The sequence below is a fragment of the Triticum aestivum genome, chromosome 2A (assembly GCF_018294505.1).
Source record: "Triticum aestivum cultivar Chinese Spring chromosome 2A, IWGSC CS RefSeq v2.1, whole genome shotgun sequence".
NCBI lineage: Eukaryota > Viridiplantae > Streptophyta > Magnoliopsida > Poales > Poaceae > Triticum > Triticum aestivum.
The window spans coordinates 783,171,755-783,243,843 of record NC_057797.1 but is presented as its reverse complement, the minus strand read 5'-3'; the positions used below and the strand labels follow the sequence as shown (position 1 = coordinate 783,243,843).

Sequence of the window (72,089 nt, the reverse complement as noted above, 5' to 3'; positions counted from 1 at the left end):
TATTTGATTTTGAGTAGATCAGATATTTCTTTTTTAGTCAATAAAGTCTCTCAGGTTTTACATGCTTCCACTAGTGTACACTGGACAACCGTTACTCCCTCCTTCCGGGCCTAATGCGTTTTTCGAGTCTAACTTTGACCAAATATTAGAGCAATAATATATGACATGCAACTTACACAAAGCACACCGTTAAATTCATGTATGAAAGGAGTTTTCAATGATATAATTTCACATTGTGCATGTTATGTACTATTAATATTGTCAATAGTTAAAAGCGGTCTTAAAAAAATGCATTAGGCCCTATATAGATGAAAGGAGAAAGTAAAAATCTGTCAGTTTTTAACCCTTGCCCTAGCTCACCATCACACCACCCCTCTCTCTCACCTCTGTCCAGCCACGAACCGGAGAAGAAAGGAGGAATAAGAACTAAGAAGGCACGATGGACACGGTGGTGTTTTCTACCTCAAGCAACAACTCGAGCCACGAGTTACAACACATGGGGAGGGAGGGGTTTTATGCGTGCGCGCACCAACGCCCCATCCCGTGCTCCCGGCGCACCCACTCGTGCAGCCGTCACGTCCCGCACTTCAAGACTCACGCGCGACTGGGTCCAGTGCCTGACACGATCACGCACCCCGGCACCCGCATAGCAAGCCAACTAGCTCACACACGCGCAGACACACACGCACACCCTACCATGGACCCGACACGGCTACTGACCGGCATCCGACACGTCCAACGTGCGCACACGCGCGCGCGCACACACACACTCGACACGCCCACCATGGCTTATGTCCTCACAAAAAGGATACTTAGTATCTCCAAGCAACAAGTGCTCGTGGACTTAAACTTGGAAAATTAGACTCATCGTTGGTAAGTGGTTTTTCAGATGCAGGTTAAGCACGTTATCCTCGCGAGAGAAGGTCAACAGAAGGCTTTGCCCTTTTTTTAGTAATAATCTAATATAAACCGCTTGCACTTCACATGCAATCGTAACGTCCAATCACAGCCCCTATGATTCACATGCAGTGGTCGAGGCTTTAAAAAGTACCACATGCATTACCGCTAATTACAGCAACTTCAATATGGTGACCCATTTCTTCTTTTGTCGCCGTCCGTTTAAGTCGGCGCGAACAAAAAAGGCGGCCTAACGTGCCGACCCATACATAAATTGCCTGACGTGGAACGGACGCCTCGCGCGTCTTTTGGCTATCCGCCGCGTCCTCACCTGGTGGTCGTCCGACTTCGACGGTCAACATTACTTATGACGACCTCCCACCTTAGGCCCACGCGTCAGCGACGGCGGTCGTCCTTTGTTAAGCCGGGTGTGCGGCGGTGCCGTCCTCATCCACTGCCACTCGCCCCGTCCCAATCTAGCCACCCCTGCCCCCACACCAGCGACAACCCTAGCCACTGCCAGCATGGGCTTCTTTTCCGGCATCGGCATCAGCGGCAAGGGCAAGCCCCCCCGCCTGCCATTCCCCCTCCCTCCCCGCCCTTTCCGCGCCGCCGTGCGCTCCCCGGCAGAGGCAACACATCAATGTGCCGGTGCCCCAGGCCGAGTGGCAATGGCGGCACCGTGTGCCTCTGTCGTACCTCGACGTCACGCTGCCGCATGACTGGCATTTGGATCCGGAGAGGATCCCAGTGCCGACGGCGCCGCGGACGGCCAGGGCCCATGTGGAGAAGGTGCGGCGCCGGCGGGTGTTGCTGACGCCAGAGCAGCGCGCCTTACCGCAATACGCCGTCGACTCGCCCTACTGGGCTCGATGGTTCTCCTTCGAGCACGAGGAGGCAAGGCGACGCGGCGTCCACAACGTCGACCGCAACCTGCCGCCGCCCCCGCTTGTCGTCCGCGACGAGGACCAGGAGGCCGAGGCCGCCTACCAGGCGGCCATTAAGGAGAGCAAGGAGGAAGAGCGGCGGAGGGAGACGGATGAGGCGGCTTTCCAGGCTCCCATGGCGGAGCCCGTGGCCCTCTCCGCGGTGGGCAACTGCATCGTGCCGCCGGTGACCCCGCCGTCCTCGCCCAAAGCCGAGCCGAAGGAGCCGTCCCCCCTCGAGTGCTACTCCTGGACCGGAATAGTGCGCGAGTGGGTTAGCACTCCGCCAATCTGGCTCGGGGAGACGGAGAAGCAGGAGGCGGCCTACCTCGATCACTGGCGCCGTGTTCAACTGGCCGAGGAGCGCCGGGAGGGCGAGCGCCTACAGATGCTCGAGCGCGAGGCCGAAGAGGAGGCGTGCCAGGCCCAGGCAGCGGCGGCGCAGCCCGACATCGCCGCCCTCTGGAACACGACGCTCCCCTGGGCCGGCCCTGCGCCGACGCTCATCGACCTCACCGGCCCTGACGCAGACGCCGACGAGGATGCCTAAGGCTGCGCGTCATCTAGTTTTTAGTTGTTTTAAGTTAATTAATGTAATGTGGACTTTCGCCTGCCTTCATGGCCGACTTTTCTGTTTAATTAAATGCATGTTAAATTTTTTTAGCGCGCCAACAAAATGGGTCGGACCAACATTGGGCGCTCACTCCGACCCAAACACGACGCCGGACATTTGTGTTCGTCGGGCCGACCCAAACGGACAAAAAACGAATAAAAGTGTCTTTTGTTTGACTACTCTTCAAAGAATCTATAGACATCAAGTCTATTTGTCTTTACATAGGCTGGTGTCGGCCTCCTGGCCAGCTGCAGCTAGACAATAGAACCGTGACCGACCAATCCACAAGATGGCAAGGAGCCACTTGCTGGCGAGGACGCCTATCGACCACCAAGGCCTGTTGACTACAGTATAGACGAACAACGTCCGGACGACACATTCGCTGCAAATATGACGCAATGATCTCTATTGGTGTGTTGCATGTGATGATAAGACCATCTCGCACTATCGCACAACGCCAACAGTATCCCTTTCGTAGTTGCTGGTCTTGGACAGGACATGCTGAAATTCTACTTGGCCACCGTCAGCCATGCATGATATCCCATACCCCCGAGCCGTTAATAATTAGGCTCTGGACCACGATATTACTGGAGATGAAACACGTACGAAATGGCACAAAGGAACGCCTCCTGTCCTGGCTGCTCAAATGCCCTACCTGCGCTCACCGTCCTTGCCGCCAGCGTGCTCCTCGTGCTACATTTCGCCGTTATCCCACAGATCGAGGCCTACGTCCAGGACGCCCGTCCCCCCAGCTAGCTTCGCCCCCACTAACACACAGCGCGAGTCAGTTGCGACCACAATATCGACTCTGTTTGTATACTCTAACTCAGTCAGAGGTTAGAGTTAGATTCTAATCCTGAACCAAGCCTAAACTAACTCTAACCAAAGAGCTGTTTTAATGGTAGAGTTAGATTAACAATAAATATTTTTTCTTAATCATTTGACTACTTTAGACCATGTTTGGATGTAAGGGGTAACTACTTTTTCTACTAATTTTTCTAGTGGGCCCAGGAGAACTAACTTAAATAAGCTCCTCTAGTGTGGGCTAATTTTTTGGGGTGGGTTAGATCCAACTAACCTAAACCAACCCATCATGTTTGAATACTTTTGGGTTATTTGAGCCCTAACTAACTAAAACCAACTCTAACTTAGGGATCCAAACAGGGCCATCGTCTTTTTTCTACAACGTGTCCATCTCGATCACCCTCACAGTTCGTAACCCCAACCGAGCCATGGCCATCCTTGCCGCCGAGGGCGGCCCTGGCCCATGGCGCTGAGTGCGACGGCCTGGGGCCCAGCCCGACCAGGGGCCCATACCCCGTGCATATGTATTGCTAGAAAAAAAATAGTACTCCATAGTACTTAAAGAAACAGGCCCAGCCCATGAAGGGAGACAAGTCACGCACGAACGCATTCCTTTCCTTGGTTCTCTACCAGAAACACGTCGTCAATCTAGTCTCTTCATCTTCTTCCCCAATTGACTGTCCCAGTTTCTAAGAGGTGACTCCAATTCCCAAAGCTAATCAATGAATTTGTATTACTCTTCGATGGATTCTTGGGTATCTTTTATCCGATAAACTACCCCAAAGCCCCCATGTGGACGGGGGCCAGAAGCAGCCACTAGCTCCCTGCCGGCTTACACTAACAAGAAGAATGTCTAGAGATGGCGCACATAAAGCTGGATGTTGGTGCTCGATAGGACCAGGATGATGCCCATCACGATCATGCCATTGCTTCGCCTAAGGAAGAAGTTGAAGGATGCCTACAAGGAATGTGATGATCTGCTTGAAAAGGCGAGGGATCATCAACAAGTGGTACCCTCTTTGCGTTGGAAGATTATGCATGCTGTGCTGCCCTCTTTCATTGTCCCAAATCAGGATGTGCTGAACAGCTCTGTTGTTGGAAGGTTTGAGCGGTTTGCCTCGGAATCAGAAAAGTTTGTGAGGGTCGTGGAGTCTGGATCTTCACTTTCTCACTACAGGTTTCTCAGTTCTCCCATCAGACATCTTCTTCAAGGCAAGGGCCTCTCCTATGACATGGTGCAAGGAAGCAAAGCTTCCTCACTTGGTATACGCACGGATTTTGTGGACGAGCACGGCAGAGTCGCATGGCTAGAATTTCAATACAAAGACAGCAAGGCGCCACTCAAAAATTGTGACCTAACTATGATTCTAAGACTATATGAAAGCACAAACATTGTCGGAATTCCCGCAAAATGTTTGCGGTCACTTGGACCTCAATTCAAGTCTCTGGTTGAAGATGCAACCGGGGAGCTCACCCAATTACCTACACAAGACGTTTCATATTTCGATTCAGTGTGGTTGGAACTAGGAAGGCATGCTTAAAAGGACTACATATACTAGTACAGACCCATTAGCTTGTTGAGCCTATTAGCTACATGGTCTTTTTATGCAGCTACTATTAACCACTTGTTTATCCTTGCCACGTGGCTTGTAACCATGAATGTGCTTGATATTATCTGCCTATGTTCTGTAAGCCTGGTGGCAGTGGATCATTCTTTTTTTTAAGGAGGCACTCCTATTTTCTTTGTTAATACAGTTGTGCATGGCTTGCGATTATTCTTAAGTGCATGGCATTAGCAGGTGTTGTTGTTGTGTTGTGTGAAGTATTTGTGTTTGTTTTAATCACCGGTCTGAAATATCTAGGTATCATCGTCAAAATCTATTTACTCCACACACTCTGCCAGCTCTGCTCTGCCCTTCACGGTGTACATTGCATAAGTTCAGACCGAATCATACAACTATTGTACCCACTTCCCATTTCCGGTGGTTTGCTTTGCTCTATCATACATCCCATTGGATTCAGCAAGATACGCTAGAATTAGGCGAAGCTGACGAGAGCCCCAGCCGGCGGGGGCCTCGTCTCGGAGCGCCTCATTGAGCTCTTGAGCCACGACGATGAGGAAACGGTCGGCGCCATGCCGCCCAAGCAGCGAGACCGATATCAGGACACCCCCTTGGATGCCGAGCAAGATGCATACCTGGGAGAACCCTGACAGGCCGGCGATAGACAGCAGGGAGAAGGGCCGCCTCCATGCGCAGCTTCGGAGGAGCGCGGCGGGACGTCGGGATCGCCATGGTCCCATCCTCCTACAGAATGCAAATCCATTCAAGCAGAGCAACAAAACAAATCAACTCGTACTGCTGCCTGGCTGGCTGCATGCTCAGAAAATTGGTGCAGCAACGGAATTAAAGATTGCTTGTTCTGTTTGAACAATTACTAGTGAATTTTTTTTTCGGAAAGAAGGATAAGCCCGGCCTCTACAACAATTACTAGTGAATGGATTTAACTTGAGCAGAGCAGCTAGGGCAGACTTGAATTCGATCCTGATGGCATCAATATCATCCATGGCGGATTCATCCTCTGATGCAATTCCCTCCTACACCCGCTCTCGGATGGCGGATCCATGGGAAGAGCGGAGCCCGAAGAAGCAGCAGTACGCGGTATCGGTGCCGAAGTCGGAGAGGCCGTAGTGCGCGTACTCAGCGTTGATGTTGTAAGCCATATCTCGTCCATCACCGTTTTGCCCACGCCGGTGACATCGAAGCTGTACACATAGAGAGGTTGATCTAATCGAGGGAAGAAGGGAAGGGAGGGAGGGAGGGAGCGAGCGAGCTTGACAGAGAGAGGTTGACGGCGAAGGTGAGGCCGTGCAGGGGGGAGCTGCTGCTGGTGGTGGTGGTCGGAGGAAAGCAGCCGGCAGCAGGGGAATTTCTGCATGAAGGTGCCGTGGTCTTCTCCTCTGTCGTCCTCCGTGAGGAATTGCTGAGTAGTGAATCTGATAGTACTTTTATTGAAGAAACTCGTTATATACACTAATTAAGTTTTTAAGTATTGGAGAAAAAGGAAGAGAAAATTCAGATGTTTTTCCCTCATACCTAAATTTCATTAGCTATAAGTTTTTTTTTCAAACACATTGTCATACTCATTTGTACCCTATTGATGAGAGACTTCCCCATTTTCCCCCTCCAAAGTCATTCTCCTGCCGCATTCAGAGTAGTACGACATGCGCCATCAAAATAGGCAGCACGTTGGCACATATATAGCGTGGTGTTGGAGGATTGGCAGGAGGGTGACGCGATGGTGTGGGAGGATGGCTAATGGTGTGTGAAAGCAACGAAAAGTGGCGGAGGGACAACGAGTAGGTGGCAGAATGCTGATTTGGCAGCTTGACAACGGCACGGGAACTGGGGAGGCGCACCCAATTCCATCCAAGTGTCTAGGGAGGGTTTCTCACGGCTACGGTGCGGTTTTACACGAACTAAAGGGATTGTGATAAATGAAATTATTGAAATCATTCTTTTGAAAAAAAATTGAAATCGGTTGCTTGAAATAATTGAAATCAATATTTCAAAATAGTCAAAATAGATTTAGTGAAATTAATGGATTGAATAGTTCAAATTTAATTGTGTTTGTAATGTATCCGAGATTAATCTTATTTTAAAGGTCTTGGCATCAGGAGTTCAAATATATAAAAAGTTTCAAAAAAGAGATTTTGGTATTAAAGATATGAACCTTCTAAATTTTCAAAAGACCAAAAGAAACGACAGAGAAAGAGCAAAAGAAACAAATGCCGACAACGGCGGATCAACAAAAACGAAGAAGCCTCGCAATCGCTGCGCCCACCGGAATCTACCCCTAGGCTCCAAGACTTCGAAGCGCCGGCACCTATCAACACCTCCAAGAAAGATCGCGACAATGACGATGCTGCTGCCAAGGGTTTCCCCCGGTACACGACGAGGCGAGAGGCAGGGTAGCCCCCAACGCCCTCCCGGAAGGTCAGGTGGCACCCTCAGGCGCCACCGCGCCGGTGTCGGCCATGCCGACAGGGGTTTCCCCTGATCCCAACCCGCACCTCGGGCGCTTCGGATCCATCCACCAAACCAACCACCGCCCTGCGCCAACGCGGTCATGAGGCCCCCACGCCGTCTCACAACGGCACCACGAAATGAAGGCAGTGCGGCGAAGGATCGGAGCCGGGACTAGGGCATCAGCACCGTCGGCACGCGGGAGGGCTCCACCTCCACCGTCAGCGACGGTAGCCGTCCGGACGCAATAGCAGGAGCACACCAGGCCAATGGGCCCACAGGCCCGGCCAAGCCCTCGTGGGCCTGTAAAGCTCCCGCCTTCGCGCTGCTGCCGGCATGCCATCGGCGCCGGCGCCCCATATCCGAGCCGCTCCTCCTCCTCACCGCGCCGCAGACAACGAGGCCACGCCGGGGGCCGGCCCGCTAGGACCCAGATGGGGCCTGCCGGGCCCAGATCTGGGCCTGGGCGCGACGTCGGCCACCCAGCACCACCCCGCCGCCCCGCCGCCAAGGAGCAGCGCCGCCACCACGTCTGCCGCCGGCCACCCCGCCGGGTCACCGGACCGCCGCCAAGCCGAGCGACACCGCCGCCCTGCCCCGGGCCGGGAGGACGCGCGCACGGGGAAGGGAGATCCTATCGCCGTCGGCACCTCCCGGGCCGGAGCCGGGGGCGCCCGCCGGCGACGGCAGGGGAGAGGAAGAGTAGAGCGGGGCCGAGTGCAGCGGCGCGGGGGCCGGCCCAGCCGCCTCCCGCTGAGGCGGCGCGAGGGTGGAAGGAGGGGAGGGGAGGAAGGGCGGGGGGGGGGGGGAGGGCCGGGTCCGGGCCGCGCGCCGGTGAGGGCGGCCGGATCCCGCCGGCGACGGGCAGGAGGAGGCGGTGGCGGCTAGGGTTGCGGGGACGGGCTAAGGATTCAAAAGGAAATTAAAAGTGATGGATTGTTATTAGGAGAGAGTGGGGAGAGAGATTGTGTCCTGTGTGTACTATGTGCGTGGGTCTTTTATCTGTGCATGGGGGCCAGGATAAAGAAATACGAAGACACAAATTCAAAGAAGGAATGAAATCCAAAGAATTACACTGTGTTCATAGTGGCATTCCTCATAGTACAGCCAGCACTTTCGGCGTTCACAACTTCCCTCACTGCTTCCTCTTAACTTTGGGTGTTCACAACTTTCCTCGCTGCTTCCTCTTAACTTTCGGTGTTCACAACTTTCCTCGCTGCTTCCTCTTATCTTTAAGCGTTCACCATTTTCCTGGCTGCTTCCTAGCTAGCAGTTCCTCTCTTATATTCAGGCTGCTCCTTCACTAGCTCAGTCGTTCTTGCACCTACAGTCAGCTAGCCATCTCATCCATCCATACTCTTTATCTTCACTTCGCTTCGCCAGCTTGATTCTGCTACCCAGAAAGGCGAAATCGACAACGAGAAGGTATCTTTCTCTCCCACTCCAGGCATATATTCTTCTATCTATCTATCTATCTATCTATCTATCACAAGTTTATTGATCAATGAAGCTCACTCATATTTCCCAGTTTTATTTCCCTGCAGGGAAAAGAAAGCAATGGAGGAAATGGTAGCATCAGCAGTTGTGCAGGAGGCTGTGAGCGGAGCTGTCTCCTTCCTGTTCAGCAGCCGCGGCGAAAAGGCGTCCCAGGAGGAACTCATGGAGAGGCTGGAGATGGCGCACATGAGACTGAATTTGGCGCTCGAGAGGACCAGGATGATGCCCATCACTATCATGACGTTGTTTTGCCTGAAGAAGAAGTTGAAGGATGTCTCCAAGGAGTGCGGTGATCTGCTCAGCAGGGCGAGGGATCGTCAGCAAATGGTACCCTCTGTACGCAGAAAGATTATGCATACTGTGCTGCCCTCTTTCATTGTCCCAAGTCAAGATGTGTTGAGCAGCTCTCTGGTTGGAAGATTTGAGCGGTTTGTCAAGGAAGCCGACAGGTATGTCAGGGACGTGGAGTCTGGATGTTCACTTTCTCACTACAGGTTTCTCAGCTCTCCCATCAGACATCTTCTTCAAGGCAAGGGTCTCTCCTACGACATGGTGCAAGGAAGCAAGGCTTTCTCACTTCTTGTATTGACGGGTTATATGGAAGAGTATGGCAGAGTCGCAGTGCTAAAGTTTGATTACAAAGATCGCAAGGCGCCACTTAAAAATTGTGAACTAACGCTGATTCTAAGAATATACGAAAGCACAAACATAGTTGGAATTACTGCCAAATGTTTGCGGTCACTTGGACCTCAATTCAAGTCTTTGGTTGAGGATGCAACTAGGGAACTCACCCAATTACCTACACAAGACGTTTCATATTTCGATTCAGTATGGTGGGAATCCATGGTTAAAGTGACTACAGATTGGAATCCAGACCCATTTTGGTGCATAGCTAATGGGGTCAACAAGCCTTGTGCTAGCAATATCATCTCATCGGAGTTAACAGGCAGATTTCCACAAGAAGTTCTGTTTGTCAGATTTACCTTCAGTTTTTCAGCTTCTGAGTACTGCTTTCGGAGCTCAACTGATGAAGCGCGTATAAACGCCATAAAGGCCTGGCCACCTCCACAGATGAAAGTTTACTTTGCACCTCATCTGTCGTTTGGATTCCACGACGGGAGTAGCTTACGCCAAAAGGAGGAGGAAATACAAACAGAGGCGATTGATTGTTTCATCCGTCAACCTGGTATGACGGAATACAATATGGTTTGGACCTCGGTGCATGGTATTGTATCCTTTTATGTATTGAAGCAGATCGCCAAAACTAGGAGGGCCGCAAAGAGAAGGCGGTAGAAGTTCAGACTTGGGAGCTGAAAAAAGGTTTCTTTTTGCTTAATGAGCCTCTATGAGACGGTTTGCTTAGGTGCCAGTATTTATCATGGTCTTTTTAAGCACCTACTGTTTATCCCTGCCATGTAGCTTGTAAACATGGTTTGCTTATATGCACAGGTTTTTTTTTGTTTTAAAGGAGGTACTCCTATTTTCTTTGTTATCAATACAGTTGTGCATGGCTTGCGATTATTCTGAACTCTGAAGTGCATAGCATTAGCACGTGTTGTTGTGTTGTGTGATGTATTTGTGTTTGTTTTAATCACCGGTCTGAATTTCTTGGTATCATCGTCAGAATCTGCCAGCTCTGCTCTGCTCTTCACGCTATGATAGAATTATACAGCCTCTTGTACTGGAGCATTCAGCAAGATATGACAGAATTAGGCTAAGCTACCGAGCCCCAGGCTACCGGACCACGGCTGGGAGCACCTCGTGGAGATCCTGGGCGACGACGATGAGGAAGTGGTCCGCGCCATGCCATCCAAGTTGCAATGGGATTAAATTTGCAAGTTCTGTTTGGACTATTAATAGTGAATGAGTTTACCTTGAGCAGAGCAGCAAGGGCAGACATGAATTTGGTCTTGACGTCATGAAGATCATCCGATGCGGATTCATCCACCGATGCAATGGCCTCATGCACTCACTCTCGGATGCCTGGGTGGAGGTTGGGTTTCACCATGTTTACCCATTCTGCATTATTTGCTTCGAATTCAGACCAGAAGATATGCATGTGTCGCTCGGCATTATTACGCCGATCGAATCAACATCTCTGATAGAAATATGAAGCTAGTCGGCATGGTGGTGTGCATTATCGATAGGATTATTACGCCGATCGAATCAACATCTCTGATAGAAATATGAAGCTAGTCGGCATGGTGGTGTGCATTATCGATAGGACACAAAATTGTAACTGACATAGGCATAAAACATACCATGTTCGTCTGACTAATGTACTAAACAGGGTAAGTTAGGTTGTGACTGAAATGAGCCGGCACAACCAATGATGATGCAGACGAGCGGTCATTCATGAACCTCCCGATGTTTGGAACGTTGCAGGACACGAAATCGCCGAGGTTAATTACCATTGTCCACTACTGCATCACATGTCAATCAGTCCAGCTTCAGAAAACTTATAGTCTATGTAAGCTTACTCAGACTAGCCTGCAACCATAAACTTATAGTTCATGCTAGCTACTTACTGCCAAATGTCTTGGCCACTGAAGCATTGAGGATCTCCTAGGTGTGGTCATCGACAAAATCTTGAAACAGTCTGCAGGAGTGATGACACGGCCCGGCCGTCGCAGCTGGCCATCGACATGCCCTGGCGGCGGCAGCGCGTCGGTCACATGAGTAAATGTAGGGAATCTCTAGCCTGCAACCATATAACAGAATGAACATACATATATCTTAACACAGGTAGTAGCGCTGTGACACTGCTTAGCTAGACTGAAATTACCGACGGTGTCAGAACATCTGTGCCATCAGGAGTTCGGGATGGCATTTTCATGGGAGACCAATCCATGGGAAGGCCAGAGCCCGAAGCAGCAGGCACCCTCACACTCCACCAGTGTCAGTGCCTACAAACACTCAGGAAAGTGTTAGCATTTTGCTCATCATGAGCTAGCTAGATTGACCAAGTAGAACAGAGGGAGGAAGGCGGTAGTATCCAAGCATTCGAACCCTACCCAGTTCAGAAGTGCATAGTATGAGTATTTCTGTTTGTACTCTGAATTTGTCCTCAAAACTACTTACCACACACTCTGTCAGCTCTGCTCTTCACGGAATATATTGCATACGTTCAGACAGAATATGACAACGTCTTGGCGGACTTTGTCATATCTTGCGGAATCCTCCAGGACGTTGTATTATTCTGGGAGAATATGACCCCTACCATATCCAGATTTTCCCAGAATCTTTGAACCCCATTTGTTTTACAATACTATCTAGTTAGGGTCTAATTAGGTAGGATTGTAAAACAAAAGAGGGTCAAAAAATTTAGAAGAAGCTAAAGAGGGGCAGATTCTGAGAGAATCCTGCAAAAAACTCGCACTAGTAGAAAAAGGATCAAATGTCAAGCACATTAGTGCCGGTTTGCTTTTGAGCCGGCACTAATGTGTGCATTAGTGCCGGTTCCAACGGCCAGCTGACCGCTTTCATTAGTACCGGTTCGTGGCCGACCTTTAGCACCGGTTCGTGCCACGGATCGGTATTAAAGTGAGTGGTCGCAGGATGTTATCAGTCCGGGGCCCCTCCAACACCTTTAGTACCGGTTCGTGGCACGAACCGGTGATAAAGGTCGTCCTACATAAACCCTTCGTCCACCCGAGGTCGCTCTGTTCTTCCCCTTTCCCCTTTCCTCTCTGTTCTTCCCCTCTTTCTCTCGAGCTCATCACACATTTTGCTCAAAATTTGTCAAGATTTGAAGGCCCCATCCATTCAAATGATCACAAAGGTTAGCAACTTTGTCCTTTCATTTCTCATTGCTAGATTAGCTTTTGCAATGCTTTGTATAGTGATTAATTTATGAGTTTAGTAATTTGGGAGGAAATATATGTGCTAGTATTTGATTTATATGCAATTTAAGGTCAAAAATAATACTTAGTTTGCATATGTAGGTGTGGTTTACTTAGTGCCTTCTAAATCTCCGTCGTAACCACAGTCAATCGCTCGCACCATTCCGTTGCCGGCACTACCTTGGGGTGAGCCTCTTGTTCATGAATGTTTTACATTACCAAATTGATGTTTGTGTGATTTGGATATATAGTTACTCGTATAATTATCTTACCCGTACGTTGTTTGTTATACATAGTGCCATGGTTTTGATATCCGTCCCTGTCGGCCCTCATCCTTGTTATGATTCGGATGTGGTATATTTTCTTTTAAAACTAGTTGTTGCATTTCGTGTTTATGACAAATTATGCCCATCAAGTTGACATAGATATTTTTGTCTAGAATGTTTGTGAACCGGAAATTCCAACCGATCCTATTGTCGAGAGGTTAAATTTAGTTGAAAGAGAAAACGAGTATTTGAAAGAAAAATTGAAAAGAATTGAGGGAGAGAAGATGGAATTGGAGTTGCATGTTGCCGATGTCGTCGATGATCACAAGATCAAGATGGAGAAAATGCGCTTGAAGATTAGAAAGACTAGAAAATATGTCATTGATAGTGAGGCTTGATATCATTATGCTGTTGGATTAATTGTTACCTTAGTTGCGATCTTGATCGTATTTGTTGTTGCATTTAAATGTTTTAGCTAGAGAGTTATTTGTTTGTTGCATTTAAGTCCTGTATAAACTTTATGTATGAACTTGTATTAATTTGGTATTTTCGGTGTTGTGTAATGAAGATGAGCCGACAATGAATGTACGATGACTGATGCTCTCCCGAGTTCATTAATGGCGTGCAAACTTTTCTACTTGTGGCTGAGGCAAACAAGCGGGCGGATGGTTTTATGCCTTGTCCATGTTTAGTCTGTAAGAATGATCACAATTACTCTACGTCAAGAACCATTCACGTCCACCTGTTTAAGTCCGGTTTCATGCCCCACTACAATGTTTGGACCAAGCACGGAGAAAGAAGGGTTATGATGGAAGACAATGAAGAAGAAGAGGACGACGACAGCTATCCTGGCCATGGGTTCCCTGAATACGATGATACAACAATGGGAGAAGAAGCTGAGCCGGCAATGCGGGAAGAAGCTGAAGAAGAGGCATCTGATGAGCCCGCTGATGATCTAGACCGGGCCATTGCCGATGCAAAGAGAAACTGCGCAGGTGATTTGGAGAAGAAGAAGTTGCAGCGCATGTTAGAGGATCACAAGAAATTGTTGTACCCGAATGGCGAAGCTGACTAGAAAAGGTTGGGCACCACACTGGAATTGCTGCAATGGAAGGTAGAGAATGGTGTATATGACAAGGGATTTGGAAAGTTGCTGGTAATGATAAAGAATATGCTTCCAAAGGACAACGAATTGACCGAGAGTACGTACGAAGCAAAGAAGGTTGTCTGCCCTCTAGGGTTAGAGGTGCAGAAGATACATGCATGCCCTAATGACTGCATCCTCTACCGCGGTGAGTACGAGGATCTGAACGCTTGCCCGGTATGCGGTGCATTGCGCTTTAAGATCAGGCGCGATGACCCTGGTGATGTCGAGGGCGAGCGCCCCAGGAAGAAGATTCCTGCCAAGGTGATGTGGTATGCTCCTATAATACCATGGTTGAAACGTTTGTTCCAAAACAAAGAGTATGCCAAGGCGATGCGATGGCACAGAGAAGACCGTAAGAAAGACGGAAAGTTGAGAGTACCCGCTGACGGGTCGCAGTGGAGAAAAATCGAGAGAAAGTACGGGAAGGAGTTTGCAGATGACGCAAGGAACGTATGGTTTGGTCTAAGCGCAGATGGCATTAATCCTTTTGGGGAGCAGAGCAGCAACCATAGCACCTGGCCTGTGACTCTATGTTTGTATAACCTTCCTCCTTGGTTGTGCATGAAGCGGAAGTTCATTATGATGCCAGTGCTCATCCAAGTCCCTAAGCAACCCGGCAACGACATTGATATGTACCTAAGGCCATTAGTTGAAGAACTCTTACAACTGTGGAATGGAACAGGTGTACGTGCGTGGGATGAGCACATGGGGAAAGAATTTGACCTAAAGGCCTTGCTGTTCATGACCATCAATGATTGGCCTGCTCTCGGTAACCTTTCAAGATAGACAAACAAGGGATACCGCGCATGCACGCACTGTTTGGATGATACTGACAGTATATATTTGGACAATTGTAGGAAGAATGTGTACCTGGGACATCGTTGATTTCTTCTGAGCAGGCATCCCGTAAGAAAGAAAGGCAAGCATTTCAAAGGTGAGGCGGATCACCGGACGAAGCCTCGCCACCGTACTGGTGCTGATGTACATGATATGGTCAAGGATTTGAAGGTAGTCTTTGGAAAGGGTCCTAGCGGACAACCTGTTCCGAATGACGCTGACGGACGCGCACCCATGTGGAAGAAGAAATCTATATTTTGGAACCTGCCCTATTGGAAAGACCTAGAGGTCCGCTCTGCAATCGACGTGATGCACGTGACGAAGAATCTTTGCGTGACCCTGCTTGGCTTCTTGGGCGTGTATGGGAAGACAAAAGATACACCTGAGGAATGGGAGGACCAACAATGTATGCATGGAAAAGATGGCATACATCAGGGTCATGCCAGCTACGCTCTTACCAAAGAAGAGAAGAAAATCTTCTTTGAATGCCTGCTCAGTATTAAGGTACCGTCTGGCTTCTCGTCGAATATAAAGGGAATAATAAACATGGCAGAAAAAAAGTTCCAGAACCTAAAGTCTCATGACTGCCACGTGATTATGACGCAACTGCTTCCGGTTGCATTGAGGGGGCTTCTACCAGATAACGTTCGATTAGCCATTGTGAAGCTATGTGCATTCCTCAATGCAATCTCTCAGAAGGTAATCGATCCAGAAATCATACCAAGGTTAGTGAATGATTTGGTGCAATGTCTTGTCAGTTTCGAGTTGGTGTTCCCACCATCCTTCTTCAACATCTTGACGCACGTCCTAGTTCACCTATGCGAAGAGATTAACATTTTGGGTCCTGTATTTCTACACAATATGTTCCCCTTTGAGAGGTTCATGGGAGTCTTAAAGAAATATATTCATAACCGTGCTAGGCCAGAAGGAAGCATCTCCAAGGGCCATGAAAATGAGGAGGTGATTGAGTTTTGTATTGACTTTATTCCTGACCTTAAGCCGATTGGTGTTCCTGAATCACGGCATAAGGGCAGACCGGATGGAAAAGGCACACTAGGAGGGGATCAAATAATATGTATGGATGGACATTCTCTCACTGGAGCACACTACACAGTTCTACAGAATTCCGCCTTGGTGGCTCCGTATATGGACGAACACAAGAATTTTCTATGCTCCAAACACCCGGAACGGTCTGATCACTAGATTACACGTGAACAAACCAGGAGTTTCGTCGGCTGGTTGCAGACACGTACCATGCATGACGCCTCTATTGAAGATGACCTGTACTCGCTGTCCCAGTTACCATCTTTGAATATAATGATTTTCAAAGGGTACGAGATATGGTAATACATTTTACACGATCACCCAAGATAAGAAGAGCACCAACCAAAATATTGGTGTCCGCTTTGACGCAACAACCAAGACGGGAAAGGAAACATATTATGGTTACACAGAGGAGATATGGGAACTTGACTATGGACGTGGTTTGAAGGTCCCTTTGTTTCGGTGGAAATGGGTCAATATGACACGAGGCGGGGTAACGGAAGACCCGCAGTATGGAATGACAACGGTGGATCTCAACAATCTTGCGTATGCAGACAAACCATTCGTCCTAGCTAATGATGTGGCACGGGCTTTCTATGTGAAGGACATGTCTACCAAGCCGAGAAAAAGAAAAGATAAGGAAGCGAATGAATCATACGATGAGTCAAAGCGCCACATAGTTCTTTTTGGGAAAAGAAACATCGTGGAAGTGGATGACAAGACAGACATGTGAGAAGATTATGAAAAGTTTGATTAAATTGCTCCACTCAGAGTGAATATTGACCCGAGCATCTAGTTAAATGATGAAGATTTTCCATGGCTATGGCGCAAAGGGACACACGCGAAGAAAAAGTTTCACGCCCAAAGATCTGGGATGTGATCGGCTTAGGTTATTTAAAACACAATAATATTAAACATAAGAAAAAAGAATCACTGAAAAATCTATTTTCAAAGTTAAGTTATTCACAAACTAGTGATTCACACAAATTTCAAATAAGTCAAAATATAAACTATTCAAATTTGTAAACTTCCGGCACTAATAGAAAGTTTGTAATTTTTTGTACCTAAAGCAAAAATATTCATAAAGAAACTCTAAATACAGCAAAAAACAACTCAAAAATAAATAAAACAAAAGTAAATAAAGCAAAAAAAATAAGAAGATAAAAAGGCCCGCCTACTGCGCCACAGCGGTCTGCATACGACTAGAAACTGTTGGAAATATGCCCTAGAGGCAATAATAAAAGCATTATTATTATATTTCCTTGTTCATGATAATTGTCTTTATTCATGCTATAATTGTGTTATCCAGAAATCGTAATACATGTGTGAATAACAGACACCAACATGTCCCTAGTAAGCCTCTAGTTGACTAGCTCGTTAATCAACAGATAGTCATGGTTTCTTGGCTATGGACATAAGATGTCATTGATAACGAGATCACATCATTGGGAGAATGATGTGATGGACAAGACCCAATCCTAAACATAGCATAAAGATCGTATAGTTCGTTTGCTAGAGTTTTGCAATGTCAACTATCTTTTCCTTAGACCATGAGATCGTGTAACTCCCGGATACCGTAGGAGTGCTTTGGGTGTACCAAACGTCACAACGTAACTGGGTGACTATAAAGGTAGACTACGGGTATCTCCGAAAGTGTCTGTTGGATTGACACGGATCAAGACTGGGATTTGTCACTTCGTATGACGGAGAAGTATCACTGGGCCCACTCGGTAATGCATCATCATAATGAGCTCAAAGTGACCAAGTGTCTGGTCACGGGATCATGCATTACGGTACGAGTAAAGTGACTTGCCGGTAACGAGATTGAACGAGGTATTGGGATACCGACGATCGAATCTCGGGCAAGTAATATATCGATTGACAAAGGGAATTGCATACGGGGTTGATTGAATCCTCGACATCGTGGTTCATCCGATGAGATCATCGTGGAGCATGTGGGAGCCAACATGGGTATCCAGATCCCGCTGTTGGTTATTGACCGGAGAGTCGTCTCGGTCATGTCTACATGTCTCCCGAACCCGTAGGGTCTACACACTTAAGGTTCGGTGACGCTAGGGTTGTGAAGATATGTATATGCAGAAACCCGAATGTTGTTCGGAGTCCCGGATGAGATCCCAGACGTCACGAGGAGTTCCGGAATGGTCCGGAGGTAAAGAATTATATATAGGAAGTGCTGTTTCGGCCATCGGGACAAGTTTCGGGGTCACCGGTATTGTACCGGGACCACCGGAAGGGTCCCGGGGGTCCACCGGGTGGGGCCACCTATCCCGGAGGGCCCCATGGGCTGAACTGGGAAGGGACCCAGCCCTTAGTGGGCTGGGGCACCACCCCCTATGGGCCCATGCGCCTAGGGTTAGGGGAAACCCTAAAGGGGGGGCGCCCCCTTGCCTTGGGGGGCAAGCCCCCCACCCTTGGCCGCCGCCCCCCTAGGAGATCCATCTCCTAGGGCCGGCGCCCCCCCTTGGCACCCCTATATATAGTGGAGGAGAGGAGGGACTTGACGCTACGGCTTTTGGTGCTTCCCTCTCTCCCTGTTACATCTCTCTCTTGCGTAGTATAGGCGAAGCCCTGCTACTGTGACGCCCTGCATTCACCACCACGCCGTCGTGCTGCTGGATCATCATCAACCTCTCCTTCCCCTTGCTGGATCAAGGAGGAGACGTTTCCCGTCCCGTACGTGTGTTGAACGCGGAGGTGCCGTCCGTTCGGCACTCGGTCATCGGTGATTTGGATCACGTCGTGTTCGACTACATCATCCCCGTTCGTTGAACGCTTCCGCACGCGATCTACAAAGGTATGTAGATGCATCTCATGACTCGTTGCTAGATGAACTCCTAGATGGATCTTGGTGAAACGAGTAGGAAAATTTTTGTTTTCTGCAACGTTCCCCAACAGTGGTATCAGAGCTAGGTCTATGCGTAGTTCTTCTTGCGCGAGTAGAACACAATTTGTTGTGGGCGTGGATTTGTCAACTTTCTTGCCGCTACTAGTCTTTTCTTGCTTCAGCGGTATTGTGGGATGAAGCGGCCCGGACCAACCTTACACGTACGCTTACGTGAGACCGGTTCCACCGACTAACATGCACTAGTTGCATAAGGTGGCTGGCGGGTGTCTGTCTCTCCTACTTTAGTTGGAGCGGATTCGATGAACAGGGTCCTTATGAAGGGTAAATAGAAGTTGACAAATCACGTTGTGGCTTTCACGTAGGTAAGAAAACGTTCTTGCTAGATTCCTAATTCAGCCACGTAAAACTTGCAACAAAAATTAGAGGACGTCTAACTTGTTTTTGCAGCAAGTGGTTTGTGATATGATATGGCCAAAGTTGTGATGAATGATGAATGATCTATATGTGATGTATGAGATGTTCATGCTATTGTAATAGGAATCACGACTTGCATGTCGATGAGTATGACAACCGGCAGGAGCCATAGGAGTTGTCTTTATTCTTTTATATGACCTGCGTGTCATTGAGAAACGCCATGTAAATTACTTTACTTTATTGCTAAACGCGTTAGCCATAGCAGTAGAAGTAATAGTTGGCGAGCAACTTCATGGAGACACGATGATGGAGATCATGGTGTCAAGCCGGTGACAAGATGATCATGGAGCCCCAAGATGGAGATCAAAGGAGCTATGTGATATTGGCCATATCATGTCACGTTTATTATTTGATTGCATGTGATGTTTATCATGTTTTTGCATCTTGTTTACTTAGAACGACGGTAGTAAATAAGATGATCCCTCATAATAATTTCAAGAAGTGTTCCCCCTAACTGTGCACCGTTGTGACAGTTCGTTGTTTCGAAGCACCATGTGATGATCGGGTGTGATAGATTCTAACGTTCACATACAACGGGTGTAAGACAGATTTACACATGCAAACACTTAGGTTGACTTGACGAGCCTAGCATGTACAGACATGGCCTCGGAACACAGAAGACCGAAAGGTCGAGCATGAGTCGTATAGAAGATACGATCAACATGAAGATGTTCACCGATGTTGACTAGTCCGTCTCACGTGATGATCGGACACGGCCTAGTTAACTCGGATCATGTTATACTTAGATGACTAGAAGAGGAATGTCTATCTAAGTGGGAGTTCATAAATAATTTGATTTGATGAACTTAATTATCATGAACTTAGTCTAAAATATTTACAATATGTCTTGTAGATCAAATGGCCAACGTAGTCCTCAACTTCAATGCGTTCCTAGAGAAAACCAAGCTGAAAGATGATGGCAGCAACTACACGGACTGGGTCCGGAACCTGAGGATCATCCTCATAGCTGCCAAGAAAGATTATGTCCTACAAGCACCGCTGGGTGACGCACCTGTCCTCCCTGCTGAACAAGACGTTATGAACGCTTGGCAGGCACGTACCGATGACTACTCCCTCGTTCAATGCAGCATGCTTTACAGCTTAGAGCCGGGGCTCCAAAAACGTTTTGAGAGACACGGAGCATATGAGATGTTCGAAGAGCTGAAAATGGTTTTTCAAGCTCATGCCTGGGTCGAGAGATATCAAGTCTCCGACAAATTCTTCAGCTGTAAGATGGAGGAAAACAGTTCTGTCAGTGAGCACATACTCACTATGTCTGGGTTGCATAACCGCTTGACTCAGCTGGGAGTTAATCTCCCAGATGATGCGGTCATTGACAGAATCCTCCAGTCGCTTCCACCGAGCTACAAGAGCTTTGTGATGAACTTCAATATGCAGGGGATGGAAAAGACCATTCCTGAAGTATTTGCTATGCTGAAATCAGCAGAGGTAGAAGTCAAGAAGGAACATCAAGTGTTGATGGTGAATAAAACCACTAAGTTCAAGAAGGGTAAGGGTAAAAAGAACTTCAAGAAGGACGGCAAGGAAGTTGCCGCACCCGGCAAGCAAGCTGCCGGGAAGAAGCCAAAGAATGGACCCAATCCCGAGACTGAGTGTTTTTATTGCAAGGGAAGTGGTCACTGGAAGCGGAATTGCCCCAAATACTTAGCGGACAAGAAGGCCGGCAAAACAAAAGGTATATGTGATATACATATAATTGATGTGTACCTAACCAGTACTCGTAGTAGCTCTTGGGTATTTGATACTGGTGCAGTTGCTCACATTTGTAACTCAAAGCAGGAGCTGCGGAATAGACGGAGACTGGCGAAGGACGAGGTGACGATGCGCGTCGGGAATGGTTCCAAGGTCGATGTGATCGCCGTCGGCACGCTACCTCTTCATTTACCTACGGGATTAGTTTTAAACCTCAATAATTGTTATTTAGTGCCAGCTTTGAGCATGAACATTGTATCGGGATCTCGTTTAATTCGAGATGGCTACTCATTTAAATCCGAGAATAATGGTTGTTCTATTTATATGAGAGATATGTTTTATGGTCATGCTCCTATGGTGAATGGTTTATTCTTAATGAATCTCGAGCGTAATGCTACACATGTTCATAGTGTGAATACCAAAAGATGTAAGGTTGATAATGATAGTCCCACATACTTGTGGCACTGCCGCCTTGGTCACATAGGTGTCAAACGCATGAAGAAGCTCCATGCAGATGGACTTTTAGAGTCTCTTGATTATGAATCATTTCACACGTGCGAACCATGCCTCATGGGTAAAATGACCAAGACTCCGTTCTCAGGAACAATGGAGCGAGCAACCAACTTATTGGAAATCATACATACTGATGTGTGCGGTCCAATGAGTGTTGAGGCTCGCGGTGGCTATCGTTATGTTCTCACTCTCACTGATGACTTGAGTAGATATGGGTATGTCTACTTAATGAAACACAAGTCTGAAACCTTTGAAAAGTTCAAAGAATTTCAGAGTGAGGTTGAGAATCAACGTGACAGGAAAATCAAGTTCCTACGATCAGATCGTGGAGGAGAATACTTGAGTCACGAATTTGGCACACACTTAAGAAAATGTGGAATAGTTTCACAACTAACGCCGCCTGGAACACCTCAGCGTAACGGTGTGTCCGAACGTCGTAATCGCACTCTATTAGATATGGTGCGGTCTATGATGTCTCTTACCGATTTACCGCTATCTTTTTGGGGCTATGCTTTAGAGACTGCCGCATTCACTTTAAATAGGGCTCCGTCGAAATCCGTTGAAACGACACCGTATGAATTATGGTTTGGGAAGAAACCTAAGCTGTCGTTTCTAAAAGTTTGGGGATGCGATGCTTATGTCAAGAAACTTCAACCTGAAAAGCTCGAACCCAAGTCGGAAAAATGCGTCTTCATAGGATACCCTAAAGAAACTATTGGGTATACCTTCTACCTCAGATCCGAAGGCAAGGTCTTTGTTGCCAAGAATGGATCCTTTCTAGAGAAGGAGTTTCTCTCGAAAGAAGTAAGTGGGAGGAAAGTAGAACTTGATGAAGTATTGCCTCTTGAACCGGAAAATGGCGCAACTCAAGAAAATGTTCCTAAGGTGCCAGCACCGACTAGAGAGGAAGTTAATGATAATGATCAAGATACTTCTGATCTAGCTCCTACTGAAATTCGAAGGTCCACAAGGACACGTTCCGCACCAGAGTGGTACGGCAACCCTGTCTTGGAAATCATGTTGTTAGACAACGGTGAACCTTCGAACTATGAAGAAGCGATGGCGGGCCCGGATTCCGACAAATGGCTAGAAGCCATGAAATCCGAGATAGGATCCATGTATGAAAACGAAGTATGGACTTTGGCTGACTTGCCCGTTGAACGGCTAGCCATAGAAAATAAATGGATCTTTAAGAAGAAGACAGACGCGGATGGTAATGTAACCATCTATAAAGCTCGGCTTGTCGCTAAGGGTTATCGACAAGTTCAAGGGGTTGACTACGATGAGACTTTCTCACCGGTAGCGAAGCTAAAGTCCGTCCGAATCATGTTAGCAATTGCCGCATTCTACGATTATGAGATATGGCAAATGGACATCAAAACGGCATTCCTTAATGGTTATCTTAAGGAAGAATTGTATATGATGCAACCGGAAGGTTTTGTCGATCCTAAGAATGCTGACAAAGTATGCAAGCTCCAACGCTCGATTTATGGGCTGGTGCAAGCATCTCGGAGTTGGAACATTCGCTTTGATGAGATGATCAAAGCGTTTGGGTTTACGCAGACTTATGGAGAAGCCTGTGTTTACAAGAAAGTGAGTGGGAGCTCTGTAGCATTTCTCATACTATATGTAGATGACATACTTTTGATGGGAAATGATATAGAACTCTTGGACAGCATCAAGGCCTACTTGAATAAGAGTTTTTCAATGAAGGACCTTGGAGAAGCTGCTTATATATTAGGCATCAAGATCTATAGAGATAGATCGAGACGCCTCATAGGTCTTTCACAAAGCACATACCTTGATAAGATATTGAAGAAGTTCAATATGGATCAGTCTAAGAAGGGGTTCTTGCCTGTACTGCAAGGTATGAAATTGAGCTCGGCTCAAAGTCCGACCACGGCAGAAGAAATAGAAGAGATGAGTGTCATCCCCTATGCCTCGGCCATAGGTTCTATTATGTATGCCATGCTGTGTACCAGACCTGATGTAAACCTTGCCGTAAGTTTGGTAGGAAGGTACCAAAGTAATCCCGGCAAGGAACACTGGACAGCAGTCAAGAATATCCTGAAGTACCTGAAAAGGACTAAGGAGATGCTTCTCGTTTATGGAGGTGACGAAGAGCTCGTCGTAAAGGGTTACGTCGACGCTAGCTTCGACACAGATCTGGATGACTGAAAGTCACAAACCGGATACGTGTATATTTTGAATGGTGGGGCAGTAAGCTGGTGCAGTTGCAAGCAGAGCGTCGTGGCGGGATCTACATGTGAAGCGGAGTACATGGCAGCCTCGGAGGCAGCACATGAAGCAATTTGGGTGAAGGAGTTCATCACCGACCTCGGAGTCATACCCAATGCGTCGGGGCCGATCAAGCTCTTCTGTGACAACACTGGAGCTATTGCACTTGCCAAGGAGCCCAGGTTTCACAAGAAAGCAAGGCACATCAAGCGTCGCTTCAACTCCATTCGTGAAAATGTTCAGGATGGAGACATAGATATTTGTAAAGTACATACGGACCTGAATGTAGCAGATCCGTTGACTAAACCTCTCCCTAGGGCAAAACATGATCAACACCAGAATTCCATGGGTGTTCAATTCATCACAATGTAACTAGATTATTGACTCTAGTGCAAGTGGGAGACTCTTGGAAATATGCCCTAGAGGCAATAATAAAAGCATTATTATTATATTTCCTTGTTCATGATAATTGTCTTTATTCATGCTATAATTGTGTTATCCGGAAATCGTAATACATGTGTGAATAACAGACACCAACATGTCCCTAGTAAGCCTCTAGTTGACTAGCTCATTAATCAACAGATAGTCATGGTTTCCTGGCTATGGACATAAGATGTCATTGATAACGAGATCACATCATTGGGAGAATGATGTGATGGACAAGACCCAATCCTAAACATAGCATAAAGATCGTATAGTTCGTTTGCTAGAGTTTTGCAATGTCAAGTATCTTTTCCTTAGACCATGAGATCGTGTAACTCCCGGATACCGTAGGAGTGCTTTGGGTGTACCAAACGTCACAACGTAACTGGGTGACTATAAAGGTAGACTACGGGTATCTCCGAAAGTGTCTGTTGGGTTGACACGGATCAAGACTGGGATTTGTCACTTCGTATGATGGAGAGGTATCACTGGGCCCACTCGGTAATGCATCATCATAATGAGCTCAAAGTGACCAAGTGTCTGGTCACGGGATCATGCATTACGGTACGAGTAAAGTGACTTGCCGGTAACGAGATTGAACGAGGTATTGGGATACCGACGATCGAATCTCGGGCAAGTAATATATCGATTGACAAAGGGAATTGCATACGGGGTTGATTGAATCCTCGACATCGTGGTTCATCCGATGAGATCATCGTGGAGCATGTGGGAGCCAACATGGGTATCCAGATCCCGCTGTTGGTTATTGACCGGAGAGTCGTCTCGGTCATGTCTACATGTCTCCCGAACCCGTAGGGTCTACACACTTAAGGTTCGGTGACGCTAGGATTGTGAAGATATGTATATGCAGAAACCCGAATGTTGTTCGGAGTCCCGGATGAGATCCCGGATGTCATGAGGAGTTCCGGAATGGTCCGGAGGTAAAGAATTATATATAGGAAGTGCTGTTTCGACCATCGGGACAAGTTTCGGGGTCACCGGTATTGTACCGGGACCACCGGAAGGGTCCCGGGGGTCCACCGGGTGGGGCCACCTATCCCGGAGGGCCCCATGGGCTGAGGTGGGAAGGGACCCAGCCCTTAGTGGGCTGGGGCGCCACCCCCTAAGGGCCCATGCGCCTAGGGTTAGGGGAAACCCTAAAGGGGGGGCGCCCCCTTGCCTTGGGGGGCAAGCCCCCCACCCTTGGCCGCCCCCCCCTAGGAGATCCATCTCCTAGGGACGGCGCCCCCCCCCCCTTGGCACCCCTATATATAGTGGAGGAGAGGAGGGACTTGACGCTACGGCTTTTGGTGCTTCCCTCTCTCCCTGTTACATCTCTCGCTTGCGTAGTATAGGCGAAGCCCTGCTACTGTGACGCCCTGCATTCACCACCACGCCATCGTGCTGCTGGATCATCATCAACCTCTCCTTCCCCTTGCTGGATGAAGAAGGAGGAGACGTCTCCCGTCCCGTACGTGTGTTGAACGCGGAGGTGCCGTCCGTTCGGCACTCGGTCATCGGTGATTTGGATCACGTCGTGTTCGACTACATCATCCCCGTTCGTTGAACGCTTCCGCACGCGATCTACAAAGGTATGTAGATGCATCTCATGACTCGTTGCTAGATGAACTCCTAGATGGATCTTGGTGAAACGAGTAGAATTTTTTTTCTTTTCTGCAACGTTCCCTAACAGAAACCCAACCTATAGTTGGGCCAGGATGCAGGCCCGCAAGCCCAATAGGCCCACAGGGAGAGTAGGAGGGGTAGGCCCAGAAGGCCTGCTATTGAGAGGAGCTCAATGCAGTGCCCGCGCCGGGGCTTATAAACTGGTCCTGGCGCTCCTCAACTAGCGAGGTGGGACTAAACTTCTGCGTCCCTCGCCTGGCAACACACACCCTTTAGCACTGGGTCATGGCTCCAACCGGTACTAAAGGGGGGCCTTTAGTACCGGTTGGTGCCACCACCCGGTACTAAAGGTGGGCGCTTCTCGTCGCTTGGCCTGGCTAAAACAGACCTTTAGTACCAGTTGGTGGCTTCAACTGGTACTAAAGGTTGTTCTATATAAGAAAACACTTCAAAAAAATCAGTTTCTCATCTCTCCCTCTGCTTCTTTCTCCTCTGCCCCGTCGCCGCCGCCCCTCGTCGCCGCCCCCGTCGCCGTCGCCATCCCCGTCCCCATCGCCGTCCGTCCCCGTCGTCCCCGTCCCCGTCCCCGCCCCGCCGCGGCCTCCCGTCGTCCCCGCCCGGCCCGTCCCCGTCCCCGTCGTCGCCGCCCCGTCCCCATTGCCGTCGTCACCGCCCGTCTCCGTCCCCGTCGCCGCCCCCCGTCGCCGCGCCTCACCGGTGAGCTCCTGCCCCGGCCACCATGTCCACACACACACATTGTTATAGAAATGTTAGCAATTTTTCTGTTTTTTAGTTATAGAAATATTAGAAATGTTATAAATTTTTCTGTTTTTTAGTTATAGAAATATTTATAAAAATGGTAGCAATTTTTCTATTTTTTAGTTATAGAAATATTAGAAATGTTAGTTATATATATAGAAATGTTAGAAAATTTTCTGTTTTTTCGTTATAGAAATATCAGAAATGTTAGTTATATATATATAAATGTTAGAAATTTTTCTGTTTTTTAGTTATAGAAATATTAGAAATGTTAGTTATATATATAGAAATGTTAGTAATTTTAGAGTTAGTTTTAGCTAGATGAATTAGATTAATGTCAAATTGTTAGAATTTGCATATAGAATTTTAGTTATCACAATCCAATCACATTAAAAAAATGTTACTTTTTGCGGGCATATAGTATTTGTTCTCGATGATGCCTGGCCCGCATCCTCGTCATCGACCCGTTCGCCACGACGTCCGGCTGACCCATGTCCGGGACTAGGCTCCGCCGGGCTGGCACTGGGAGGTGCTACCTGGAGGGGCGCGCCGCTTGGTCAGGAACCCAACCTCGGGTCCCGTCGTCGACCCTGATCTCCTTTGGTGTCGTTCGCGTGGGCCACATTCGGTGCAGAGGGAGCCGGCCCTGCCGGAGGTGGTGCGTCGTCGTGTTAGGGAGGAGTACGAGCACGTCCATCGCTACATGGCTGCTATGGACGTCAGGTTCTCTAATACCTGGCAGGTTCTTTGGGTAGATGACCGGAGATATGATCCTGTGATGGTTCCTTCTCTTTGGGTGTCCACCGCTCGCGCCTCAGGAACCGCGAGTGGCCTAGATTCTTCTGTAGTATTCGATCTTTATTAGCTACCTAGCGAGTGATGTATTCGATATATAATATTCGAGACGATGTATTCGAGATTATATATATTATTCGAGACGATGTACTCGAGATTATATATCATTCGAGACGATGCATATTATGTACTATATGATTCAGTTTTTCCTTATTGATTGCATCCATGCATTGTAATTTGAATACTAAATTGTTTTATATTTCTTCTGTATTAGTTAAGTAAAAGCTATGGCGGACAATACTGGCAGAGAGAGAGAAGAGGAATTGTTCGAGATCATACGCAGCCCTCGCAGGCTAGATGATCTGAATGAAACAGATGACGGCTCCCAATATCTGAACAATATCGGGGAGGGTGATGATAAGATATTCGATCTCGACGACCGAGATGATGAAGTCATGAACTATGATTATGATTATGATGACGCAGACAATGTTTATGATGATACAGACAATGTTGATCTTGAAATAACAAAGACTACCGGCGAGGTATATTTATATAAGCAGGCATCTGGTGATCATCACATGTTTTTTTATTTGAAGATATATATATATATATATATATATATATATATATATATATATTAACGAATCAATATTTCTTCTTTCAGCCCTCCGGATCGAGCAAATCTGCTTCTACAGACAGCAGGACAAAGCGAGGCCCGGGCAAAAAATTGAAGGAGGGTGTAAAGTACAACATCGACTCCATCAAAGGTAATGGCGAACCCCTCACACCTAAGAACATTGCGAACAAGTGGACTCGTGAGTGCGGAGTTCTTGTGAAGGACCAACTCCTGATCTCCATTCAAGAATGGAAAGAGCCAAAAACTAAACGTCCAGATGTTACTTGGGTCGACGACAGAGCAAAACAAAATCTTTGGGAATCTCTGATGGAACATTTCACCCTACCAGATTATTTCACTGATGCAGATGTGCAGAAAGTCAAGGACGCTGCTCTTAAGAAGATGGCAATTGCATTCAACACCCACAAGAAAACTGTATGGGCCAACTACCTCGCTGCAAAAAAGAAGACTCCAGAATTCAAGGGAACACTAGAGAAGCAAAGAGAACACTGGCCCGCTTTCGTGAAATTCAAGGAATCGGAATTATCTAAGGAACGGTCGACAAAAAACAAGGCCAATGCCGCAAAAAAGATGCAGTTCCATAGGCTGGGTCCAGGTGGCTACGCGGTGGCAATGCCTAAGTGGGATAAGTCTGAGCAAGAGATGAAGGATGCAGGGGTCACTCCGGTTACTAGGAGCTGGCCCCCCAGGTGGAGAACTTGGTTCTATGCGCATGGGGGAGCGTTGGACCCGAAGACATGCCTGGTTTCGAAGAAGGCAAGTCTAAAAGGAGCAGATCAAAAGTTACTTGACGCAATAGAAGATGCTCAAAAGGGGGTGTTCACGCCCAACAGAGAGAATGACGAGCTTACGTGCGCCCTAGGAAATCCTGAACACCCGGGAAGAACACGAGGCAAGGGCGTTATTCCCTGGTGTGAGGGCTTTTCGGAATGAAACGATGACTACAGGACCCGTGCAAGAAAGAAGATGGAGGAGGAGAAGAAGAGGAAGCTGGAGGAGGAGCAGAGGCAGTAGGACGCGGAACGCCTTCAAGGCCTAGAAGCAAGGCACGTGGACTTGGAACTCAAATTCCAGCAGCAGCAAATCGACTCACTTAGCCAGGAAAGGGGGTCTCAGCAGCGGCAGCAGCAAGTGGATAATCATCCAGCATTGGATAGCACCATCCCATCCATGCCGAGAAGCAGCGTTGGTTCCGCCCCGGGCGACGCACTGCTCGATACATACCTTGTGGATGACATCATAGAGAACACTAACTGTGAGCTACACTTTAAAATGAAGAACATATCCATGAAGGTGGCGAACGCCGTTGCTTTTACAATTACCCCCGAAGCAACCTTCCATTGCGCCCCGATTCCAGCGGGCTATGCTCGTGTCTTGGTTGATGAGGTGGTGGACCCATATTCGGGGCTACATCTTGACATTCCTGGAGGTGACGATGAGCACACATTGGGAGAGGCCATACATCGTATCATCCTATGGAGAAAGGATTGCATAATCTTTCGAAGTCCACCGACACCGCGTCTGCCGACTCCTCCTCGAAGTCCGCCACCGAGTCAGCAGAGTCTCGCTCCTCCAAGTCCACGAATGCGTGAGCCGACTCCTCCTTGAAGTCCGCCACCGTGTCAGCAGACTCCAGCTCCTCCAAGTCCACGAACGCGTGAGCAGACTCCTGCTTCAAGTCCGGCGCAGCGTTAGACCACTCCTCCCGTTTCAAGTCCGACACCGTGTTAGGCCCACTAGTGCAGAGCCGGGCTTTAGTCCCGGTTCGTAAAGGCCTTTAGTGCCGGTTCCATAACCGGCACTAAAGGGTGGGCACTAAAGGCCCCCCTTTAGTACCGGTTTGGCACGAACCGGCGCTAAAGTGCCACCACGTGGCACAAGCCAGGCCACGGGTGCGGTAGATCATTAGTACCGGTTGGTAACACCAACCGGTACTAAATGTTTGTGGGTTTTGGTTTTATTTTTTATTTTTCCTTTAAATTTGTGTTATCATTTTAATTTAGGATTGTTTTACGTTATAATGAGTTGTTATACTTGATATGGATATGGATATGGCATATATATATATATATATATATACTTGATCACTTAGCTAGGATCCATCCAGTTCAAACTAATTTGCGGTTTCTTTCATAAATGATATATATAATAACTCATCATCATCATCATCATCACATATTAATAAATAAATAAACTCTTGCATCATATCATCACCAACAACAGTATGTATATATATATACTAGCTAGCTAAAAATCATCGTAGTCGTCGTCATTACCGCTATCTAATCACCGCCAACACTAGCTTAAAGAAGAAACATTCACTTGTAACAAAAGCAAAGGTATCATCGAGTTCAACATGGTCATGATATTATAAGCGTTCACAAGAAAATCACTATTTGAGATTAATTAAGTTCAGGACAATACAGACATGAGAGGACAAGTACTAAGAGCATGAACTAGCTAAATCACTCATGCTGCTCCCTCTCAGGTAGAATAGCATAGAACATGTATAGCTCTCCTGATTCATCATACTGGAGCATGCAGATGAATCTGTCTCCTAATTTTGGGTTGCGCTTCTCCTTGCTGCCCCTAGTACTTCTCTATGATCGTTAACAATTTTGCTCCAGTCTTTCACTATTAAGCATTCATCGCTTTCAGAAATCCTGAATGCACCCATGTGCAATGTAGGAAATCTTGGTCGTAAGCTAACCATTGACAAGCGACCTTTTGTCTCGATCCACTGAGGCACAACTGTCATCGGGAGTCCCTGTTGAAGAACATCGTATAGTAATTAATATACTTAGCAATGAAAGTTTAGCTTCAAAAATAATGTATGCAAAAGATGCACTAAGGACAAATAGTAAAAATATTACCATCTTTCCATTATAGATGTGATTGTAGTTCAATACGATCACTATTGGTCGCACGTTTTGAGTACTAACATTTCTAAGTTCAGGAAGAAAATTTGTCTTGACAGTATGAAGATCCTCAAGCCATGAAACATAATGACTTATCTCCTCGCAGTTTAGTTCAGCCCCGGGGCAGTAGTAGGTCCTGTCTACCAAGCGCCGGACATGTTTGCTTGAACCGAAATAAGCTGACAATACAAATTAGTTGTCAACTATTTTTGAATAAACAATATCAAAGACATAAACATATGCATGCATGGTTGAGAAAAACTCACATAATGGTAGAACTGGAAACGTTGGCACATCGATCCAGATGTCTTTATTACCTTCAATATCATCTTCCGGACGAATATCAAAGGTGATAACCATATCGGGCTCAAATGCATAAGCCTTGCATAGTGCTTGCCAAGTTTTGCATTCAAAATGGGTGTATGTGTCTCCATTGTATAATTTGACGTTGAAAGTATACCCATACTTGGTCTTCAAGTAAACTCTCTTTACCTCCATATCATCTATAGCACTAAAACCTATCTTATCCAAGACAAAAATTCTTGCATGGCAGGGGATGCGCTAGTAGAATAGTGAATATTTAAAATTATAAGTTGAACCAAATGAAGCATAAGTCATGCTTTAAAATTATAATTTAAAATTATAAGTTTTGCATTCAAAAAATAATTGCCGTTGTGACTTACTGTATCCACTTCGAATGTCTCATCCAGTTTGATGCTGAAGCGCCTACCATCAACAAGGAAATTTCTGTCGCACATGCCACGCTAGTCTTCATAGTGTTCGCACATAATGAAATCTTCTTCGTTGTCAGATGACATTTCCTATGTTCATATAAGTGAAACATTAAACACTTATTACTATCTAACATTAATTAATATCTAGCTAATTCAAATATATATATTCATCTAACATTTGACATTAATATATCTAACTATATTCATCTCTAACAATTGACATTACTATATATTTAACTTTTCTATCTAATTCATTTAACATTCGACATTAATCTAACATTTATATAAACTAAAAATATATAAAAAAAATTAAATAAACAGAAAAACTCATTAACAAATAATATTTTAATTAGATCATCAAATCTCAGATACCTAAATTTTCTTTATATTAATTATTCAACTAGTTCAAATCTCATATACCTAAATAAACTAGTTCGACTATTTTCTTACTAAAAATAAACTAGTTATATTAATTATTCAACTAGTTCAAATCTCATATACCTAAATAAACTAGTTCGATTATTTTCTTACTAAAATAAACTAGTTATATTAATTATATAAATTATTCAACTAGTAAAAAAATGTGTATGTGTATGTGTGTGTATATGTGTGTACTGCGTGTATATGTATACGTGTGTGTGTATGTGCAGTACGCCGCGGGGGCGCCGGCGTACGGGGCGGGGGCGGGGGCGGCGGCGTACGGGGCGGGGGCAGGGGCGTCGGCGTACGGGGCGGGGAGAGACGTATCGGGCGGCGCCGCGGCGACGACGACAGACAGCGGCGGCGTTCAGGGCAGCGGCGTGAGACGACGACGACGACGGGCGGCGGCGGGGGACAGCGACGACGACGACGGACGACGGGCGACGTGCGGCGACACGACGGGGATCGAGCGGCGCACGCGGTTCGAGAGACGAAGTGGGGGATGAAACTGAAAATTTCGTAAGTGCTATATATATAGGATGGGCCTTTAGTACCGGTTGGTGCCTCCAACTGGTACTAAAGGCCTATTTTCGCCAGGCCAAACGACGGGAACCGATGGCCTTTAGTATCGGTTGGTGACTCCAACCGGTACTAAAGGCACGAGCTTTAGTACCGGTTGGAGCCACCAACCGATACTAAAGGCCTTGCGCTGCCACCCGCGGTGCACGACGTTTAGTCCCATCTCCCCGTGCGAAGGGCAGCCTCACTGGTTTATAAACCCAGCCGCGGCTGCCTCTTTGAACTCCTATATATAGCAGGCTTCTGGGCCTAACTTCTGTGCGCTGCCCTGTGAGCCTGTTGGGCCGTTAGGGCCTGTAATTGCACGCCCGTGGCCTAGCAGGCCCATTGGGCAGCGCCCCAATTTTTTTGTATAGTTTTTTTATTTTCTGCTTTATTTTCTTCTATTTATTTCTGCGTAGTTTTTTGTATAGTTTTTTCTTTTCTGTTATATTTATTTTCTTCTATTTATTTGTGAGTAGTTTTTTATCTAGTTTGCCAAAATTCAACATTTTCAGAGTTTATTTTGTAGTGATTTTTAATTTCACGGTCATTTGGCTCTCTAAAAAAATCAGTAAACGAATGAAAAATAGCAAATATAGTTTTTTTTCTTTTCTGCTTTATTTTTTCTTCTATTTATTTCTGAATAGTTTTTTTCTTTTCTGCTATATTTATTTTCTTCTATTTATTTCTGAGTAGTTTTTTATATAGTTTTTTATTTTCTGCTATAGTTTTTTTCTTTTCTGCTTTATTTATTTTCTTCTATTCATTTATTTTCATATACCATGCCAAGTTGATGGTTAAAACTTGATGGTCAAAGTCTGGAGTTATAACCAGAGTTTTCGTCTGAAACCGGCCCTGATACTTTAAAAGAGATTGTCCAGTTTGTACACGAAGTGCATCTAGTTTTTGCCATAACAGAAGAAGTCCGGAGTTGTAATAAGTTATTAAAAATAAAAAAGAGATGCAATGCTCGTTAATTAGTTTCAAGCCTTTCGGAATAGTGTAAACTGCATTGCACATAGCTCCATGCAGTCTACCATATTCCTCAAGGCTTGAAGCTAAGCAACGTGAGCATTGAGCCTCTTCTTCATCGTCTCTGCACTCAGGGCTTATAAACCGCTCCTAGTCCCTCTCTCTTCGCGAGGTGGGACTAAAAAACAGCTTTCTAAGAAACTGTAGTACTGGTTCATGCCATGAACCCGTAATAAAGGTGCTCGTGGGGCCCCAGCCTTACCTAACACAACCTTATTAGTACCAGTTCGTGGCACGAACCGGTGCTAAAGGTTCGCCACGAACCGGTACTAAAGAGCTCCTCCCGCTTAGCAGTTGGAACCGGTACTAAAGAGCTCCTCCCGCCTAGTAGTTGAATAGTGCATACTAATGAACAAAAAGTCTGGGGTTGTAATAAGTTTAAAAAATGAAATGCCTTTGTAACAGATGAGTTTAATTTCGTCAAAACCCAAATACTTCGAAAGAGATTGTCCAGTTTGTAAACGAAGTGCATCCAGTTTTTGCCATAACCCTCTCTACTTTTTTGGACATGCTATGTGGGTGAAATGATGATACCATGCCAAGTTTCAACTTTTTCAGAGTTCATTTGTAGTGCTTTTCAATTTCCAGGTTATTTAGTTCTCAAAACAAATCATTAAATGCATGAAAAATAGCAAATGAAGGCATAAATGGTTGAAAGTTGATGGCGTCGCTTTGAATGGTGCATACTGAATGCAAAAAATATAAGAGCATTTAGATTATGATATTATATTTCTTTACAGTCTGAATTGTCACTATGATCTTATACATTAAAAATACTTTGATCATCAATGATCTTTTTGTGTACAATCTGAATTGTCAATATGAGTCCTCAACGATTTATAAACCGGTGAAGACTCATATTGCAGCCACAAATTCTACACATAGAGTTCAATGAAGACCAAGTGCTTGTGATAGTTTGAGAAGTAACATATTTAAGGTGGTAAAAGCCTTGTTAGGGGAGCGAGGTGGGACTAAAAACAGCTTGCCATAACCTCATTAGTACTGGTTCGTGGTACGAACCGGCACTAAATGGTGATGGTGGGGCCATAGCCTGACTGCAGGCTGCCACATCCTCTTTAGTACCGTTCGTGGCATGAACCGGTACTAAAGGTTCGTCACGAACCGATACTATTGATCGCCGCCACGAACCGGTACTATTGATCACATTAGTGCCGGTTTTTTCACAAACCGGCACTAATGTGCTTCACATTTGACCCTTTTTCTACTAGTGGCCACACCTCCTGCTTCAAGTCTGGCACAGCGTCAGGCCACTCCTCCTGCTCCAACTCAGCAACGTCAGCCGTCTCCGCCGCCTCAGCAATCGCAGAAGAGACACGCCGCAGCTATGGTGCGTAGTGGTACGAGTCAAGGTAGTACAGGAAGTACAGGCGGAGACAAGCGATATAAATATGGTCCAAGCAGCCTCGCTCCTCTTCCTCAGAGGCCTTACAACATGACCGAGGAGCAAAATGCAGCCATAGTGAAGGCCCAAGTGGACGCCCATTTTGGACCGAAACCGGCAACGCCGCCGAGGGAGAAAGTGCCTGAGGAAAAATATTGACCACTTCATTCGTATGGCTAGGCCACCAGCTCCCAAGCCTGTTGACTCAGACTATGAGCGCCAAATCAGAAAGGCACATCGAGCACGACTACGGAAAGAAGCGAGCTCGAGCTCGAGCCAACAAGCAGCTGTCAAAAAATACGGGAAAACCGTTCCCCAGCTGGGAGAACAGGCGGCGCAACCATTTACGTTCCCGAGGTGGGTGGTGTGGTAATAACCGAGGATCATATAATGCAGGCTGAAATGCTCAAGATCACTATTGGACAACTCCTCGATATCGAGCCCATGTCTCTGCTTAGAGAGGAGAAAATAAAACGGAAATATGTCCGGGGCCAACCTTTGGTCGAGCCCGAGGAGGTCAAGAACCTCCCAACGAGAATGTATGAATTGCATGATTGGTACATGAAAATTATCAAGATTTCCAATTGAGAGTCCCTCATGGTGCAAGTCAAGGAAGATCATTACTTCAATAAGAAAGCTCTAACTGTTGAGTATTCAGAACTATTTCAGTTATTCAATCAAGATGCACTCGACAAATCTATCGTCAGTTGCTATTGTCTGTAAGTGATTTCTTTCTGTAATTTAAGTCTCAAGCTAGCTCTAGTGCTCATTGATTGATCATTAATTACCTGTAATTAAATATCCTCACTATATATTCTTTTCTGTGGTATTATGCAGGATGAAGATGTATGAAATGAAAAAAGCTAGACGCTATGGCATTGGGTTCATTGACCCAAATACTGTTAATGAATACACATGGAAATTGGAATGGTGTAGACAAGATGTAGAGAAAAACATGCTAGAGTTCTTGAAGCACCTCAATAGCAATGAAGATGTACTACTTCCTTACAACTTCGAGTGAGTCACACTGTCTTGTACTACAAATTCTGTTTTTGCTTACTAGCTAGATGTTAATAAGTGTAAAGGGTTTAGGGTTATAGTTGATTAGTGTTATGCACATGCCCGCTTAATTTATACATGCAAACTTATGCGTATGCAGGTACCACTGGATCTTGTTAGACATTAAAGTTGACGAAGGAAAAGTTGAAGTACTGGACTCACTACTTAAAAAAGATAGTGACTACAGCATAATGAAGGGATAGTCAACAGGTAATTTCAATCATTATTAACTATATCTTGGCCTATTTAGTTTATCATTTCCTGATATGAACTATTTTTAATAACCCCTTTATCAATTTTCTTTGCCGACGGGAAGGGCTTGGGTAAAGTACATCAAGGTGACTTCAGGAAAATGGCGACAAAAGCTATTTTGGTATCGACCCAAGGCAAGTAATTAAGTAGTACTAGCTAGCTAGCTACCATCTCTTTAATTCTTGTTTCAATACCATTAATTAATTAACACACTTGATTAATTATTATCTGATTAAATTCTATTCTCGTAAAGGCCCTGAAGCAGGCGCCGGGGACTGAAGTGTGTGCATACTACGTTTTCAAGAACATTCGCATAATGGCGTCCGAAAGGAGCAGATATGATAGACAACAATGGGTACGTTTGCCAGAACACTATTCACAAATCTTACATGATTATCGATATCTAGTCACACAACTAATACACATGCATATTGATCTCCTTCTTAACGGTTCAAAGACATGCGGGACCAGCTCCTACCAACAGAGCGCATACGAGCACTTCAAGAGGAAATAACGAGATTTTTGCTCGAGCAGGTCATAGATCCCAAAGGAAAATACTATTACCCGCTACCGTCTCCATGAACCACTTGTCATCGTGCTCCGAAGGCACCAAGGCAACATGGAGGAGAAATTATATATATATATATATATATATATATATATATATATATATATATATATATACATGTGTATGTGTGAATAATTAATGGTGGTTGTGAGACATTCGATTATATATATATATGATTGGTTCTACGAGAAAATCTATTTATATATATATACATAACGTGTACAATATGTAGTATCGTAAAATACCAGCAAACAAAAATAAATAAATAAAAAATTAATGGAAAAATAAATTAAAACCAAACCCCCCCTTCCCCCCCCCCCCAACATTTAGTACCGGTTGGTGCTACCAACCGGTACTAATGGTCTACTAGCACCCGGGCCTGGCTCGTGCCACGTGGTGGCACTTTAGCGCCGGTTCGTGCCGAACCGGTAGTAAAGGGGAAGGCTTTAGTCTTCACTCTTTAGTGCCGATTGCAGAAACGGCACTAAAGGCCCTTACGAACCGGCGCTAAAATTTGGTTCTGCACTAGTGTGGGCCACTGTGTGATCCGAATGTCCCGTAGTTCGTGCTAGCTACTTATTACCGAATTTATTGGCCGCCGAAGCATTAAGAATCTCCTAGGGTGGTCGTCCCACATAGCCCAAGATCTGCATTGACGAGCACGAGTTCATGCTACTTACTTTCCAAGTGTAAATACATATCTAATTAAACTATGCTGCACTACAGTGTAGGAGGAAGGGCAGAGTATAGCAAAGCTACTAGCTACGCAGGGCAGAAGCAAAGCAACACATCACCTCAGCTGATGGGAATACCAATGAATTCAAGTGGCACGGCACAACGGGAGAAATTATCTTGCATGCTAGGATTAACTTAGTGTAGGACTGACCTACATACTAGCAAAGACGATGGGGCAAAAAAAAAGAGACATACATCATATGCAATATTATTATGACTGTATGTTTTTATTGACAAAGGGTAAATTTTATTGACTCAAAACAGAGCATCAGGAGAATATAAACACAATGAGTATATCCGATCTCTGCATAATTAGAATGCACACAGACATCACCAAGACACGCACACTAAAAAAACGCCATCAAATAGCAAAGTCGCCTAAGAGCAAAGCTATGTGCATGCGAGAAAAATAAAAAACCAAAGCGATCGCATCCACCATCGGCAAACTACAACAATGGCCATATCTGCACCAACATCTCATGACACCACATTCGGGGACCCGGTGCGAAAAGAAAAATGGGGTCCTAAATTTTAAAAAATATACAATTACGCAAGCATAGTCACCTCATTATATAATTAAAATTTATGTTATTTCATACAATGCTTAGAATATTCTGAAGTATCAATGTGAAATACTAAAACCAATAAAGTGAACTCATGCTCTATTGAAAACTGTCATCCATCATGTGTTCCTTGAAATGGAATCTTCAATTACATTTTCATAATTAATCTTCTTCAAGACATCATTTTCAAGTGCTATTGTCGCCAAACCATGGAGTCTTTCTTGTGTCATAGTTGAACGTAAATAGGATTTCAACAACTTGAGTTTAGAGAAGCTCCTTTCCGCAGTTGCAACAGTTACATGAATGGTTAACAAAATCCTGTACGCAATAATAGCATTAGGATAGAAAGGGCGCTTCATCAGAATCTCAAGAATGTCAACAAGGCCCATAGATTTCTTAACTAAATCCTAGATGAAAATTAACTCGTAAAACAATTCAGCTCCATCAATGTCTTTGTGTTCTCCACTCTTAAGTGCATCCTCAAGACTAACACAAGCAGCCAGCAAACTCTTATCATCCAAAGATCGCAGCCTATCTGAAGTAAATAAGAAACCAAAAGTTTTTTCACACCCCTGTTATTGCTCAAACCTCCTGGTAAGTGAAACTATAGCTTGATCGACCACTTGCAGAAAATAATTGACCCTTAATGACTCCTCAGCAGATTGTGAAACAATAGATGCATCATCTGCGCCCTCATTGAATTGTCTTCTTCTTTTGATTTTCCGCTTGGTGCGGAACTCTGGATGAATATCCATCTCAAGTGCAATTTATTTTGCAGCTTCCAATGCTTTTGAAAAGTCAGTTATAGAAATCATTACCTTCATCAATTTTTATAGCGGCAACCTCAACCTCTTGTGCATCATCACCATGACCATGATCACCTTCATGAATTTCTGCAGTGACGACCTCAACCTCTACCGCATTATCATCGTGACCATCATCAATATTACCATCTGAAGTATAATTTTCAGAATTAGTTTGGGGTACTTTTACAACATATTTATCAAGAGCACCCCTTTGGATTTGAGCATCTTTTTCTAATTTATGTTTCTTCTTACGCTTGAAGGCACCAGAATTATACTTTCTTCCAGAACTAGAATGCATGATTGTTTCTGTTTCAATGAAATACATACTCTTTCAATTTTATTTGAACTGATGAGCTCACATTAAATATAGGCTTGTGACATGTATAGGTAGTTTGAAAAAGTTTGAGAGTGCGGTTTTTTGTAGCTCGACCTATATGGTATCCTTATCGCAGCCGTCTATTCTGGGCTCGGTTCCATGTGGATGTGTGCATGGATGGAAAATTAGCAGCTGGCACCAGCGCTCAAATCTTTAATCTTCTGCATCTAGGCCTAGTAGGGAACTGTATTGATGTGACGTTCCATCTGTTCAACTCCCGTGAGACAACTGTAGAGCCTTCATGCGTGAGCAGTGTGCCAACCAGAGTGAGTCAGGTTTGTTTATCTTTGCATGCCGCATAGAGTAACTTTTTTCTGCAGCGCATCTCTCTCTCCTCTCTCAACTTTACATGCAACTCTCTCCCTCTCTCATTTTTTATCTCCTTTCAGTAGAGTTTGCTCTCTAATATTTGCATCCATGCATGCGACACTACCCTCCAGATGGTCAGCGCATGGGAAACCCCATCTCGTTTGCTCCAGCTTAATCACCATTGGCTGGGTAGGGCGGTGAATCTCTTGGTCAGTAGCACAATGCATGGTGTATCCTCGAATGAATGTGATATAATAATTAAGCGAGGCGGGTGGAACATAGTAGCGGCTGGAATGTGGGTGGACCCCGAGACTGGTACAGTGCTCGCAGCCTAGTGGTGACGGGACGGGGACAGCCATGGGTGTGGCACTCAATACCTACTAGGGAATCAATTCACTGTTCATATAGCCTTTATTTTTCAGACTAATCACTTTGTGGCTGCTGTGATAATATTGTGCTAGCACACATCTCGATGCGGCGACCAACGGCACAGATAAGGGGCACTGCGTAGGACGAGCTACAAAGAACCTTTGTGTTTGAAAAACTTATGATCAGATAGAACCTTGATTTTGGACTTAGACGATAGTACGAGCAACTACTCAAATTCTTGAATATGTGACTACTTCTGAACTTGAACGACTACACAAACAATCGTTCCCAAATATATTAACACAACTTTGTAATTTGTATCAAAATTAGAGAAAAGGGGAGAGCGTAGGGAGCAAGGAGGGCACCACACCGGTTGGTCTTCTTTTCGTGTTGAGCGGCACCGCGGCAGTGTCGGCCGGCCGGCCGCCGGCACGGTTGCGTCGAGCGCTCGAAAGTCGCATGCAGTTCCGTTTCTTGCCCGTCGCCTTACTGAATCTGCAAGGCTGCAATGTGATCGTCGCCAAGCCGCCGATTCAGTCGGAAACGATGGAAGCCAAGTGATCAGACAGGGAATAGGAAGCGGAAGTTACGGAACGTATTGCGCCGGGGCTGTCGTTTCGTCTACGATCGATCAATCCACCTCATCCACGCGATGGGAAAGCGTATCGCTCAAGACTTCACCGGACCAGGCCAAGAAGGCCTAAAACTAAATTTTTTTCCAGACTATACATATAATGTATATGGACCCTAGTTGGGGGCCCTAGGATTTTGGGGGCCTGTGCGAGCGCACAGCTCGCATAGGCTCTTGGACGGCCCTGACCATATGAACGACGAGGTTCTTCAACAGCAATGCCTTCAAGAAAAAAAGTGACACTCAATCGTCGCCATCATCGGATCCAGTCGTTCAAGATCAGAATCTAGGTTTTCATCCCTGAAGAATAAATCTGAGCATATTCGAACAACACCTTCAAAAAGGTAACGAAGTAGAAACATCAACATTGCTAGGCATAACCATCTCCGGTAACCTAGCTAGGCTTTCACCCGACAGCTCGAGACCTGGTGCTCGATAACACCACCTTCAGTGTCACACATGTGTTGTCGCCACTACTTATACATCATCCCAGCAGCTATGTGTGATGTGCCGCCGCCGCTGCACAACCATCCAATTGCGTCAAGTCATTGTCATAAAATGTGTATATCACCATTAAAGTCAACCACCGGATTTGGTGGAGGAAACCCTCACGCAGACCTTTTGGTGGCCACCACGATTCGTGCTGAGGTCGTCGGCGAGGCCGAGCAAGCAGCGGCGCGTCCGAATCTAGGCGTAATAGCCACACGGAGCACAACGTCAGAGGGAGCCCGGGCCACTCAACCTGCATCCGTCATAGCGCGGAGTCCCACCGGACCGAGAGCCGCATGAGCGACTACTGCCGGATCTGGTCGGGGACAGCCCCACCGCAGTAGCCGCCAAGGCCAAGGGGTCTGTCCTTACTGTATGTACATACATAAAGTAGTAGTAGCCGTCACCAAAGTAGCAGTAGCAGTAGCCGCATGAGCATACAGTAGTGACCCTGGAATGGCACTGCTACTTGGATTAATGGCTTTTCTGAATTTGGTCTCAGTACAAATAAGGCACAATTATTTTCTAAACTAGACTAGATAATCTGTGCACGCTAGTTCGTCACATATGTTGATGAAATTTGCTCTGCCAGTTTGTGCCAAATATGTGCTGCATGATTTCAACACCAAAAGCATATATATGCATTTTATCGATGACACACTTACATGAACAATCAACATGAGTTTGTGGGTACATGATTTTAGTGACAAACAAATCTGCACTTTTCATAGTCAAACTAACAGATAACGGCAACCTTTTGTCACTTATGGAGCAACTGTGATCTTACGTAAGACCCATTAATCTTCTACAGTATTTATACATCAATCTAGATCTAGTGAAGTTCCTGTAGAAACAATTTCCAACACATGAAAAGTTATATGCGTTACTGTCGTTATTATTAATATTCCAGTGCCAATGGACGGCCCAAGTCGTATTGTTGTGCACGATTCAGGGCCTCTTCTGATCCTCTCTGAACTTCCAAAACTCTATGTTGCGATCGCCAAAGCGTTCTGCACGTTGTAGCTTCTCCCAGCGATTTGGCCCGCTGGGAGGCTGCTGGCCTACTCGCCTAGAGTTTGAGTCGGCTGGAATTAGCCCAGCTCGGAGGACCTTGGGGAAGAAGGAAAGGAAGCTCACCTAGGGTTGACGGCATCGGAGAAGGGGGCTCATAAGTTGAGGTGGGATCCGTGGAGGTCAGCACCGGCGTCGGGGTTGTGTATGCAGCCAGTGGGGTGTTGTGTCGGGTATCGGCGGGGATGAACCTTCGGGGTGGTCTTCTGCATGGTAACTGGCGGGGATGGCCCTATATACGCTGGATTTGGCGGTGGACATGACCGCTGGCCGTGGCGGCGGAGCCGACGGCGGTTGAAAGGTAGGTCGAGGGAGAGGGTAACAACTTCTAGGAGGTCAAACGTTCGGCATAGCTTATGTTCAGAAATTTGAAGAGCTAGAAGCTGGAGGAGATCAGAACAAACCCACACCGTATCGTTTGCATAGTATAGGAGCCCACGGTCTCTTATTTGGCCCGCAGGTCGCCGATGAGGACCTAGCACGTACCCATGGCCCCATTTCGATTTTTTTTCCTTTTCTACAACCATCCTCGATAGTTTTTCTTTTTTGTTTTACTGTTTTTTCTTGTGGTTTTTTATTTTTTTTATTTACATTTTTTTATTTTTTCCTTTATACTTTCATTTGTCATTTCTCCTTTTTTTATTTCAAAATTTCACGAACATTTTCCGAAATCGGGTAACATTTTCGCAAATAGTTGAACATTTTTAAAACTATGGTGAACAGTTTTGGAATTCAAAATTGTCGAACTTAAGAAATTTTCATTATATTTTTCAAATTGTGAACATTTTCTCAAATCAATGAACATTTTTTGAAATATGGGCTAACATTTTTCGAATTCAAAATTTGTTCATTTAAATCAAATAATGTTCATCATATTTTCTGAATTGCGAACATTTTTACAAATTCGTGAATATTTTTAAAATTCGCAAGTATTTTTTAAAATTTCCCACATTTTTGGATCTCGTGAAAGACTTTTTTGCAGAGGCCAACATTTTTGAAAATTCGTAAACAACTTTTGAGTTTAGAAAAAAAATTCTTTTATCTAGGAACATTGCTTAAAAATTTAGGGAGATTTGATAAAAAATTGGTAGAATTTTCAGTAAAATTCACTAACATTTTTGAATATTTCATAACTTTCAACAATTCTTTAAAATTGTTAACATTTATTGAAGACATAAAAATGTTTTTGGAAATCATTGACATTTTCTAAATCATTGGACATTTTTTAAATACAGGAGCATTTTTGGAATTCACAAAACAATTGTTTTTCAAAATCATGAATACTTTTGAAAGCATGAACATTTTTATGATTTCTGATTTTTTTTGAAAGTTCACATTTACTAAAATATTGAACGTTTTCAAATTCCAAATTATTTGAAGGAAGAAAAAAATGAAAATGGAACAAAGCATAAAAACAAAATAAAAAATTGGGGGTCGTCAAGCCCTGATCATGGGCCGGCCCAATTTGGTGCGCGGTTAGGGAGGGATTGCGCGCTAGTCCAAATCTTCTTCAGTTCTGTCCAAGCTCGGTTTTGTTTGAATCTTTGTGGAAGAAGAAGCGGTTCGCCAGCCGCTACATCCAGGGATCCCACAAAATCATTAAACCTGGCGGCTGCTCTTTTGCCAGCGCATCACATGTCAAATAGGAGCTCCCCTCGTTTGGGTGGCGATACTGTGGTTAGTGAGAGGTACGACCGCATCGCTATTTAATTCGGGCCAGCCCTCCCTTACTGGTCTTGCTTACATTTCCTCCTGCAGCGTTATCCGAAATGTTTTCCATTTTCAAGACTATTTTTATATAGCCTGAGTGATGGCTGCCGGGTCACTCACTAACGCAAATAATTAAGCTGACCCAACAAAATATCAAACGAACGCTCGGTAGCAATCAGGTCATGAACAAATGAGGAAAAAAAGGCATGCTACCATGTCCGTTGCTACTCAGCCCAAGCGTTTAGTCTTTTCGGTTTGCTTGGTCCGGTCTTTTCAGCCTTTCAAAAATTCAGTCTTCCATAACTGAAGGCCAAACTAATTTCGGTCTTCTCGGTTCTTTACTATTTGGTCTTTGGTCTCGACTAAACAGACCAAACTAATTGCTACAACTCAGATTTTGTTACTTCCAGCAATAGTTGTATGCAACCTACATAGAGTACAGAGGTATATGTGTGTACGAAGGTGTGTGTGTAATAACAATGAAGGAAATATGCCCTAGAGGCAATAATAAAGTTGTTCTTTATATTTCCTTATATCATGATAAATGTTTATTATTCATGCTAGAATTGTATTAATCGGAAACTTAGTACATGTGTGAATACATAGACAAACAGAGTGTCCCTACTATTGCATGCATACTCATTTATATTTGAGAGCAGAAAGTAAGAAGATCAAGTAGCATCAGCCAATGGAATCGACAAGCAGCAAACACCATCACTGCTTAGTACTTGACAACATAGCACTTGCCATAAAAAAAATCAAGTTCAATACATTATTTCAGTTCAGTAATAAACAAAAAAAATTAAGGTCCAAAACTCTCACTCTCAGTTCTCAATTCTCAATTCTCAAGTCTCAAGTCGCAAATCACAAGCACAAGATGATAACTAAAACAACATACATTCCACATGATTTTAGTTCAGCCATGAGTAGATGTGGATGTCACTTTGTTGGTCGACTTGGACACTTCTTTGACTTGCCATCGAAGAAGCAACACCACCAGCATTGACCTTGCGCTTTCCCTTCACCTTGTCACCAAATTCTTCAATCAACCCTGCAACAAGTCAAGCTCAATCAAATTTCATAATCTGCTATTTATCAAATTAACAAGTCATGCATATAAGTCATTTGTAATATGCTAAGGTTAACAAGTTAACAAATTAATCTTGTGCTATTTCATATGTAATCTACTAAAACTAACAAGTCATTTGTAATCTGCTAAAGTTAACAAGTCATGCATTCGTAATCTGCTAAAGTTAACAAGTCATTCATTTGTAATATGATGTATGTCATGCACATTAGTAACCTCTACAATAAAAGTCAAATGTATGATACAATTTGTTTCAAAATAATGTACATGAATTATTAAAAAATGTTTGTGAATTGAAAAATGTTCACGAATTTGAAAAACTGTTCATGAATTATAAAATATACATGAATTAAAATGCATTGGAGAATATGAAAATTTAGCAAATTGAAAATTTTTCTCCTGATTCCGAGAAATGTTTGTGAACATGGAAAAATGTTAGTGAATTAACAAAATGCCAGAAAATTTGAAGGAAATGTTCACAAACTTAAAAATAATCAAAAATTTGAAAAAAAATGTCTTTGAATTCGAAAAGTATTCAGTTGAAATAATATTTATGATTTCAAAAATGTACATGAATGTTAGAGTATTAACAAAAGGTTCACGAACTCGAATTATTTTCGTAAACTCAAAAAATGTTTATGAATATGAACAAATATTAACACATTAAAATAAGTTCCTGTATCTGAAAAGGTTCGTCCATTTTTCAAAATTTTCACGTATTTAAAATATTAATGAATTCAAATAGCTTTCGTGAATTTGAAACATTTTCTTGTTTTCAAAACAATTGCTTATTAACAAAATTTTCATCAATTTGTAAAATGTCCACAAACTCAATAAAATGTTTGCAAATTTTTTAAAAACCAGTTTCGGAAGTGAAACAAATGCTTGCACGTTTGACATTATCTAAAGGAGTTTGAAAAAAAAGGATTGCGAACTTCAAATATCTTTGGAAATTAGAAAAAAAATGGCCACGTACATAAAAGCTGGTCATGATTTAAAAAAAAATGCTCATCAGTTGGTAAAATACTCCCAAATTGGAAAAAGTTCACGAGATCAATAAATGCTTGCAAATTTGAAAATTTGTTCATGAGCTCAAAAAATGTTCATGATTCAAAATACCTCATGAATACACAAAAATGTTCAAGAGTTCGAAAGATCTTCATGGACTCAAAAACATGAGTTTAAATAAAATATTTTGAAATTCAGAAATGTTTATGAATTCAATAAAATGTTAATCAGTTTGATATTTTTCATGAATTTGAAAAATTTCACATACTAAAAAATATTTGAGAATTTGAGGAAGTCAGCAGTATTTTTTTGGGAAACTCAATAAATATACCCTGAATTTGAAAAATAGTATACCTTAATGTAATATAATATTCACTAAATACACAAACTCAAAGATGTTTGAGAATTTGAGGGAATCATCTAAATTGCTTTTTGTAAACTCAATAAATATACCCTGAATCTGAAAAATTACAATAATCTAATACAATGTTCACTATATTTAGAAATTATTTTTGAATTTGAAAAATCTGGATGCAAGTATGAAATTGTTGTGAATACGAAAAAATGTATCGAATTAAAATCATTGTTCAATATATATTTAAAATCATTTACCCTTGCTCATGGTTTATTGTGTAATATCCATCACATAGATTGAAAGACGGAAAAGGGAAGTAAGAAAAGCAGAAAAGGGTGCAAGTACGAGCAATACATGGGCCGTTGGCTCCCAACTCATAGGCTGGGCTTGTATCCCTTTGGCTGCTAACACCTTTGTTGTATGACTGTTATTGTACCCCTAAAAAATGTATGACTATTACGGTTTAGACTTAGTGCCTCCTCCGACAAGATTATGATAGTTCTAGAAAAAACCAGCAAGATTATGATGGCCTACTGTTTATACTGTTAGCAGTCCCGTTGCTTTCTTTTTCTTTGCGAGGAAAGATAGCTTTATGAGATTGGGGTAGTAGTACAATCAAATTAAGCTCGTTATCTGAATGAATTCTGGGTGGTAATTGTGCAGCCATACATCTATTCTACGTGTATACGCTACCTATCCAAGCTAGCAGTCCCATTGATGTGCACATACAATAATTCTGCAACTTGTTTGAATTATTGAGTCACAAATTGTCGGTAGGCGTCCTGTCACGATCTATCTACACATTTACACGGTACAACCTCCTCCAGTAGTGGTAACATCTTGACTTGTTTTTTGTTATACTAGCATGTGGTCGATCCAACTTGCTATACACATTAATGGTTGATGTTGATTGATAGATTAGGCATTTCTCCATATACCAAGTCCTACTTTCATTTTAGGCCACTCAGTATGCCCAGGTGGTTAGAGCGAGTGCTTAGTCATAGAAACCAATGTATAGATGTTGAGTTCGTTGTAACTATTTTGACTTAGTTATTTATCACAAAAAAAAGTTGAAGGATGTTATATGGAAAACTACGCAACAAAGGTAAGTAAAAGGGACGAGAGCGAGGGGATCCACATAGGACCATGTGCCAGGCACCATAGTTTTTTTGGACCCCAAATCATCTCCCTACATAATTACTCTGTCACATATGGTTTACTTACATGGCATGCTTGGCACGGGTAGAAGATGGATCACTGGAAAGGGCCATAATTGCCATAGAATTCTCAAGAGCATGCTTAATTTAACTAGTCTTGCGGGAATTTTATATAGCTTGCTCATATTGCTTTCTTTTTATAAATACTTTCTCAAACAACTATGTCTTAATGCCAGCATCAACCTCATAGAGTGGAAACTCTATCGAGGACACAAAGTCTAATTATCCTTGCTTTTAGTATCACCTTTCATAGAATTTTCAAATATAGCGTCTTCTTTTATTATTCTTGTAGGTAATCGATGAAACTTGCTCATATTTCTATGCCTTATTGGTTGATGTTGACTTAATAGGACATAAAATTTTGTGTGAATAATATCAAGTCTCGTTACCATTGTTTTCATTTAGCATTCTTATTCTCAAGAACATGTGAGGGGCTCCCAATGCATTAGTTCTTAACTCGTCATCTTAAGGTGATGGTAAATTTTTGAGAAAACCACCCCAATGCATCCTTTCTTAGGTATTGTATCTAAGACCAAGTACAATTAATGAGGTGATGTAAGCAAACTACAAGAGTTTAAATATTATATATTTGGTTAGTTGGAGAAGAGAGAAGGGATGCATGCTATAGATTAAGAGTCGGCTATAGCACGGGTTCGAGACACTTTGTGAGGTTGTAAGGTGGGCCAGTTATTAATAAAGTGGTACTTATTTATAATTTATTACTATACATGTCAGCTCTTAAGTTGGCTATAGGTAATGCAACAACGTCTTGTATGTCAGCTATTAACTTCATAATTGTTGGTTGTGCTATTAACCTTGCTATAAGTGGTATTGCATTTATTTGGTTTAGTGATCATGTTTGTATCTCAACATTGTGGCCTAAGAGAAGCCACGTCACATCAGATAATTACTTAAGATGTGTTAGGAAACACGCTAAGAGCCGTATCTCTACTTGCATACAACGCTCATCTCTTTCTTCTTTAATGACATGTGTCACATCAAATTTTACTTATGAACTCGTGATAAGAGATAAACATTGGGTACATCACAAAAACTCCTTTAGCTTTTCCTCCCTTATCTCTTGGCGGTAACAACAACTCTCCTCTTCAGGCTCTGCCAGTGAGCCCGTGCGTTTGCCGTCCCTCTATCTACCACTCAGGTATAGCTGGTGGCTGGAAGGGGAATCCTGATACCTATGCTCTGGTTAGTAGTTTAGGATAGATTTTTTTGGTCCTCACACTTGCTTGCGGCACTCGGGTAGATGGCGGCCATCTTCTTTGAGTTCGTCTTCTGGGCTCTGATCCTCCTTGAGGGTTATCCAGCTGGACGTAGTCAACGGAGTTCCGACATAGATTCCAGTCGTCTACTTTGCGGCGGTGAGGTTAGGGTTTCTCTTTTTGTGGCGATATTTCATGTCAGGTGCTTCAGATATATTAAAGAGTTCAATGGCGACGGCTGCAACTCCAAGTTGCTAGTCCTTAGGTGTATGTGCACGAAGACTTTTCGACTGTCATCGACAAGATTAAGATGGCTATAATATGGGAGCGGTGACAGCGGCGCATTGGCGGCTCATTCTGGCGGCGGTAGTGGTCGTTCGATGGTCTCTGAATCTGGATGCAATTTTTTTATGTTTAAGACGGTTTGTACTTTTGATGAACCTTGATAAGAGGTCTTGATCATTTTCGCATAAATAAATATTTCCTTGTGTTTCTGTGCATATTGGTTGATGTTTACCGGATAAAATGGAAGACTTTGTCCAGGATACCAATATCTCGCTACCATCGAATTTTCAATTGCTTGCATTCAACCTTGAGGACATGCATGGCTATCATGTTTTACATAAAAAATCTTAATTATAGCCTGGTGGAAATTTCAGATCTACCCGCCTATTCGTCAGTACACGCATAGGCCAGTGTCCGGAGAACCGTACGTGACCCGCCAGACGACGCCAATCCGCAAGATAGCAAGGAGCCACTTGCCGTCGAGGACTGCCCGCGGCCGCGCCTATAGACCACCAAGGCCTGGTCACAACTCAGCACTAGCTCATGTCGCTACATGCAACACTCCAATATACTATCCCTTTCATAGAGCGGAGGAGGATGACGAAGAATTTTCTCACCTTTACGACCCATGTGCCGTAGACAGGAACACCTCGCTGCAACGACAATACTATCCCTTTCATACTCGGTGGCCTTGGACATGACATGTACTACGTTGTACTAATTACCACCGTCATCTCGCAAAAAAAAAGTACTAAAAGCAACTCCAACGGGCCGACTCAAACGGACGGCGTTTTTGTCCGCTTTTTATCCGTTTGGGTCGGCCACCCACCCGCCGTCCGCCCTCTTTTAGTTTTGGATCGGCCACCCGCCCGCCGTCCGCCTCTTTTAGTTTTGGATCGGCAGTGCGCCAACAGGCCGACCCATTTTCATGACCGCACGTGTTTAACATCGTGCCGTCGCCCTGGTTTTGGCACTCCAGCGCGCGGGAAAGGTTCGCGCGCGCGCCGCGGCCGGCGCTTGCTATAAAGAAGGTGCTCCCTCCACACTTTGTCGGCCGCCCACTCTCTCCGCCTCTGCGCCACCATATCGATCCGCCGCCTGGGCGCTTCGGATTTTCGCGGAGTTCGCGAGCGCCGCTCCGGTGCCTTCTCCGCCAAGATGTGGTTTCACGAGAAACGTCTCGTCCTCGGCACCTTCGACACCGCAGAGGAGGCGGCCCACGCGCACGACGAGGCGGCGTGGCGCCTCTTGAGGCCTCGTCGGGATATGAATTTTCCCAACGTGTCGAGCCAGCGGGCGCAGGATCTGGCGCCTCTCCCGCGGCTTTTCACCGACAAGGATTGTCGTGTCCACCAGAGGCGGCAGCGTCGCCTCGCCATCGCAGAGAAGGACGTGTAAGCCTTGGTGGTGTGGCGCGGAGGCTACCCGCAGGACTTCGTCGACGAGCGCCAGTTCTACAAGCAATTGAGATCGGAGAGGGAGGAGAAGAGGAGGGAGCGAGTCGCCTATCGGGAGGACAAGCGTTCGCGGAAGCAGGCAACTCAATTGAAACTGAAGCTAAGAGAAACTTCGGGTTGAGACTTTGAAGACGAGCAGCTTGCTGACGCCTACCTTCAAACGTCAGAGGAGGACATTAACGAGTCGGAGTCAGAAAGCGACGAGTAGTGGTCTTTTTCTTTTATCTGTGTACGCTAGAACTATCTATGTATCCATTTTAATCTGAAAAAAATGGCCGGCGGCGTCGGCGACGTAGCAGGCGGGCGAGTGTGTGAATCCAATGTGCCACCGACCAGCGGGCCCGGTGAGGAAAGAGGACGAGTGCGCGCGCGTCCGTCTTGTGTCTGCGCCGACGCAAATCAGACTCAAAAATGGGCCGAAAATGGACCGGCTTTTTTGTCCGCGCCGATCCAAACGAACGGCCGCGGACGAAATGGATCTCCCCATTGAAATTGCTCTAATTACCACTGCCAGCCATAATCTCCAACACTTCTGAACCGTTAACTAGGCGGCTCTGGATCACGAGATTACTGGAGACGAAACACATATGGAATGGCATGAAACAAGAGAAACCTATGGAACATAAGAAAGAAATATGTCGTGCAGTTTGTTGGGTTGGTTGGTTCGCTTTTAAGGTGACCACAAGCATTTTCCCACAACATGCATGCTAGATTGCTAGTAGTCTTCTATTTAAAAAAAGAAAAGAAAAACAAGGCTGTTCCAGGACCAAATTCAGTATTTGAAGCCTAGCGTGGGTGTCCATTTTGTTCGGCGATGGCAACGACCTCCGGTCCCGGTTCATCGGCGCGGAACTCCCACAGGCTACGCGACCTCTGCTGCGACCTGCAGGCGCAGCGGAACGCCACGTCGCTGCTCAAATGCCTGCTCTTCGCCCTACCTGCGCTCCTCGTCCTGGCTGCCGGCGTGCTCCTCGTGCTACGCTTCGCCGTCACCCCGCAGGTCAAGGCCTACGTCGAGGACGCCCGTCTCATCAGCTTCGTCCTCGTGGACACACGACCTGCCTCGGCGGCGACCACAGGGCCGTCTTTCCTCTACAACGTGTCCATCTCGGTCGCCCTGACAGTTCGTAACACCAATGGAGCTATGGCCATCAAGTACACAAAGCCCCTCGTGGCCACCTTCCTCTTCCACGACCGGCGTCTGTACAACGTTACCGTGGCGGACGAGGGGCACAGGCACAGGCCGCTCAAGAGGGAGCTGCACCTCCTCCAGACCGCCGGGGAGACCCCGTGCGTGCTCGACGCGGCGGGGGGCGAGGAGTTCATGAAGCAGAATGCGACGGGGGTGATCAAAGTGGAGATGCGCCTCTCTGGACGGATCACTCTCGGCATTGGCAACAGGCGCCTGCTGGAGCTCAGCTGCCCGCTCACGCTGCAACGCCCGCCGCCGGGCCCCGATGTCGTCGTGTTCCCTGAGGTCGACTGCATACCTGACAAGCCCAAGAAAATCGTCTTCTGACGGAACATCAAGTGTCTATAGTTTGGAATATTTCTTGAGCATTTCAGCATGCATATATTCATATTCCCTCTGGTCTTTTTACTCCGCGTATAAGATCTCTCTGAAATCAAACTTCAAAAAGTTTGATCAATTTTATAGAAAAAAATATCTACATCTATAATACTAATGTTACACAATATGAGAGTTAAATTCATAATGTATCTATTGATATAGATTTCGTATTGTAAATGTTTTTACTTTTTTTATAAAAAATGGGTCAAACCGTATGAATTTTGACTTCAAACAAATCTTATATGCGAAGTAATAAGGACCGAAAGTAGCAATGACCCGCCACTAGGCAAGTTATTGACCACCCGGTTTATGAGGTATTTTGTAAAACAGTGACCCGCCACTAGGCAAGTTATTGACCACCCGGTTTATGAGGTATTTTGTAAAACAGTGACCTGCCACTAGGCAAGTTATTGACCACCCGGTTTATGAGGTATTTTGTAAAACAATGACCCGCCACTAGGCAAGTTATTGATCACCCGGTTTAAGTTTAGCGACTCTGCATTTCTAAGCGATCCCTTATCCGGCCGTAAGGGAGTATATTTGAGTTTTTTCTCCTCTACGTTGCACCTAGCCGATCCCTTATAACGGTTAGTGAAGTAATGTCTTTTATTTTATCCCTATTCTTCGGGGTATATTTACTCTGGCTCGCGGCGGCAGAGAAAAATTCTCCCCCTCTCTTCCTCTCCTCCGCCTCCACTCCCCCCCCTCTCTTCCTCTCCTCCGCCGCCTCTTCTCCCCCTCGCCCCACCGCCGGTGCATCCCTTGCCCCGATCCGCCACCCCTCTCCTCCCAATGGCTGAACGCGGTGGCTGGAGGTCCCCTCCGCTCATCCGCTGCGCTGGCACGCCCGCGGGTTGTCATACGCCGCCGTTTCCTCGATCCACCTGCCGCTGCGCCTCTCACTCGATTTGAGGACTTCCCGAAGCTACCTCCTCCGCGGCCACCAACGAGGACCTACCTAGGCGTCCGACAGGGGTCACGGAGGATGTGGGCGGCGGAAATCATCGACCGGGAGACCCATGAACGGCAGTGGATCGGGTCGTTCCACACGACCGATCTCGCCGCCATAGAGTACGACTGGTGGCAGGTGAGGTACCACGGTCGCCATGCGAGGCTAAACTTCCCCTTTGGGACAGCTCCGGTCCACCTCGTCCCGCTGGAGCTGGGGTTGGTCAGCACTCTAATGGCGCCGGAGGACCATGAGGCAAGGGAACACATCAAAGCGGAGGCCGCCGGCGAGGTCAACATGGATGACCTCTGCCAGCAGTACCCGGAGCTCGTGGAGGTGGAGCAGGCGATATTCACCGTCAATGATGGCGAATTCATCATCATCTCCGACAACGAGGGCGGCAACAAGCGCGGCAAGAAGGGCGGCGAGGAGGAGATGGACGTTGAGGAGTGGCAGAGCATCTTCCCCGGCGATGACGACGACGGCATGGACCGGGACCCGGCTCTCACCGAGGATGCTCTCATGAGGAAGGACTGGCTCGACCTCCAGTTCGACCGAGTTTAGTTCAAGTTTAAATTTACATTTAATGTTCAGTTTCGAAGACTATCTTGTTGAACTTATATAAATGCATGCATCTTTCAGTCGAAATTTGATTGAATTTGTGCAAATTCAATTTTACTCTACTAACTTTAGGGGATCGGCTAGGTCTCGTGAAATTTTAGTAGAGTATATATAACCCACTAAGGTATACTAGGCCGGATAATCCCTTATTTTTTAGGGGATCAGTTAGAAATGCCCTAATATGCACATTCGTACCAAGTGTGCCCGTTTAATTCTCATTCAGATATATTAACAAAAAACTCTCATTTTGATATTAGTACAATAACATTTTACCCAAAAAACACACAACTTTATATATAAAGCAACTCAACCGAACCGATACAAGATGTTGAAGAAACACTCTACCAAAGCACATCATAGATAAAAACACCAAAAACATGAGTAGCTACACCCCACTCGAAGAACAACCGAAACTACTAATAGAAGAAGAAACTGTACCACCTTAGGCTAGACCTCGTTGCACTGCTAACATCAAGTTGTAGAAGAGAAGGCCCCTTGCCCTCTTGCTCAGGATCATGAAGCGCCGAGCCTGCTAGTCGATGGCGAGGAACAAGAGTTGTACCAACGAAAGCCCATGTAAAGAGTAAGAGACAAGCGAGACACCCCAATGCCAGAGTCAAAAGAAGCTTTGAGAAAGGATTCAAACTTGCCCGTTGATAATGATGCAATGTGACATGAGGAACCTAAGCTCCACGAAGACGTCGTCAGGAGGGTGATGATGCCACATGCCGATGTTGCCGAGGCCGCAGAGACAGACAAGGATTTTCATCCGAAGCCCTGGCGCGGGAAGAGGGGAATGACACCCCCATGAGGGACACGACACACACAAGCATCGCCCCCATTGGCGTTGAAGCGCCGTGCTTCCACCTGGAGCCACATCCGGATCACACAGATGTATCCCGTGAACCTGCCCACCCCGAGGATGCAACCACCACCACTGCCATGACGCTTGCCGAAGAGCCAACCGGGCACACCTCTACCCGGGGTCTCTAACCCAGCTTCCGAGACACCAACCTTACCCCGGCAAACCCTCACCAGTAACACGACTATGCATACCACCCGCCGGCTACGGGAACCCCATGACACACCCAACTGACCCCTGTCTTGCACCGCGTGCAAGGGCGGGCACCACGTGGTAATTGACCACTTCAACAATATACAAATCTATTGTATACTAAAAAACAGTATGAATAAGAGAAGAAGAAATATGTGATGGGAATTCCAATATGATTGGTAAGATGTTCTATTTTATATACTACATGTATAACAATACAAAAATGTAGGACATAGCTGGAGCGGGTCCTTGCTCAAGTATGTGGCACTAGGCGTTGGCCGTTGAGGGGTCCTGGGTGCTGTGGCCAGGCGGGCTGTGGTGCCTAGGTTCTTAGACAGTGGACAAATTGTATTTTGTGCTCGAGATCCGACCATATGCAGTCCCCTAGGCTGATGAGCCCGGGTAGGGCTTTCTCCGGCAAGGTGATAGTTGGCGGTGAGGTGCTCTGTCATGCATGTTGGTCCATGTGGTGACCCCTTTGGATTGTGGCGACCGCCTCGCTGCAGATTGTGATGGCCATCCAGAGGTCTTCATGAGGGTTAGTCTCTCCAGATCCGGGTGTTGTCTTCGACGGTGAGATGCAATCTATAGAAGATGTCTTGATGCAGTGGGTCTGGTTGTACAACGACGATGGTTAGTTTTCTAGCCCAACACATGCAGCTCCTAGTATCACAGAGAAGTGATCACGACAACACATGATAGACTCTAGAGGTGATGCTTTCGAAGTACCCAGACTCAAGCTCCGGTGTGAAAATCTATGTCATATCCGTGTTGGTTATATCTGCCTTGAAGGCATTGCTCGGATATGTTCAAACTTGTTATTTAGATGAAAACCTAGACTCTGGCCTTTGGTGGTTGGATCTACTGATGATCACTCGAGCGTTGATCCCTTCTTGAGGTGTTGTTGTTCAAGAACCTCGTTGTTCCTTGTGGTGTCATGAGATAGTTTGTGTGGATATGACCATTGTTGTAGTTTGTTGGTCATGGCTATGATCGTTTGGGTGTTCTTTTTCTCGCTTAGGCATAGCTTTGGTCTTATATGACAACTATTTGTCGGTTATTTTTTTCATCGTTGTTAGTTGTGTGCATTCTAACTATGTTGAGCTTGGGTGTGTGCTCATTGTGTTCTTATCGTCTTGATTCCTAATTTTGAATAAATAAAATCCACCGTTTGTAAAAAAAATTCTAAAGAAGGCAATAAAACAATGCTATACAATGGATTATCTTCTAGCGTTATCTCTAGCATTTAATGTTATGAGATCCTAAAACTGTGGGGTGATTAAAAATTTAAACCAGAAAATATGTGATAAGAGAAGACATCTCGTGTAATGGAGACAAATGTAGTATCTTCGTTCTAGAATATCATCTCTTAGCTAGGAGAAGACAAGTGTCTTTTTCCGTTTCTCTCTCTTCCACCTCATCAATTAGCGTATGTGGCATATCTAAGATCAGTTTTGTTAAAGCACATCTAAAAGTGCCATAAGTATTGCATGTCAAGTCATCTGTCATTGATTTTACGTGAAGATTCGTGTGAGTATTTTCTCTGTCCTTCTTCTTTTCTTTTTATGCTTGATTGAGTTAATAAGATGTGTAATAATTAAAACACATCTAAATGTGTCTTAAACAGACCAAAGATGACATCATTACACACGCCCTCGTATCCCATAGGTCCATTTGCATAGATACAAATCTAACGCCACTTGCAAAATTATTTGCAAATTGCGCACGTGAGGTCAAGGATCAACATCTACAGCACGCCAGGACCTTAGGCTTGTCTTTGTTGTATATGTCTACATCCACATCATCACATTAGCCCATGGACCACCACTAGCAGTGGTTACATCTTGACTGTTTCTTGTTTGTTCGTTTGTGCCGTCTGGTCTGACTGTTTTTTTGTTACAGTGGCAGGAAATCGATGCAACTTGCTCTACGCATTAATCGTCGATGTTGACGACAACTTTGTCCAGATACCAAGCTTCGATGCCCTTGTTGTCATGTTAGCTGTCGTACTCCTCCGTCTGAATTTACAAGCCTTTGCTTTATAATATAAAGCCATGAAACACTTTTTCATCAATTTACAAGCCTCATCTAAAATAAGAGAAATTCAAATATGCAAGATTGGTCTCACATCTCCAACGAAATTACTATGCATAAGATGATTTACAGTCTGATATGTGTACGACCTCTGATCTGATGTCCCTGGTTCGAATAGTGATTGATCCTAGGGTGACGAACTAGTGTCGTACATGTATCATATGAAAACAGCATACGAATGGCACTGCTCCATCTCCAGATATTGGCATTAGTTGCCAGCCAATGCATGAGGCTATTGCAATTAAAACCATGCATGCAATCATTGCAATCCAAACACATACATGCATTTTTCAGGAAAATAATACAACACCATGATAGGCTGGTGTACGGTGTTGGAATAAACCACTTTGAAGAGTCCATGTCGACCTCGTTGGAGAGTACTTTGACGAGTCCGGACCTAAGGCTACTCATAGTGGGAAGTATCATATACTAGTATCATGCGTATCATACTAGTATATAATACTACCTTTATAATGCATAATATCATATATTAGTATCATAGATAACCTTATTTTGTCATGCATGACACATAGTAGTATAATATTTGTTATGATACGGTATCTACCTATGTTACACACACACTCTCTCTCTCTCTCTCATTTAATTGTTTGCTACATCAGCGTGTTTGCTAGTCCCTAGTGCATGATGCCGGTTAAGATACTACCACTATGGCCAGCCTAAGCCAACATACCGTCGGCGGGGATGATGATGTCGATGCGTTTGTTCTAGTAAGGGAGGAGCAGAAGGAGAGGACATGTCCGCATGTGTACTTTCGGTGGGGAGGGTGTTTCTCATCCACTACTCGTCGACGATGTCGATAAGGATGCCCAGGCTCAGGCTCTGATCCTACTCCAACCTGCATGTCTTCTCTCCGCCACGTCATCTCCTTGATGACCCATAAGTACAGGGGATCAACTGTAGTCTTTTCAATAAGTAAGAGTGTCGAACCCAACGAGGAGCAGAAGAGAATGACAAGTGGTTTTCAGCAAGGTAATATCTGCAAGTGCTGGTATTGTAAGTAACAAAGTAGTTTGCTAGCAAGATAATTTGTAACGAGCAAGTAACGGTAATGGTAACAAAAGTGCAGCAAGATAGCCCAATCCTTTTGAGGCAAAGGACAGGCCAGAACGGTCTCTTATAATAAGCAAAGCGTTCTTGAGGGTACACGGGAATTTCATCTAGTCACTTTCATCATGTCGGTTCGATTTGTGTTCGCTACTTTGATAATTTGCTATGTGGGTGGACCGGTGCTTAGGTACTGTTCTTACTTGAACAAACCTCCTACTTATGATTAACCCCCTCGCAAGCATCCGCAATTACGAGAAAAGTATTAAGAATAAATTCTGACCATAGCATTAAACTTTTGGATCCAATCGGTCCCTTACGGAATAGCACATAAACTAGGGTTTAAGCTTCTGTCGCTCTCACTATCCATCATCTAATAACTACTCCACAATGCATTCCTTTAGGCCCAAATATGGTGAAGTGTCATGTAGTCGACATTCACATGACACCACTAAGGAAATCAGAACATACATACTATCAAAATATCGAACACCTATCAAGTTCACATGATTACTTGCAACATGATTTCTCCCGTGACCTTAAAAACAAAAGTAACTACTCACAAATGATAATTATTCTCAATATTAGAGGGGTATTAAATAGCATATTGGATCTGAACAGAGAACAATGTTTTGGCTCCTAGGTGCATATGCACCCATTATCGAAATACATATTTCGAAAAGTTGAAAAATTCGGAACAAAAACCCCGCATGTATATCCGGACGTTTTATGTGCGTGCACAAGGTTTCGGTGAAAAACAACGTTTTTGTGGCTTGTGTAAAAAAGATAAAGAAATACCTCGTGAATAGTTAGAATGAAGCATCAGAAATTGTTTCTTTTACACAAGCCACAAAAAACGTTGTTTTTCACCGAAACCTTGTGCACGCACATAAAATGTCCGGATATACACGCGGGTTTTTTGTTCCGAATTTTTTAACTTTTCAAAATGTGTATTTCGACAATGGGTGCATATGCACCTAGGAGCCAAAGGCAATTATCGTAATCTTCCACCAAATAAACCATATAGTATTCAACTACAAGATGTAATCAACACTACTAGTCACCCACAAGCACTAATCTATAGTTCTGGTACAAAGATTGAACACAAGAGATGAACTAGGGTTTGAGAGGAGATGGTGATGTTGATTGAGATTGCTCTCCCCAAGATGGAAGAGTTGTTGGTGATGATGATGACGATGATTTTCCCCACCGGGAGGGAAGTTCCTCCGGCGGAATCGCTCCGCCGGAGGGCAAAAGTGCTCCTACCCAAGTTCCGCCTTGAGACGGCGGCGCTCCATCTCGAGTCCTCTCCTTATTTTTTCTAGGTCAAAATGACTTATATACCAAAAGAGGGGCAAAGGAGGTGGGCTGGGCTGAGCACAACCCACCAGGGTGCGCCTAGGGGGCCAGGCGCGTCCTGGTGTCTTGTGCTCACTAGGTGGGCCCCCTCCGTTGGTTATTTGCTCCAGTATTTTTCATTTATTTCATGAAAATTATCCGTGAAGTTTCAGCTCATTTGAAGTTGTGCAGAATAGGTGGCCTGACGTAACTTTTCCAGGTCCAGATTTCCAGCTGCCGGAATTCTCCCTCTTTGTGTGAACCTTGCATATTATGAGAGAAAAGGCATTAGAATTACTCCAAAAAGCATTATTATGCATAAAAATATTATAAATAACAGTAGGTAAACATGATGCAAAATGGACGTGTCACTCCTCTATCCTCCCGTCGGCCGCCGCTACTTGGCTACCGAGTCGCATCCTTTGGTCAGAGTGGATTATTGGGCCGGTTGAGGTGGCCAGAAAAGGGCAAAACCCTAAGCGAGCATCTATTTTGTCTTTTTGTCCTTCGATCAGTGTGGATTATTGGCCGGTTGTGTTGTGGTGGCATATGTGATGAGGTGGAATGTGTGCATGGAATCAACTAGTAATGAATTTTTTCTCATGCATGTAGTGGTCGGCTTTCGATGAGGTTGCATGTGTGCATGTTAAGAGAAGGTTGCCCGTACTGGGTATGATCATAAGTTCGTATCATGCATATGATACTTGGTATCATGATAAGATACTTAACCCTCTCTTTTTCATTTAATTCTGTGTCTCCTCGACAAAATTTGCTAATTAGAATACATGATATTAGCTATGATACTTTTATTACAATCAGCCTAATAGAGGTAGTGCAGATAAACTATTTAGGTATATATAGGATATGATTTGATCAATGGTCTGCAAGCATGCATGCATGCTAGTTGTTTTAGAGAATGTAGGCTTTATTATTAACATGACCTAGGCAGCAACAATACATGACAATTACATTGTTTATTACAAGCTACCAAAACGCAAGCATGACACGATAATTGAACAGTTAATCACAAGGCTTGTTGAACATAGAAACCTCAAACTCGGAAGGGCGTAATCCACAAAAGTATGCATGACACAACATTTAAATAAGAACAAAGTTCTTGATTGGAATCAGTAAAATAAAGTTTACAATAAGAGTAAGGATTCATCGCTTTGGAACATTAAAAATATACAACAATCGGTGCACTTCACAGAGTGACTTGGAAATGGTAATTGGACAATAACTGGTACTTACACTCGCAAAAGGAAAAATGTGGTACTTAAACCTTATTTGTAATATCGCGGAAGAAAAAACCTACTAATAAAATAGATCACAGGACACTTGAGTTGTTGCGTGGATCCGGAAGCAAAGTGGTAGGTGGCTCCGTCGCTGTATTGCCGTTTTGCACTGCGCACAATCAAAGATTAACTTCAACAAGTGCAGAAAGACATAGTCGAAGTGAATACAGAAAGCGGGGAAGAGAACTGACCGTGTTTGATTAAGTCCCCATTATTGAGGATATTCGAGGAACATCACTTTGGGCGGATGCATATTAGAATGGCCATCTGCAGCTTGTTGCAGTCCAGCTCTGATTGCTCCGTCGACAAGAGGATGGAGCGCAACTTCCTGCAGTTTTGCCATGCCCGTGATGTCGATGCCGCTTGTTCCAGTAATGAAATGCAGATCTTGACAGAGGATATGAAGTGACACAAGATGAGGCAGCGGGGCAGCTGTGATAGCTACTTCCAGCGTTTGCCTGCACACGATGTAAAGCCGCTCAATGGCTTTGAGGTGCCCAGCTACAGACAGTATGTCGATGCGCCCAAGGCCATCTTCAATAAGCTTGAGATATTTCAGTCCCTTCACGTTGCTCAGACCCTTTTGAATAACGTCCCAGCTCAGACCAGTGGACCAGAGGCATAGCTCCTCTATACAACCTAGGTGTGCAACAAACTGAGGAAATTTGCCCAGTGTGGCGCGCAGCTTGAGGGAGTCGAGTTTGCCGCCGACTGGGACGATTATTTCATGCACGAGATCTCTTGAGCCTTCTTCGAAGTCAATGCATAGGGACCGATTAAGATCAGGTTCAGTGGCCCCATTAAGAACGAACTTCGAAATGGCATTTGAAAGAGCAAGCAGGTTATCTGAACTTGCGTTGGTTTTGCACCATATCTTCACCTTCCGCAACCGCCTCATAAGACTCAGCAGTTGTTGAAATCCTGGTCTCCTACCCATGACAAATCCTGCCAGCGTCTCCATCTTACTGTTAGCTCTCAGGAGCTTCTCTACATCTGATGGTACAGGTCCCCAAAAGGTATCTCTCTTAGAAAGCTGGAACTTCCCAATGAGGTGCTTCAGTTTGGGCAGCATGAGGACTTCTTTGAACACCGTCACAGTCTGGCTTCCACTCAGGTCGAGGGTCTCTAGCTGATTCAGCTTCCCGATATCCCTTGTAATCTCATCAATGCTACCCAAATTGATGCTCAAATATTTCATCAGCACCTGCTCGCAAATAGCCTGAATATGTTCATCGCTCAGGTGAGCACATTCTTTCAGATCCAACACCCGCAGCACTTGACCATACCTGGAAAAATCTAAAACATCTTCATAACTAGCGAGACTCGCCGCACCAGCAGGGAATACCGCTAAGGTTCGGAGACTAGGCAGATCCTGAGGCAAATTCAGTTGTACATTTCCAGAAGGATGCACAGACAGCCTCCGGGCTTCTTCCTCCTGAAGTTGGGCGGTGCCGTCACAGACCAGGATGAACTTCTCAGACAAGGACCGTTTGGCGATGTCCTCTAGCGTCTCATGAGTTCTTTTGCACCTCTTCACCTTCCCATTGATACTTCTCTCGATGGAACCGATGTAACTGGAGTCAATGATGGACTGCAAATTATCGACTGCAGCATCTTCTCGTTGTACTAGACCTTCAGCCAGCCATCTCCTTATTAGAGGTTTAGTCCTGACATGATGATTAGGAGGAAACAAGTACAAATATACCAAGCAGTCATGGCAACTCTTGTCGCCAAGAAGAAAATCCGGAGGATAATTGGTGACAACGGAAGACCCTTCTGCAGACCCTTGGTCAGCGAATCCATACCTTTTTATCCGGTCGGTCGTATCCAATGACCTTTCCTTGAGTTCACCAAGCTTTATGGCGAATTCTTCGGGGCTCAGCTTGTTGGCATGGAAGCAGTCTATGCTGTCTTCGATGTCATATGCCAATCGCCTTAGTTGTGATATCCATACTATCTGCAAACATCTAACAGGTCCACCTCTGAAACAAAGTTGAATGATAGCAGCTCGGATTGCCTCGAGCTCATCTTTTAAGAACGTAGCATCAAGCTTCGCCTTCCCATATAATTTTCGTATCACAGTACAGAGCTTGGACATGGCGATGCTAGCTACCACGCCAAATGCGGATACAGCAAACTCCATCGATCTATCTTTCCTTGCCTCAACAGATCACCCCTCCTCTCTACAAGATCTGCAACAATGGCATAAAATGTTTTGCTTCAAGGTTTTTAATTGCAAAAGGAAGCTGCTGGCAACAGCGTTTTAACATTTAATCGCAAAAAAAAACCGTTTTAACATCAGCATATCAAGCAAAAAATAAACAGTTGCTAAATCTCAACCGACTGAGACTTGATTATTTCTGAATCGATGTTATATTCATGAGATATTACATCGAGATCCATACAATTCTGTTTTTATTTTTGATTTTTTCTTTCTTACATGCTATTTCACTTGATTTAGACTTGATTAAGACCTAGCCACACCCAAAAATATAAGAGAGAGAGAGAGAGAGAGAGAGAGAGAGAGAGAGGAGCATACATAATCCTGCAGTGGAGGGCAGTGTCTCGGAACTTCTCTATGACGTGGAGGGAGGGAGCTCCAAATGAGTCAGCTCTCGGCTGCAATGACTTGATGGAGGTACGAGTGGGTGTGGACATGGACCGGGCTAGCTTATATACGTGAACTTGTTAGGTGATTATTACAACTTTTCCTCTCGATACATGCATTACTTATTTTTTTAAAGAGGATCTGCATTGGACGCGTGGTGGCTGGTACGTCACTACCTCACTGAAGATCAGACCCTAGTTCGTTGCTCTATTAATTTTAGTAGACGACTCGCTGCGTCAATTGATGTAGAGACAAACTACATGCTGGAAGTTAAATGGACTGTTTGAAAGATTTTTTCTTCAAGTGTCTGCAAATGATTATGATCATACTGCTCCCTCATTTGCCTTGACGATGATCATTATCCATAACTTTCTTTGCCGACTTACTTTTGATGGCACATATAGTAGACACTCCTTTAGTGAATCATTCCGAAAGGACGACCAAGAAGGTGAAATGACTAAATTGACGCAGAGACCAACTGCAGACCAGAAGGTAAGGAAACTATATATCTCTGACACTGCAGCCAAGAAGTAAAACAATACTACAGACAACACGTCGAACAGATGTTTGTTCTGTAAATAATCTCCAAAGGCCATTAGCATGGATAAGAATATATACGGGAATGGTGTAAATGATTAGATGTGAATGAACAAATGGAAACAAGAATATAAGCCATAAAATAGCCTTTTGGAGGCGGCTTTGGAGGTTGGTTGGCCTGTCGTGCTATTGCAGTGTTCCGAGTTGGGGTTGCCTAAGTGGACCCGTCCTTTTGCGCGTGTCACGACATGGGGCTTTGTTCAAGCTCCCAGGCACGCACTCTTTTGTGCAGCTATGGTTGAGCCAACCATTATTTTGGTCCGGGCAGTGGCCTAACCGCCAGATGCCATGGTCTTCTGCGCCAGTTCCGCACCACATTTCATTGCCGTGATCATTGATAGTACAGATGCCAACGGCGCACAGATGAACAGCAGACAGAAAGTCGATAGTTCCTCATCACAGAATACCTCTGTTCACAGCCACGACCCCACGACCCACCAAGCATAGCAAGGTCCTCTCTGTTTTGCCTCTACACCTCGTTGGGGAGGTAATAGCATCCCAGGTCCTGAACTTGCATGTCAGGTGATGCTTTAGTCCTTGTACTTGAAAAAGCTGATTATTTCATCGCTCAACTTGCAATGGATGTGCAAATTTAGTCCACAGTCACTCACAGCTCGCCAAGTGGATGCCAAGTGGCCTGGCTGGTCAGCGCGCTGCATTTTTCACATAGCCCCCTGCCTTCTTGCCTTATCAACCCGCAGTACTTCACCTGAGTTAATTTGTCGGCTCAAGGGTATATTCCTTTGGCATATCCTATCCTGTCGGCTCTCTCCTATCCACTCGCCTATCTGCTTCTTCTTCTTCAGCTCGTCTGCTCCAGATCGCCGCCGCCGTCCATCTCGACACCGCCTTGCAGCTCGCGGCCATGGTTTCTTGGAGTGAAGGATCCAGCTCGTCGTTGGAAGGCTACTCTGTGACAAGTGAGGTTAGTTCGTCCACCTCCAGTTAGGGTTAGGGATCCTACTGCTAAGAAATGGTCAATGTTGTGCTGACAAGAATGTGTTGTAGGCTCCTGCTGCTGCCACTATCTTCTGCTCAGAGTGGAGTGGCCTTGCTCCAGATCTCTCAGTTAGATGTGAACACCAATGCGTCTGTGAGAAGTTTGTGTCCTTTGAATCTGTTGACAGTGGTAGAAGGTATCTTGCTTGTGCACGGAAGGTTAGTAGATTTATAGTTATTGGAATGTGTCATGTCACTTTGATCTGTATAAGAGTGCAGCAATATAGTTAACAGAAGAAATCTGTAGTTAGTTAACTTAATTTTTCATTTGACTGAAGATAATTGCAGCTATATCCAAATTCAGTTGCCTGAAGAAAACTGCAGTATGTTAACTGAACTTTTCAGTTAACATCTTTTTTTATCTAAAGTTGTATTCTTTTCTTATTTGGTAGGAAATTCCTAAATGCAACTTTGTGGAGTGGATTGACCCTGAATGGCCTGCCACTCTGAAGATGAGTTTAGCTAGGGTTTGGGGCATGTATGATGATGAGAACAAGCTAAGGCTCAGGGAAAGTGTAGTTCTTGCTGAAGAAAATTTTAGGGTTCTGAAAGAGAAGGAAAAGATGGAAAATGATCTGAGGTTTTTTAAGCTAGATTTTGCTAAGATGGTGGGTGACAAGGAGCAGGCAATTATTGAATTGGGCAATGCAAGACTTGCTCTTTCTGACCTAAAGGAAGAGCTTGAGAAGAAAAAGATGTCTGATAAATCTACCACTAGCATTCATCAGGTTGTGAGGGCTAAGGCAGAGAAAGAGAGGGATGAGATGAAGAAACAGATGGACAGCATGAAGGAAGAGTTGGACAAAGTGGTGTCACAGAGGGATGAGTTGAAGAAGGAGAAGAAGCAACTAGAGTACATGATTGGTGATCTATTCAGGCACAAGGAGGAGACCAAGAGCAAGATAAGGAGGGTGAAGGAGATCTTAGATGAATTTGAGTAATTCATTCAAGAAGATCTATTAATTAGTTGTATTGAATTTGTTGGTTTAATGCCAGTATTATGTAATGCACTTAATTTGTATGAATGCTTTTAGTTAACTAAATCTGTATGACTGCTTTTATTGTTACTAGTTATCTGAATGTCTCCAGATAAGTGCAATTTTTACAGTGTCAATTAACTTAGTTTGTAGTTAACTGAAGTTCACTTATCTGAAGATTCAGTTAACTGAATGTAAATGATATATCTTTAGTTAAACACAAATTGAGTTTTCTGAAGATTCAGTTAACTGGATGTACATGATATATCTTCAGTTAAACACAAATTGAGTTATCTGAAGATTCAGTTAACTGGATTTAAATGAGAAATCTTCAGTTAAACACAAATTGAATTATCTAAAGATTCAGTTAACTGGATTTAAATGATAAATCTTCAGTTAACCACAAATTCAGTTATCTGAAGAATTTAGTTAACTGAATTTTACTGAGAAATCTTTAGTTAACTACAAATTGAGTTATCTGAAGATCACAACTTAACTGAATTTTAATGAGAAATCATTAGTTAACTACAAATTCAGTTATCTATATCTTCAGTTAACTGTTGCATTGCAAAGCAACATTGCAAAGCAGCAGCAACATTGCAAAGCAGCAGCAGCAGCAACAACAACATTGCAAAGCAACAACAGAATGCCCTACATAACTGTTGCATTCTTTCTTTGCAAAGTTGTAGCTACAGACCACATTATAACAGAGCATTTGTAACAGCAGCAGCACCAGCAAATCAAAGCATGATAACAAGATAGGCATAGCAAAGCAGATTTACTATATAGATAGCATGCAGATGTCCTAAACATTGCAGGATTGTTCAAACAATATAGCAGAAGTGCAACATTACAATTAACTTATGTGCTCTGCATATATAGAGCACACCTAACATAAACTAACCAAAATATCACTAACTTATATGCTGAATTTTCTTGCTAGTCAGCATACCTAACTACTGCATCATCTTCTTGTCCATCATCTTCAGTTCAGTTGTTCAGGTGCTTCAGGCGCTCCGAGCGGCGCACCTCCCCTGCAAATGGCCTTTTCTTCGTCTTCTCCAGCTTCTGTGGTGCCGTTGCCACCTTCTCCTCTTCTGCCTCATCCATCACCTCCTGCTTGACGATGTCTGTCACATCTGGGAGCACCTCCACGTCAATTGGGAGGTCTCTGTCGCCCTCATTGGCGTTGTGGACTGGCGCCATCATCTGGATCTCGTCCTCTTCCTCCTCTTCCTCGTCGTCCTACAGGACAACGACGGACACCTCCTCATCGCCAGACGAGGCATACGACGCAGAGGAGTCAGAATCCCCTCTGTAGCCCGAGTCGTTGTCGGAGTCCACCTTGCAGTACTCCGAGTCGGACGACAGAGAGACGTCGTTGTCGTCGACGTGCACGAGGGGCACCGGCGCAGGCAGGGCCAGAACCACATCGTGGACGCGCTGCATCCTCGACCACATGCGCGTCGGATCCGACTGCGGCTGCTGCATGGTGGCGGACCTATACATCCACCAACGCCAGCGCTGCCTCGGATTGTCGGAGCGCGTCTCCGCCATTGCGAAGCGGAAGATGTTGGCCGGATGCGTACCTGGGCCGTCCACGAGAGCGCGCCTCTTCTCGTCGTCGGTCATCTGCTCGATGAGGCCCCGCGCGTGGTTCCTAAGCATGTCGATGTTGAGGAACCACCGGCCTATCTCCTGGAGCTCCGCGCGCGACCTGGTCGTCTCCTGCCAGCTCGTCGACCATCCTCTGCCATGCAGGGTGGCTGTCCATGGCGTCAGCGGCGGCGTCGAGATGGCCGGCGAGGGTTTTCTTCTTAGGTGGAGTGGGAGGTGGGGCGCGTAGAGCCCGAGGCGTCGTGAAACGGTAGTGGTGAGTGGGGGCGGTGGGTGGTGGGTGGTGGCCTCTTAATAGAGATGGAAGAGCGAACGGCACCGCTCTGACCAGCATGTACAGTTTATCTCACTATAATAAACGTGGCAATTAGTATCTAGCAGATCACTATTACTAGCGCGTTGGCATGGAGCTCAGCCTATCACACACAGGGTCCTGGGCTCGATCCCCAGGACAAACATTTTTTTGGGAAAATTATTTTTAGTTCACAGCAGCAGTATTCACTCCAAAATATATCATGATTTTGTTAACCCAGCACCTATTTTTGAAGATATTTTTTAAACCTGAATTTCAGATAAAAACAACAATGTTCACAGCAGTAGTACTAACTGAAAGCAGCAATGTTCAGATAAAAACCTGGATTATCTACAACCTAACAAATCACTACTATTACTCTACTGGCATTGTTCTCAACGATTGTAACAATAGGTCCTGGGTTCGAGCCCTAGGCACACCATTTTTTTTAATTTTTTCACAATCATTTAGGTTACTCACACTAGTAGAAAAAGGGTCAAACGTGAAGCACATTAGTGCCGGTTTGTATTTGAGCCGGCACTAATGTGCACATTAGTGCCGGTTCGTGGCGACGATCAATAGTACCGGTTCGTGGCGAACCTTTAGTACCGGTTCGTGGCATGAACCGGTACTAAAAATGCTGTGTCATCCTGCGGTCAGGCTATGGCCCCACCATCACCATTTAGTGCCGGTTCGTACCACGAACCGGTACTAATGAGCGGTGCCGGTTACGGCAAGCTGTTTTTAGTCCCACCTCGCCAAGAGAGAGGCAGTATGAGCGGTTTATAAGCCGTGAGTGCACAGACAATGACGAAGAGTTGCAATGCTCACCTACATGTTGATCTGCTTCAAGCCTTGCGGAATAGCATAGATTGCACTAAGCTATGTGCAGTGGCTTAGTGCAATCTACACTATTCCGAATGGTTTGAAGCAAATTAACCAACATTGCACCTCTTTTTTATTTTTAATAACTTATTTAAACTCCGGACTTCTTTTGTGTTCAGTATGCAACATTTAAAGCTTGTTATGCCTCAAGGTTGTTGTGGTTTGGAAATTATGGATTTGACAACCATGAATCATAGCTTTTTGTGTAAGTGACTTGGGAAACTCAAGTTTGGCAAACTCTATTGACTAGTAGAAAAACGGTCAAATGTGAAGCACATTATAGTGCCGGTTTGAATTTGAGCCGGCACGAATGTGACCATTAGTGCCGATTCCAACGGCTAGGCGGGCTGCTACCATTAGTACTGGTTCGTTGCCAATCTTTAGCACCGGTTCGTGGCACGAACCGATACTAATGTGCATCCCACCAATCAGGAAGAATCACACGGATCGTGTGTTTCTTTCTAGCTCTTGCGAGTCGTTGGATCAAGGGTGTGTTTCTTCCTAGCTCATGTGAGTCGTTGGATCGAAACTACCGCAATCACTTTGTGAGCCAGACAACCCTATATATAGCCCATCTCTCGCCTTCCCTGCATAAGTCTTTCAGTTCATCGAGTACATACATCTACCAGTTCATCGACTGCATACTTCTACCAGTTCATCGACTGAATATAAATCATTCAGATTCGCCATCATACGCCCAACCGTGCATTTGAAATGCATATATATGCATCACGAGCCACGGTAGGGCTGTATGATGGCGATACCGATTGGTTTGTTCTAGATCCGACATAAAAGGTTTGATACAACTTCTTTTTTGTGACATAAGATCTAACATTGTTGCTTCTAGTAGTTCTCTTGATTCCACTAATGATTCTCTTAGCCAAGTTACACTTGAGCAAGAAAATAGCTTATTGAAGGGAAGAATCAAGGTGTTGGTTTTGAACGAAAGTTCAATGCCAATGGAGTTGAGTGGGAAGAAGATCAATACCCCAAGACAAAGTTTGTTCCTCAACAAGAGAAGTATCCTACTTCCTTCAAGGGGACACAAGCTCAAGATGATCTTCTACATGTTGATTAGCTTCAAGCCTTGCGGAATAGCATAGATTGCACTGAGCTATGTGCAGTGCAGTCTACACTATTCCGAATGGCTTGAAGCAAATTAACCAGCATTGCACCTCTGTTACATGGCCACTTCAATGTGTTTTAAACTTATTTGAACTCCGGACTTCTTTTGTGTTCAGTATGCAGCATTTAAAGCGACGTCATCAATATCCAACATGTTCTGACATCATTTGTTGTTTTTTGGTCATTTACCTAATTGTTTAGAGAGCTAAATGACCGTGAAATTGAAAATCACTCCAAAATGAATCCTGAAAATGTTGAAACTTGGCATGGTATCATCATATCTCCCGCATAGCATGCGCGAAAGAGTAGAGAGGGTCACGGCAAAAACTGGACGCACTTCGTGTACAAACTGGACCTACTCTTTCCGAGTATCAGGGTTTCGGACGAGAACTCATCTGTTACATGGCCACTTCAATGTTTTTTAAACTTATTTGAACTCCGGACTTCTTTTGTGTTCAGTATGCAGCATTTAAAGCGACGTCATCAATTTTCAACATGTTCTGACATCATTTGTTGTTTTTCGGTCATTTACCTAATTGTTTAGAGAGCTAAATGACCGTGAAATTGAAAATCACTACAAAATGAATCCTGAAAATGTTGAAACTTGGCATGGTATCATCGTATCACCCGCAAACATGCGCGAAAGAGTAGAGAGGGTCACGGCAAAAACTGGACGCACTTCGTGTACAAACTGAACAAACTCTTTCCGAGTATCAGGGTTTCGGACTATGCAAAAATAATTAATGCAGAAAATAAAAGAACTATACAAAAAAATTACTCAAAAATAAATAGAAGAAAATAAATAATGCAGAAAAAAAACTATATAAAAACTACTCAAAAATAAATAAATAAAAATAAGTAATGCAGAAAAGAAAAAACTATATAGCAAATTTGTTGGCGCACTGCCCTGTGGGTCTACCAGACCTAGGGTGTGCAAATGCAGGCCCAGAAGGGCCAGCAGACTCACAGGGCAGCGCGCCCTAATTAATTAGGCCTAGAAGCCTGCTATATATAGGAGTTCGAAGAGGTAGCCGCGGCTTGGTTTATAAACCAGTGCGGCTGCCCTTCGCCGGGCGAGGTGGGACTAAATTTTGGGGTGGCAGCGCAAACTCTAAATACAACAAAAAACAACTAAAAATAAATAAAACAAAATAAATAAAGCAGAAAAGAAAAAACTAAATGAAAAAAGCCCACATACTGGGCCACAGCGGCCTGCATACGACTAGAAACCCAACCTGTTGTTGGGCCAGGATGCAGGCCCGCAAGCCCAATAGGCCCCACAGGGCAGAGTAGCAGAGGTAGGCCCAGAAGGCCTGCTTTAGAGAGGAGCTCGAGACAGCAGTGGCGGCGGGGCTTATAAGCAGGTGTGTGCGCCCTTCGGCTAGCGAGGTGGGACTAAACTTCTGCGCCCCTCGCCTAGCAGCGCACCCCCCTTTAGTACCGGTTCGTGGCTCCAACCGGTACTAAAGGGGGGGCCTTTAGTACCGATTCGTGGCACGAACCGGTACTAAAGGGGTCGTTTCTCGCCGCTTCGCCTGGGGAAAATAGGCCTTTAGTACCGGTTGGAGCCACGAACCGGTACTAGAGGCCAATCCTATATATACAGCACTTACGAAAATTTCAGTTTCAACTCGCCACTTCGTCTCCAACCTCCGCCGCGCGCGCCACTCGATCCCGTCGTCGCCGTCCGTCGTCATCGTCTCTGTCCCCGCCGCCGCCCGTCGTCGTTGTCGTCTCGCGCACTGCCGCCCCGAACGCCGCCGCCGTCCGTCGTCATCGCCGCGGCCGTACGTCTCTCTCTCGCTCCCGCACACACATACACACACATACACACACACACCGGCGGCGCCCCGCCCCGTATGCCGGCGCCCCCGCCCCGTACGTACGGGGCGACGGCATATGGGGCCGCACACACACACACATATACCACACATGCACACACACGCATACACACATACGTACACACATATACGTATATATACACACACATGCATACACACACATACACACACACAATTTTTTTTACTTATTTTCTGTTTTTTAGAAAAGTTAATTAGATGATCGAATGTTAGATTAATGTCGAATGTTAGATGAATTAGCTAGTTAGATAGAAAAATTGTCGAACTAGAGATTAGAACTAGTTGAATAATTAATATAACTAGTTTATTTTTAATAAGGAAATTTAGGTATATGAGATTAGAACTAGTTGAATAATTAATATAACTAGTTTATTTTTAATAAGGAAATTTAGGTATATGAGATTAGAACTAGTTGAATAATTAATATAACTAGTTTATTCTTAGTAAGAAAATTTAGGTATATGAGATTAGAACTAGTTGAATAATTAATATAACTAGTTTATTTTTAGTAAGAAAATTTAGGTATATGAGATTAGAACTAGTTGAATAATTAATATAACTAGTTTAT

The 72,089-nt window shown here is 44.8% G+C and overlaps 2 protein-coding genes across 2 annotated transcripts; one reads left to right on the top strand and one right to left on the bottom strand.

The window, feature by feature from the left end:
* The first annotated feature begins 8,565 nt into the window (after window positions 1-8,565).
* On the top strand, window positions 8,566-10,290 carry LOC123186758 (uncharacterized). Its single transcript, XM_044598464.1, has 2 exons — window positions 8,566-8,690; window positions 8,810-10,290. Exon 2 carries the CDS (start codon window positions 8,823-8,825, stop codon window positions 10,053-10,055), a length of 1,233 nt encoding a protein of 410 aa, XP_044454399.1. The 5' UTR covers window positions 8,566-8,690; window positions 8,810-8,822; the 3' UTR covers window positions 10,056-10,290.
* Window positions 10,291-60,364: 50,074 nt separating this feature from the next.
* LOC123191221 (disease resistance protein RGA4-like) lies at window positions 60,365-63,248 on the bottom strand. The gene is made up of 3 exons (XM_044604039.1): window positions 63,102-63,248; window positions 60,754-62,754; window positions 60,365-60,671 (listed from the first exon to the last, which is right to left on the bottom strand). The coding sequence occupies exon 2, from the start codon at window positions 62,703-62,705 to the stop codon at window positions 60,774-60,776; it is 1,932 nt and encodes a 643-aa protein (XP_044459974.1). The 5' UTR covers window positions 62,706-62,754; window positions 63,102-63,248; the 3' UTR covers window positions 60,365-60,671; window positions 60,754-60,773.
* Between the last annotated feature and the right edge of the window lie 8,841 nt (window positions 63,249-72,089).

What these genes read in the sequence shown, in the direction of transcription:
- LOC123191221 (XM_044604039.1), bottom strand. Translation starts at nt 62,705, where the DNA reads ATGGAGTTTGCTGTATCCGCATTTGGCGTGGTAGCTAGCATCGCCATG.
- LOC123186758 (XM_044598464.1), top strand. Translation starts at nt 8,823, where the DNA reads ATGGAGGAAATGGTAGCATCAGCAGTTGTGCAGGAGGCTGTGAGCGGA.